The sequence below is a fragment of the Aegilops tauschii genome, chromosome 4, assembly GCF_002575655.3.
Source record: "Aegilops tauschii subsp. strangulata cultivar AL8/78 chromosome 4, Aet v6.0, whole genome shotgun sequence".
Lineage (NCBI taxonomy): Eukaryota > Viridiplantae > Streptophyta > Magnoliopsida > Poales > Poaceae > Aegilops > Aegilops tauschii.
The window spans coordinates 118,811,010-118,883,098 of record NC_053038.3 but is presented as its reverse complement, the minus strand read 5'-3'; positions in this window follow the sequence as shown (position 1 = coordinate 118,883,098).

Genomic DNA, 72,089 nt, shown 5'->3' with positions numbered 1-72,089 from the left:
AGGTTGCCAAGGTCGGGGAAGAAGTCGTCGTCGATGAAGTCGTCGCTGCCAGCAGTCACGCGAGTGCGCTCCCCAAATTCCAACAGCGCCCGCCGAATGGAGCGCAGGAGGGAGTGGTTGTAGGGGATGTTGCGGCCGCCGAATGGAGCGCAGGAGTAGCACACGAAGTAGTAGATGGTGCTCCTCCCTAGTATCTATCTCTACTCTTATCTCTATCTCTTCTCTACTCTTATAAAAAACCGAGTTGGTGATGATGGTGTGCCTGCCATCTTGTAATATAGACCGTCTGATCTATATCTGGCGGATAGAAAGCAAACTATGACAATTTTACAAAAGATACCCACACCTCTCTCCACATTTATCGATAAGGCCTTGCCTCGTTCATCCTTATCTCCCACAACCTCATTACTGAGCAATTAAAAAAGGAAATCTCTCGAACAATCTGGCATGGTGCCGCTGCCGCCGCCGTCCATCCCCATGCCTCCGCCCAGTCCAACCACCAGTCACCACCACACCCCACTCCTCCTCACCTTATCTCTCATCTTTCTCGAGATATAATTTTTTCGGAAATTCTCGAGATACCATTTTTCCTATAAAATTCTCAAGATATCATTAGCTTTTACACATGGGATTACTCCTGCATGGGTCAACCACAACAGGTGTTTTGTAAAAAAATGCATCTTGATGTTTCGTGCAATGCACGGGCATCTTGCTAGTTTTTTGCATATAATTCCAAACACCACGTAGACACGGTCTTTGACCATTTTACAACTATGTTAGTATCATTGTTGGTGGTCAGCCGGTGCAAGTTATAGCCCCGGGTATTTTAACCTTTTTTTAGTAATGATATCTGGCGATTGTTCGTCATGAGCTGAATCATGGCGAATCCCACATAACCGTCAGATTCCATCCGACGGTGGCCTATTTTTAAGCCATAGTATTTGACAAAACCGCCACCCTTACACACGTGTTGTAACTGCGTCGCGGGCGTTTCCAACTGCCATGTCTCCCAACGAACGTTTTCTGCGGATTGGAGTTGGCACCGATGGCGGTTCGTAGTTGTTCCATGCTCGGGCATTGAAGTTTGTAACTATTTTAGATTAGAATATGCTACTCCTCCGGTGCTAGTAGTAGAGCAGAGTTCTACTCCACTACTCTATATGCAAACTAGGGCATAGTAGTAGGTACTATAGGGAGTACTAGTAATGTGATCACTCAAGCAAGTTGTCTAGCATTGATATGACCCTACACTGCTGGTATGTGTCTCGTAAGTCAAGCGGCATGCTGTAGTCATCATCATCTGTCCACTTCCCGCAGCACATATTCGCTTCTCCATCTTTGTCCGCACATAGTCGTCCAATCTTCCATCCCCGCTAAAGCACCTCCCCCTCTTCCAAAACCCAAGCACTAACAATGGCAGAACCGAGCAGCGTCCGCCGAACGAGTGGCTGGAATTCGCTCCCCACAGAGGTAATCAAGCTCATTGTTTCGCATGTGGAAAACCTCAGTACCATGCTGCTCGCTGCGTGCTCGTCTTGGCTGTACCATTTACTCAAAGTCCTCAGGCCGGAGCTTTTTAAGCCAGCTCTTTGCTTGCTGATGCCGCCTGATCTTCAAAAACAGCATGTCACGCAGCATAACTATCGTAGGGTGGCGAGCATCAACCCCCTTGATTGCGATCTGATCCCCGTCACTCTCAACTACATTAACGGTATGTATTGGGTCGGCATGAACACGTCTTGGATGGTGCTCGTCGACGGTCGCGGCAGCTGGATGCTCGTGGAGGTCTACACCCGGTGATTGATCCTCCTTCCTTTGATTAACACTGCACTGCTTTGGCACCGTGGCACAGAATACTCGGAATCTTACAGTAGCCAACATGATACCAAGTTTGATTTGCTCAAAGTTGTAATCTGCCACAAGATCTGCGAATTATAAAGACTTCAGGCTAATTGCGTTCTTCAACCGCGGTCTCGCCTATCTGACAGGTCATTGCGGTAAGTGGATAAATCTGCAAGTCCATCACAGGATCATACATCCTCCATGGTTCTATGATGCCATTGAACACAAGGGCTTCATTTACGCTGTCGACTCCTTCTATGGCTGGACGTATTGCTGGCCTATTCCAGTCATCGCTACAAATGGCTGTTACAGCAGTATGTTACTTTCCTATGATATCATGATGGCTTGCTTATATTACTGTCAACATTTACTGAAAAAATATTCATGCTCATAACATGCTTTTCTTAAGATTGACTACAGTAAGAGCCCTTTTTTATTTGACTCCAACTTGATATGATGTTGTAGGCCGCCTGGTGTCCCTGCTATTCCTAATCCCAGAACCTTTCAAAGAAAAGTGGCATGGCAGTTGCAGGTGGTTCCTGGATCAATCAGACGACGGCGAACGATTGATGATCGTTCGCGCGTACCGGATGTGTTTTTTCGCGGAATACAATCATAGTCACCGCAAGGTCTTTGAGCAGGATCCCAGCTTCTCTGGGCCTTTAGGATTTTTTGACTGGAGGCTGGTAAGTAGCCTTGGTACACGCTCTCTGTTTCTCGGGCTGAATTATCCGATTAACCAGGAGATAACCAACGGCAAGGATCATGATGGTAGCGCGATTTCGCTCATTAGGCAAAACTGTGTGTACACAGCGTACCATGCGTCTCTGCATGCACCATACCCTGATATGTGCCGCCACGCTCTGCAGCCCAAAGTAGGAGAGAGGGTCGCAAGTATCAGACTTCGACCTGCTGGCAAGAGTTCTCCCCGTCAACCACCCATCTGGTTCAAGCCGTCGGCCAATCTCCATAGCTTAATAAATAGTAACGTCTAACTGAGCCAGTTAGTTAGATGCGTACACTTGGTGTAGTAGGATCTTTATTTAGTTTGATGCATACATTTGTTCTTTTTTGGTAGCCCTTTTGTAATGATGGCTGATGTTTGGTTTGGAAGAGAGAGCTACGTCTTTACTCTTCTGGCCTGCTTATTGCTTCTGTTGCACCCCCAACCCTGGTTGCTGCTGCTGCTGCTGTTTTTAGTGTACAATCAGTAGTATATTTCGTCTATTGGTTGAATAAATGTGTAGTTATAACGACAAACACAATGTTTTGGAAGTCGTTGCACGGTCCGATCCTTTAGTGCCCCGTACCATACGTAGCGCATACTATTTTTGGTATGGAACATATTTTCCACTTGTCGATAACATGCAGCCCACTGATGAAGGCCCAATAGAGGAGCCCATAATTAACTGGAAGGGAGGCTCTCACTTGAATCCGGCCCAGGTACATGCTCATGGTCCCCTAAACATAAATAAGTAAATAAATAAATAAATAAATAAAGCTAAATGCTCATGCACCAGTTCTTTAAATTCACGATTTGAAAAGTCAAATTTTAATAGGAGGATATTATTTCCTATGATAGTGTCATTACATTCAGTCGATATTATTCTTAGGCAAAGATAGCGACCAGTCTTCTTTCTCCCACCATTTTCTTCCTGCAACCAGCGGACCCATGCAAATCGTAGTCAACGTCGTAAATAGTTCCAGTCCATTTTTATTGTTCATAAGAATGTCCAACCCAGCCCAACACAATGGCAACAACACTTTATCCTCCGCCTTGGTGCGCTCGCCGCGGCGCCGCCGTCCGGCCCTGTCAACATAGTGAATCGGGAGAGGACTGTAGTTCTGAGTATGATAGTACAGACCCACCAGGTCCACTCCCGAACACAAGCAAGCACCTCTTTTACTACTCAGCTGCACCCCTCGTTTTTTACTCTAATCCACCCTGCTGATATCTAGGACCCACATCATTGTCAACGTATAGTCAATTAACAACAGAATTGCACAACTTTTTTTGAGGATTTGTTCGGAGGAGCAGGCTATAAACTGGGTTGTGCGGTCTCCGTGGCCTGTCGAACAACATGACCAGCCTAACCTTTTTTTCTTTGGGAAAATAGGTAGCCCACTATTTCTTTTTGAAGAATAGCCAAGCTAGGCCTATTTGTTTTTCCTGACTTACTGGGCTACAAATCTTTCAAGACGAGGAGGGATGCATTCCGGACTGGCCAAAGAGTATGGTCAGTATATCTTAAAAGTAATATCAAAGGGGTTGCAAATTCCAAAAATATATAGCAAATGGGCAATTAGTTTCTTTTTTTTGTTTTTGTTCTTCACTGATATTTTATATTTCATTGGATTTTAACATGACATAGTACTAATTTATTTTTAAATTTGTTTTAGTATGGCTACTAATTTTTGGATTAAGAATATTTTGTTCCCCAGCAAAAATATGCGACTTTTAAAAATTTCGCACATTTTTTAGTTCAATTTTTTAACCCTGGCACTGACCAGAAAATGGGCAGCAATTCTAAAAATGGAAAATGGGCTGCAATAAATTCTATATGAATTAGCAAATGAGTAAAAATTATAAAAATAGCAAATGGGATGTACACGCCACAGATTTCGAGGCTGACTTGTTTACGCAAGGCTTTGTCAGTCAACACACGATTCTAGCAACAGTGACTGTTGGATGTCCATCCAACGGTCGACGTGCATCTTCAATCTCTGATCTTCCTGCTCCAGCCACCTAAACCAGCGCCGGCGGGACTGCCTGCTCCCTCCTCTTGTGGCATGTTGTGATGCCGCGCAGGCTTCACCGGCCCACCCTACTCCCTCCGCTGGCCTGGCCGCACGCAATCAACTGCCTCCTTATTACACGAAAAAATGATTCCTCCCACTGACATCTGGGGCGCACCGGTTCGGAGGCTGACCTGTGGGCCTACTAAGTTGACGCGTACGCAGGGCTTTGTCAACTTAGTCAACAAACGATTCTAGCAGCAGTGACCGTTCGATTTGAATCAAACGGTCATGTTGCTTCTTCAATCGCTGCCCTTCTTGCACCAGCCGCCCAAACCAGCACCGGCGAGACCGCTGCTCCTGCCTCCAGTGGCTGACTGTGCTGCCGCGCAGGCCTCACCGCCCCACCCTACTCCCACCGCTGGCCAGGCCATTCCTCTACTGTCTGCTCACCCACAACCCGTGTTATGCTGCGGCGACGGTAGCCTCACACCACAGCCGAACCAGTGAAGCCTCGTACTCCTCTCCGCGTGGGCATCCACTGCCGCGTCTTCCCTGGCTCCGCGTCTTCCCCTTCCTAGGCCTCGCCGTCGTCCACCGCCTTGGTGCTCTCGGCGCGACGTGGTCAATGTGGTCAAGGAACGACTTCCATCGGAAGAGTACTATACGTGGAGAGGCTGACAGTTGGGTCCATGGCCGCAGCAAGGAAGTGCCTCCTTATTATGCGCAAAATAATGATTCCTCCACCTGACAGCAGGGACCCACCGGATGGGCCACCATATTCATGAAAAAAACGTTTCCCCCCTGACTGCTGGGACCCACCAGCTACATCTTCGCACGCAAGGAAGTGCCTCCTTATCCTCCATGATAGCCGGGACCCACCTGATCGAAGCGTATGTAGCGTTGTCATTCTGGTCACGAATGTGTACATACATACTGGTCGATCGGTCTATCTGCAGGCTGCAGCGATGAACCGTGGCCGAGTAAGGAAGGTCATGTGTCATAGTAGAGGTGCGCACGTAGCATGTACACGTACGTACAGCCAGGGTGCAGGAAAGTAAATATGGCCACGTACGTACATACGGGCGGGGTCTCGAATGCCTACTCGCGCATACGTACGGCCAGCGCTCATGTACATGGCTGGGTCAGAACGGAGAAACTGCGTCATCGTGTTCGTCAGGAGGCAACGGAATGCGTCGTGTTCATCGGGAGCCAATCGGGTTGGATGGAACAGCCGATCGAAACGAGGCCTGGCATACCGCAGAATGGAGGAAACGGCCTTGTGTTCGACCGACCACGTTCGAAACAGGATCCTGTTCATCGGGGGGGTGTGGCGTACCACAAAACGGAGGAAACAGACTTCTCTTTGACCTCCTATGGTCGAAACGGGGTCCTGTTGATCGGGAGGGGTGTGGCGTACCGCAAAATGGAGGAAACGGACTTGTGTTGGAGCGCTACGGTTGAAACGGGGGTCCTGTTCATCGGGAGGGGTGTGGCGTATCGCAAAAAGGGACTCCACGGGCTACTGCTCATCTCCACCATCAACCTCCTCCAGCCTCCACCTGTGACTGTTCATCCACGACGTCTCCCTCCTGCCTCCACCTACGACTGTTCATCCACGGGCTCCTGTTCATCCAACCTCCACCGTTCCTCCACCGGCTACTGTTCAACCAGCCCTCTCCACGGGGTCCTGTTCAACCACCCCTCCACGGGCTACTGTTCATCCAGCCCTCCACTGGCTACTGTTCAACCAGCCCTCCACGGGGTTGTCCTGTTCATCCAGCCCTCCACGGGGTCTTGTTCATCCACCCCAACCGGCTCGATCGATCGGGGTCCTCTTCATCCAGCGGCAATGGCCTCTACTACCACAGGGTCCTGTTCATCCAACCCCCACCGGGAACTGTTCATCCAACCCCTCCCCCCCCAACAACGCTCACTGTTCATCAAGAGGCAGCATGTTCGATCGGCTTCAGTTAGCAACAGTAGCGAAGGAATCGCTCAATCGGGTTCAGTTAACAGCCAAGGACCGATCGATCGCTCGGGTTCAGTACCACATAGCCTGCAGTGCAATCGCTTGGGTTCAGTAGGAGAACGCCTCGCTCAGGTTCAGTTAGAGCCCAACGCCTCGCACCCATGCGCGTACGTGTATGAGAGAAATGCGCATCGCTCAGCCCCCGACCACCCACTTTAACTGGGAACTTCCCGATATTTTCCTCACCCTCGCTTCTACCACAGTTTTTTCCGTCATGGACGGCCCAAAGAATGTCATGCAGCTGCGTCTTCGGCCCGCCCAGGACGAAAAGCCCATTTTCTGTCATGTTTTTTTCATAGAAGTAGGAGCCCACCACATCTATGATGATACCAGGTTTTGTCACAATTATCGTCATAGAAGTGTCATAAGCATGACAGAAAAAAATCGTTCGGCCAAAAATGTCACGGATGTGTCTCTTTTTTGTAGTGTAGGTCTATGGTAAACTACTCACGCTTCATCAGAAGGGCAATGGCGTTGATGTAGAAGCCCTCCGTGATCGAATCCCCCTCCGGCAGGATGCCGAAAAACGCCCCTAGATGGGATCTCATGGGCACAGAAGGTTGCGGCGGTGGACAAGTGTTTTCGTGGCTCTCCTGATTGGTTTTGGAATATGTGAGAATATATAGGCGGAATAAATAGGTCGGTGGAGTCACGAGGGGCCCACAAGGGTGGGGGCGCACCCTACCCCCTGGGCGCGCCCTCCGTCCTTGTGGCTGCCTCGTGGCTTCCCTGGCGTGTACTCCAAGTCCTCTGGATGTCTTCTGGTCCAAGAAAAATCATCGCGAAAGTTTCATTCCGTTTGGACTCCGTTTGATATTCCTTTTCTGCGAAACTCTAAAACAAGGGAAAAAACAGAAACTGACACTGGGCTCTAGGTTAAAAGGTTAGTCCCAAAAATAATATAAAATATCATAATAATGCATAGAAAACATCCAAAACAGATAATATAATAGCATGGAACAATAAAAAATTATAGATACGTTGGAGACGTACCAAGCATCCCCAAGCTTAATTCATGCTCGTCCTCGAGTAGGTAAATGATAAAAACAGAATTTTTGATGTGGAATGCTACCTAACATACTTATCCATGCAATTTTCTTTATTGTGGCATGAATGTTCAGATCCGTATGATTCAAAACAAAAGTTTAATATTGACATAAAAACAATAATACTTCAAGCATACTAACAAGATAATTATGTCTTCTCAAAATAACATGGCCAAAGAAAGCTTATCCCTACAAAATCATATAGTCTGGCTATGCTCCATCTTCATCACACAAAATATTCAAATCATGCACAACCCCGACGACAAGCCAAGCAATTGTTTCATACTTTTGATGTTCTCAAACCTTTTCAAGTTTCACGCAATACATGAGCGTGAGCCATGGACATAACACTATAGGTGGAGTAGAAGGTGGTTGTGGAGAAGACAAAAAGAGGGAGATAGTCTCACATCAACTAGGCTTATTAACGGGCTATGGAGATGCCCATCAATAGATATCAATGTGAGTGAGTAGGGATTGCCATGCAACGGATGCACTAGAGCTATAAGTTTATGAAAGCTCAAAAAGAAAACTAAGTGGGCATGCATCCAACTTGCTTGCTCATGAAGACCTAGGACAATTTGAGGAATCCCATCGTTGGAATATACAAGCCAAGTTCTATAATGAAAATTTCCACTAGTATATGAAAGTGACAAAATAGGAGACTCTCTATCATGAAAATCATGGTGCTACTTTGAAGCACAAGTATGGAAAAGGATAGTAACATTGCCCCTTCTCTTTTTATCTCATTTTTATTTTATTTTTTCTTTCCTTTTCCCTTTTTTTCTTTCTCTTTTTTTCTTTTTCTCCTCCCTTTTTTCTTTTATTTCCTCACATGGGACAATGTTCTAAAAAGGAAGATCATCATACTTCTATTTACTTATAACTCAAAAATTACAACTCGATACTAGAACAAGATATGATTATATGAGTGCCTCCGGTGGTGTACCGGGATGTGCAATGAATCAAGAGCGACATGTATAAAAAAATGATGAACGGTGGCTTTGCCACAAGTACGATGTCAACTACATGATCATGCAAAGCAATATGAACGTGATGATGCATGTCATAAATAACGGAACAGTGGAAAGTTGCATGGCAATATATCCCGGAATGGCTATGGAAATGCCATAATAGGTAGGTATGGTGGCTGTTTTGAGGAAGGTATATGGTGAGTTTATGGTACCGGCGAAATTTGCGTGGTACAAGAGAGGCTAGCAATGGTGGAAGGGTGAGAGTGCGTATAATCCATGGACTCAACATTAGTCATAAAGAACTCACATACTTATTGCAAAAATCTATTAGTCATCAAAACAAAGTAGTACGCGCATGCTCCTAGGGGGATAGATTGGTAGGAAAAGACCATCGCTCGTCCCCGACCGCCACTCATAAGGAAGATAATCTAAAAATATCTCATGCTCCAACTTCGTTACATAACGGTTCACCATACGTGCATGCTACGGGACTCACAAACCTTAACACAAGTATTTATCAAATTCACAACTACTCACTAGCATGACTCTAATATCATCATCTTCATATCTCAAAACTATCATAAGGAATCAAACTTCTCATAGCATTCAATGCACTTTATATGAAAGTTTTTATTATATCCCTCTTGGATGCCTATCATATTAGGACTAATTTTATAACCAAAGCAAATTACCATGTTGTTTTAAAGATTCTCAAAATAATGTAAGTGAAGCATGAGAGTTCATAAATTTCTATAAAATAAAACCATCATCGTGCTCTAAAAAGATATAAGTGAAGCACTAGAGCAAAATTGCCTAGCTCAAAAGATATAAGTGAAGCACATAGAGTATTCTAATAAATCACGATTCATGCATGTCTATCTCAAAAGGTGTGTACAGCAAGATGATTGTGGCAAACTAAAAAGCAAAGACTCAAATCATACAAGACGCTCCAAGAAAAACACATATCATGTGGTGAATAAAAATATAGCCTCAAGTAAAGTTACCGATAGATGAAGACGAAAGAGGGGATGCCTTCTGGGGCATCCCCAAGCTTAGGCTCTTGGTTGTCCTTGAATATTACCTTGGGGTGCCTTGGGCATACCCAAGCTTAGGCTCTTGCCACTCCTTATTCCATAGTCCATCAAATCCTTACCAAAACATGAAAACTTCACAACACAAAACTCAACAGAAAATCTCATAAGCTCCGTTAGTATAAGAAAATAAATCACCACTTTTGAGTTGAGAACTCATTATTTATTTATATATGTGCAATATCTACTATATTCCAACTTTTCCATGGTTCGTACCCCCCTATACAAGCCATAGATTCATCAAAATGAGCAAACAACACATAGAAAACAGAACAGTGTGTAGCAATCTAGATATTTGGAATACTTCTGTAATTCCAAAATTCTGAAAAATTAAGCACGACCTAAGCAATTTTTTATTAATCTTCTGCAAAAAGAGTCAGTATTTTATCATGCTTCTGATAAAAATGAGATTGTTTTTCTGAGCACAAAAGTTTCTGTTTTTCGGCAAGATCAAATCAACTATCACCGTAAGCTATCCCAAAGGTCTTACTTGGTACAAACACTAATTAAAACACAAAACCATATCTAACCAGAGGCTAGATGAAATATTTATTGCAAAACAGAACCTAAAAAGCAAAAAACAAAAATAAATTTGGGTTGCCTCCCAACAAGCGGTATTGTTTAACGCCCTTAGGTAGGCATAAAACACGAATAGATCTAGATATTATCATCTTTGGCATGCAATCCATAAGTGGCTCTCATAATAGATTCATAAGGCAATTTAGTTTTCTTTCTTGGAAAGTGAGCCATACCTTTCCTTAACGGAAATCAAAATCTAATGTTTCCTTCTTTCATATCAATAATTGCACAAATCGTTCTAAGGAAAGGTCTACCAAGAATAATAGGACATGTAGGATTGCAATCTATATCAAGAACGATCAAATCTACGGGCACATAATTCCTATTTGCAACAATAAGAACATCATTAATCCTTCCCATAGGTTTCTTAATAGTGGAATCCGCAAGATGCAAATTTAAGTAACAATCATCAAATTCATGGAAACCTAGCACATCACAAAGAGTTTTTGGAATCGTGGAAACACTAGTACCCAAATCACACAAAGCATGGCACTCATAATCTTTAATCTTAATCTTAATAGTAGGTTCCCACTCATCATAAAGTTTTGGGATAATTGATTTTATGCCCCTAGTTGGGTCACACTCGGCAGGTTTACCCCTAGTTTCCAAAAACACTTGTTCTTGCCCAAACCACTTTGCTCCTCCTATGCTTTTGCCCTTTGACTGTTTGACCATCACTTTGAAAACTTCATAAAAAATTCATACTAACTCAGAAAAATTCAAATAAGATATCAAAATGTTCAGAAAAGCATCACCTATATGTGCATGTCATTTACATTCATGAAAAAAGTGTTGGCCAGTCACCATCTTAGTTTTAGCTCATATGATCTTAGCATGAACAGTAAAATCTAAAAAATTCTAAAAATAATTTGGTGGCAAACTTTGACCAATGTTTTGAGTGCTTGCCAAGTTTCATATGGGAATGACATTCGTGGAAGTCATGGCAAAAAAACCAAAACCAATGGTCCAAAATTTCATTTTTTTACCACGACTTCCACGAATGCCATTCCCTTATGAAACTTGGCAAGCACTCAAAACATTGGTGAAAGTTTGCCACCAATTTTTTTTAGAATTTTTAGATTTTTTTAGATTTTGTTGTTCATGCTAAGATCATATGAGCTAAAACTTAGATGGGGACTAGCCAACACTTTTTTCATGAACGCAAATGACATGCACATATAGGTGATGCTTTTCTGAACATTTTGATATCTTATTTGGATTTTTCTGAGTTAGTATGAATTTTTTTTACGAAGTTTTCAAAGTGATGGTCAAACGGTCAAAGGGCAAAACCATGAGAGGGGCAAAGTGGTTTGGGCAGGAATAAGCGTTTTCGGAAACTAGGGGTAAACCTGCCGAGTGGGACACAACTAAGGGCACCAAATTAATTATCCCTAAAGTTTTCTAGCGATAGAAACTTCCAATTCAAGCTTTTCTTCAAAGGATTGCATCATAGCATCAACAATATGTTTAGTAAAAGCTTTGTTTTGATTATAAGCATGAGGAGATTTCAACATGGATGGCAACAAGGAAATACAATCTATTAAAGAACAATTATCATAATTAAATTCCTTGAAATACAAAAGAGTGGGTTCATCACTACCTAAAGTTTTGACCTCTCCAATCCCACTTTTATTAATCTTTGCATGTAGATCTAAAAACACCGAATCATTGGGACGCCTTTTGACTAAAGTTGACTCATCTCCAGTCCCATCTTTATCAAGATTTATATTGGAAAACAAAGATTCAATAGGAGTCACATCAATCACTTTGTCGGCGTCCTGGGAACCGGGGTCCCCAGACTTGCCTGCTTGCGGCCCATGGCGTGGCTCCATCAGCGGCCCTGTACGGCCCATCTTCATTAGCGCACACTCAAGACCCTCGCGAGGGGCCGAGCCTCATGAGGCGGATGACGCAAGACCTCCTCGGGGGCGGTCTCACTAGGCTGGCTCGTGAAGGGCGGAGAGATCAAGGTAAGGGGCACCTCCCGAGGTCCCTGTGACACAAGCCATGACGACCCAGGCCAGGCGGGCGCCAGGCGAGCGACAGTGAGCGCAGTGTACTCGTTTCCTCTTTGGTGCTAAAGAGGCAAGCGCAGGCGAGGAGTCCTGAGGCATCAGGCAAAGGTTTCCATATTGGTGCAACGAGACCAGGACCAGCAGGACGGAGGTCACCGTGGAGCTCAGGACGGCGTCACCACCAGAGCCTTTGGCAGGCGAAGATCACCTTTAGTTAGGATAACTTGTACTAGTTGTCTCCCTTGAAATTTGGCCATTGTTGGATCCCTTCCCGCCTACATTTGGGAAGAGGACCAGGGCCTCTATAAATAGGACTAGCCACCACAGTAGGAGGCAACTCACCTTGGATTAGATCCATTCCACCCTCACACACTCAAGCTCACCGAGCTCAAGAACACCTCTCCTCAGGAGGCTGCTCTTCCCTTGTACTTGTTCATCCTCAGCCCAAGAGGCAATCCACCAAACCACAATGGAGTAGGGTATTACACCACATTGGTGGCGCGAACCAGTATAAACCATGTGTCCCTTGTTCTGCGAGTTCGACGTGCTGAGCATTGAGATTGTGGTGAGAGTGTGAGCTAGGGGGAGGAGAGATCTTCGTGCGCACCCCAGAGTTCGAACCTCAAGGGTTTTGCCGGAACCCGAAATCCGACATTTTCGTTGGTGCTCAACCAGGAAGCCATGGACAAGGTCCGCCCAGCGCTCACCGCCGGTTTCAACGAATGGGGGGAGACGGTGGCCTGGCCTGCATCTCGCGCCTCTGTTGACAGGACAACCACCGAAGTCCAATTCTTCATTGACGCCCTGTGGGCCGGCCTGGTTCCTCCTTTCTCCACCTTCTTCAACGCCGTGCTCTCCCACTATCAGATCCACATTCTGCACCTAGATCCCCAATCTGTCGCCCTTCTTGTCGTCTTCGCCTTCGTTTGCGAGGCCATGGTGGGCATTGCCCCCTCCGTGGCCCTACTATGCCATTTCTTCTCGCTGCACCTGACTGATCCTCGGCAATGCTCGGCATGCCTGAGCTTCCAGGTCGTGGCTGCGACGGCCGGCTCGGGGATTGACTTTGAGCTCCCACCATCTGCGAGCGGGTTTCGGACACGGTGGGTGTTTGTGGACGTCGGTGTGCTCAGCTCCCTGCTCTCGCCCCCGTTGGCGCCCACCGTCCCTAGCTCCGGCTGGGGACACGAGAGGCTTGTTGACCCACGCCTTGCCTTCGTCTGGCTACGGTTGAAGAGGCTGAAAGATCTTGGCGTGGCCGCGCCCATGGTGATGAAGGAGTTCCTCCGACGCCGCGTCGCTCCACTCCAGCGCCATTCTCGACCGATGTGGGCCTTATCCGACAGCAAGGATCTTATGAGGCTCCATGAGTCTGGGCTTCCCCTCGAGGCGTGACGAATGGTGCTCGAGGTCCTGACGGGCGACCCTTCGCCAGCCGACATGCCGCAGGGGGGTTGTCTTTTGTATTGCTGCTCGAACAGGGTGGAGTTCGCGAGGCAGATGCCCCCTTTCGACGAGTGGGGGCTGCGCCCAGCCGGCCTTGAAGGGCCTCGCGAGAACCCTGTCTCCGTGTTTCCCCTCCTTGCCGCCAGCGCCAAGCTCGCCCCGAGAGTGGGCGCGGGGGGCGAGCGCTGCCGAGGGCTGGAGGTGCGACTGTTGCGGTGCCGACTCCGTTCGAGGGTCCCGAGGTGCCATCTCCTGGGCTCATAACCTCCGCCCTGAGGTGAGAGTTGAGGGGGCGACATGATCCACTGCTCCCGAGGCCGAAGCCCCCGAGGCCCCGACGGGTCACCCTCAGGCGGAACCTGAGGGCTCCCCCCAGCCCAGCACTCCCGAGGTCGTTCCCTCAGGAGCCTCACGAGCCGTGCCCGGCGCCGGCGGCCGTGTCCAGGGCTTTGGCCCGCTCCTACTGTACTTTTATGCGCTCTGCAAGAGGAAGGGGTCTCCAAGCTGCAACGGTGATGCCTTCCGGCCATTGAAGCAGAGGAAGTATATTGCCATGGACGAGTGAGTACCTTATCTTTGTAATTTCTTGGGTGCCATCTCCTCTTCTGATCTTGGTTTCTCAGGCCCCCTTTCGCCAGGGTGACGAAATCTCCCGAAGAGCAACCTCCTGCAACCTCGCACCCTCCGTTGACTTTGAGTGTCTCACGCCAGCCCGCCGCGCTGGGTGCAATATCAGTGGGGGAGATGGGCGCACCGTCCTGGTGCCTTGGTCCTGCGCTCCTGCCGCCCTTCCTTCGTGGCCCGGTCCGGGGCGCGGGAGGTGTGCCATGGGATCCACCCCTGGTTGTGGACGGCTGCTGGATGACCTCGATCCTGGCTTCTTCTTCGAGCAACGGGCCCTTACCCATCCGGGCCCCCGCCAAGGCCCAGACGGCGACTGGGGAAGCGCCGGCCTCCAGCTGTAACACCCCGAGAATCATGCTACAGTAACTCTCTGTGATTAAGCTAATCATGTTGCTAAACAGGGCTTGATCACATTGGAGTCACATTTCTTTTCAAACTCCTAATTCAAACTTCAATTAAATTTAAAGTGGAAAATAAAAGTTGTCAAAATTGAAAAACTAAAATGTTCATTAAATAACAAATAATTCTGAAGCAATTATAAAATTGTAACTAAACTTAAATGGATTAGTTAAGTGACCCTAACAACCTCAAACTTTGGCGAGCAACAACATTTAATAACCTTTTAATTAATCTAAATTCAATATGAATTAGTATTTCACCCAAACTAGGTTTTGATGCAAGGATCTGATGCACTGCAACTTATAAGCTAGCTCCCATATTTTATAAATACCATTTAGGTGCTAAACATTTTTGCAAACAGAAAAGGAATATTAATAAAAAAAGGGAAAACGCATCAATAGGACCCCTCCCCCACCCGCTGGGCCACCCGGCCCAGCTGGCCACCAGGTTATCCAGGCCGGCCCAGACCCAGGCCATTAACCCCTCCCGGGGGGCACCGAAACCCTAACCCCCCATTCCCCACGATCCCCACTCTCCTTCCCCCCCCCCCCCCCCGCGCGATCTGGATCAGGGGCGCCCCAACGCATCGTCGCCCCGATCCCGTTGCCCCCGAGCCCGACGCCGGGGCCCGACGCCGCCCCGCCGTCGCCGGGCTGCCCCGCCCCACCACTTCGTCGCCGGAACGCCATCGCCGCCGCCTCGCTCCACCAATCCTCCCCGAACAACCTCCACGCGCCCGACGCCGCCGATCTCTTCCCTCGACGCCGTCGCCGGAGACCACCCCGCCGGACTGCCTCCCCTACGTCGCCAGCGTCCCCGTGCTCCTCCTCGACCCCCGCTGCCGAACCCCTACCGCCCCTGTGAGCTCCCCCTCTCCTCGTTCCCCCTGTGCGCCCTGCCTCTCCCCTGCGCTCGGCTCCGCCGCCCGCCGGCGCCCGCGGATAGCCGCCCCCGGCCAACCACGTGGTGCCCCGCCCGACGCACGCTTCCCCTGCTCCTGGCTACGCGCACCTCGCATCGAGGCAACGCCTCGCTGGCAGCCTTGCCATCGATCGCCCGCGGCCCCCTCCCTGGCCGCCGCTCGGGTCCGTCCCGCCGGGCCACCGCGCCCCCTGCCCCGGCCACCTTGGCCCGGCCTCGCCCTACCCCGGCCCGGCCTCGCCCTACCCCGGCCGGCGCCCTGCCCGCCGGCGCCCCTCTGGGTGCCGCGGCGCACACTAACGGGCGCCCGCGCCCGCGCCCGTAACCCGCACTCGCATCGCCCCCTCTGGGCCACTGCCAAACGGGCCCCCCCCCCCACACAGAACGTTTACAAAAAAATATAAATAAATAAATAATAGTAGTAAATAAAAATAATAAATGAAATAATAATAATAATAATAAAAATAATAAATTAATTAATAAAAATTAATGAATAAATAAATAAAGAAAATAAAAATAAAAATAATTTTAATTAATTAATTAAGTTAATTAATCCTGTTTAAATTAATCTAATTAAATAATTAATTTAATTAAACAGTAATTATTTAGCTAAACCCTAAATACCCTAAACAGAGAATGACAGGTGGGTCCCACTGGACCCACATGTCTGTTTGACTTAGTCAACCCCTGTTGACTGCTGATGTCAGCATGGCATCATGCTGATGTCATAAATCCAAATTTCGAATTAAATTAAATAATTAATTAAATTCCAAAAATTAATAAAATCTTTAGAAAATCATATCTTTTAATCCGTAATTCGGATTAAAATATTTTCAACATGAAAGTTGCTCAGAACGACGAGACGAATCCGAATACGCAGTCCGTTCGTCCACCACACCTCCCTAACCTATCGAACTAGCAACTTTCCCCCTCCGGTCCGTTTGTCCGAAAACGCGAAACATCGGGAATACTTCCCGGATGTTCCCCCCTTCGCCGGTACCACCTACTGTCGCGTTAGGACACACCTAGCACCGCTCATTGTCATGTCACGCATCGTCATGCTTATGTTTGCATTGTATTTACTGTTTCTTCCCCCTCTTCTCTCCGGTAGACTACGAGACCGACACTGCTGCTGCCCAGTTCGACTACGGAGTTGACGACCCCTCCTACTTGTCAGAGCAACCAGGCAAGCCCCCCCCCCTTGATCACCAGATATCGCCTATTCTTCTCTATACTGCTTGCATTAGAGTAGTGTAGCATGTTACTGCTTTTCGATATCCTATCCTGATGCATAGCCTATCCTTGCTACTACTGTTGATACCTTTACCTGCAATCCTACATGCTTAGTATAGGATGCTAGATTTCCATCAGTGGCCCTACATTCTTGTCCGTCTGCTGTGCTATACTATCGGGCCGTGATCACCTGGGCGGTGATCATGGGTATATACTTATATAATATATACATGACACATGTGATGACTAAAGTCGGGTCGGCTCGTAGGAGTACCCGCGAGTGGATCTTTGTGGCGGAGCGACAGGGCAGGTTGAGACCGCCTAGGTCAGAGGTGGGCCTGGCCCTGGTCGGCGTTCGCGGTTACTTAACACACTTAACGAGATCTTGGTATTTGATCTGAGTCTGACCATTTGGTCTATACACACTAACCATCTACGTGGGAGTAGTTATGGGTATCCCGACGTCGTGGTATCAGCTGAAGCTCTTTTGACGTCAGCAACTGAGTGGCGCACGCCGCATTGGACCGTAAGCTCGCGCTTGTATTAAGGGGGCTAGGTCTGCTTCCGGCCGCGTACGCAACGTGCAGGTGTGCATAGGGCGATGGGCCCAGACCCCTGCGCGCATAGGATTAGACCGGCGTGCTGACCTCTCTGTTGAGCCTAGGTGGGGCTGCGACGTGTTGATCTTACGAGGCCGGGCATGACCCAGAAAAGTGTGTCCGGCCAAATGGGATCGAGCGTGTTGGGTTATGTGGTGCACCCCTGCAGGGAAGTTTATCTATTCGAATAGCCGTGTCCCTCGGTAAAAGGACGACCCGGAGTTGTACCTTGACCTTATGACAACTAGAACTGGATACTGAATAAAATACACCCTTCCAAGTGCCAGATACAATCCGGTGATCGCTCTCTAACAGGGCGACGAGGAGGGGATCGCCGGGTAGGATTATGCTATGCGATGCTACTTGGAGGACTTCAATCTACTCTCTTCTACATGCTGCAAGATGGAGATGACCAGAAGCGTAGTCTTCGACAGGACTAGCTATCCCCCTTTTATTCTGGCATTCTGCAGTTCAGTCCACTGATATGCCCCTTTACACATATACCCATGCATATGTAGTATAGCTCCTTGCTTGCGAGTACTTTGGATGAGTACTCACGGTTGCTTCTCTCCCTCTTTTCCCCCTTTCCTTTCTATCTGGTTGTCGCAACCAGATGTTGGAGTCCAGGAGCCAGACGCCACCGTCGACGACGACACCTACGACGCTGGAGGTGCCTACTACTACGTGCAGGCCGCTGACGACGACCAGGAGTAGTTAGGAGGATCCCAGGTAGGAGGCCTGCGCCTCGTTCGATCTGTATCCCAGTTTGTGCTAGCCTTCTTAAGGCAAACTTGTTTAACTTATGTCTGTACTCAGATATTGTTGCTTCCGCTGACTCGTCTGTGATCAAGCACTTGTATTCGAGCCCTCGAGGCCCCTGGCTTGTATTATGATGCTTGTATGACTTATTTATGTTGTAGAGTTGTGTTGTGATATCTTCCCGTGAGTCCCTGACCTTGATCGTACACATTTGCGTGCATGATTAGTGTACGGTCAAATCGGGGGCGTCACAAGTTGGTATCAGAGCCGACTGCCTGTAGGAATCCCCCTTTCCACACTCCTTGGCCGAAGTCGAGTCTAGACATTACAAAAACTTTTACTAACATGGCTGTGTGTCTTACGGGCCCACGTCGCCATTGGGTGGTACTAGGATCTTTTACTCCTCGACCTTTACTCTGGGACTCTGAACTCTCTTCTACTCGGGTTAAACGAATTTATTAACTCTAACACTAGGATCCCGTGACCGCATTCACCCCAAAGTTGGATAAGCCATAGTTGTTTCTTAGAATAGTATTTTGGACAATTCACACACTGTCATTTGACTCCTTTGAAACGTCTTTGCTTTCAGATGGAACCCACGAGGCAGGTCGTTCGCCACACGACGGCCATTGGTGCCTCGGGATCACCGGCTGTGCTAGCTGAGATGATGACCTATCTGGGTTATCGCTGGCACCCTGAGTACACCGTCTACGAGGAGTACCAGGACTTTAACCAGGAGCAGTACCGTGCCATCGTCCACCTCTACTCGCGGGAGTATGACTCCACTATTGTGCTGCACACCGCACATGGTGTTGGTGTGACCATCGATATGGCTGTCCACGATGCTGCCTATGCTGCTCTGACACGTCTTCGTGGAGAGTATCGGGAGTTGGACACCTCCCCTTTCAGGCACATTGCTATCGCATCTGATGTTGGTGCGGAGGGATACTATACTGCTGCCTACTCCACTGTCACCCGAGAGCCCTTCTACCATCAGAACCTGGTTCTGCATGCTGATGGGCTGGATCGAGCTAACCGAGCTCTTCGCCACGAGATGTACACCACCCGTCAGCACCTTTACCGTGCTCTGACGCTGCTGCACCCCTTTGTCCGATCTGGACAGGTACCGCGTACTGCGATCTACCCAGCCAGGACCGTGATGCCCCACGGTGTCGGTTGGCCAGAGGTGGGAGGCTACTCCCCCGCACTTGGTCCTCTTCTGCCACCTGAGCGTCGGGCTCTACACCTGAGTATCCGCGGCCCCCAGTCTGCTGACGTGGAGGGCTATCCGTTGCCTCACTACCAGCTGTCGGGCTACGATTACCTCCACAGTACCTCTTGGGACTGATGTAGGCTTGCTTGTAGTGTTAGATGCATTCGCCGCGAGCCTGTGTGCCGCCTATGTTGTTTTAGTCTATGTACTGAACTCTGTGCACTGAACTCTATGCATGACCCCTTTGTAAGTTATGCCGACTACCATGTAGTAGCTATCGTGCTCCTTTCTTTATGCATGTTTCATCATGAATGATTCTTGTCCTTGCAAATTTCTCAATGCTGAACTACCCCTGTTATATATTAGCAGGATGGTTAGACCAGGTGGTCGTGGTCGTGGTGGCGATGCCCCACCACCACCTGAGTACATGGCTGGTATGATCCAACAGTTTGAACTGAACCGCCAATTCATGGAAAATAGGATGGCTCAGTTTCCTCGCCCCAATATGAACCAGCAGCCAGCCCAAGTGACTCTTCAAGATTTCATACGCCTCAACCCAACCATCTACCGCAACTCAACTCAGCCTCTGGATGCTGATGACTGGCTCCGTGACATCACCTATGAGATGGAGTCTGCTGATGTAGCCCCTGCCAGCTATGTCACCTTTGCTTCCTTCTTCTTGAAGGGACCCACAGCTCAATGGTGGGACAGCCACAGGCGCACTCTGCCAGCTGGAACAATCATCACATGGCCAGACTTCCAAGCAGCTTTCCGTGCCCGCTTCATTCCTCAGGGAGTCATGGACCGGAAGAAGCGTGAGTTCCGCAACCTCACCCAAGGCAACAAAACTGTGGAAGCTTATCAGCGGTAGTTTCTGGACTTGTCTCGCTATGCTGAAGAGGACATTGCAACTGATGCACGCAGACAGGAGAAGTTCCGTGATGGCCTTCAAGCTGACATCAAGCTCGCACTTCTAGTGCATGACTTTGCTGATTTCGCCACCTTGGTGAACAAGGCCATCAATGTCGAAACTGGTCTACAGGAATACCAGAGCTCTCACAGGCGCAACCGTGACACGGGCTCATCTTCGGGCTCGCCCGCACAGAAGCGTAAGATATGGATCCCGAACAGCATGTACCGTCCAAATGCATCTGCCCCAAGGGAGACATATGCTGCACCTCGTCTGCCTCCACCACCATCTAGGCAGTCAAGACTTCCAGCTCCACCGTCCCAAGCCCCTGTTCCCACTCCCAATAATGGTCTGTGCTACAAGTGTGGGCAACCAGGTCACCGTGCCAGGGACTGCAATCAGAATCAGAATCAACTGGCCCTTCCAGCAACGGGCCGTGGTAACAACCAGCCCCGCAACAACAATGCTAAGCCTTATGGTCGTGCTCATGCCAACCACGTTGATCTCAACGAAGCTCAAGACCAGCCTGCTACTGTGATGGGTACACTCCTCGTAAATTCAGTACCAGCATCCGTTTTATTTGATACAGGTGCATCGCATTCATTCATGTCAGAAGATTTTGCATACAAGCACGACGTTAAATGTGAGGAGATGAACACCTCAGTATTGGTCAAAACCCCCGTGGGACAGTGTCAAACCTCCCTGGTTGGCATCGACGTCCCCGTGGAAATCGAAGGGCTGGAATTCTATGCCTCTCCCATTATCCTGAAGTCGTCTAACATCGACCTCATTTTGGGTATGGATTGGTTGAAAGCGCATACTGCTTCTATAGTTTACGCCACTAAGACCGTCCATCTGCTACACCCTTCAGATGAGATAGTTACTTACCAAGCCCATCTGGTGCAAAACGCCGAGGCAAGGCTCTATGCATTGAATGCATTGAATTCTGCACCACTAGAGGGCATTGAAAACATTCCCGTTGTGCGTGAATTCCTCGACGTCTTTCCTGAAGAACTTCCAGGGATTCCCCCTGCTAGAGCTGTCGAATTCATCATCGACTTGAAACCAGGCACCACTCCTATAGCCAAGCGACCCTACAAAATGCCGCCGCATGAACTCCTTGAGCTTAAGGAGGAAATCGACAAATCTCTTCGCAAAGGATTCTTCGCCCAAGTTGCTCTCCTTGGGGAGCACCTTCCCTCTTTGTCAAGAAGAAGGATGGGACAAACCGGTTAGTTCAAGACTACCGTCCTATAAACCAAGCTACCATTCAGAATAAATACCCCCTTCCTCGGATCAATGATCTGTATGATCAACTGGCGGGTTCGTCAGTGTTCTCTAAGCTCGACTTGAGGTTGGGCTACCACCAGATCCGTGTTCGCGAAGAGGATATCCCAAAGACCGCCTTCGTGACTCGCTGTGGTTCATACGAGTACACCGTCATGTCTTTCGGTTTAACCAATGCTCCAGCCACCTTCTCTCGTCTGATGAACTATATATTCATGGATTACCTCAACAAGTTCGTCGTGGTTTATCTGGATGATATCCTGGTATTTTCCAAGAACGAAGAAGAACATGCTGAACATCTTCGACTTGTGCTGGAAAAGCTACGAGAGCATCAACTATATGCCAAGTTCTCCAAATGTGAATTCTGGCTACCGGAAGTAACCTATCTTGGGCATGTCATCTCTAAGGATGGTATTGCCGTCAACCCCGAGCGAGTTCAGGCTATTCTTGATTGGACTCCTCCCAAGAACGTTAAGCAAGTCAGAAGTTTTCTCGGTCTCGCCAGCAATTGCCGTCAATTCGTCGAGAACTTCTCCAAGATCGCCAGGCCTCTGACTAACCTGTTACATAAGGGCGTCAAGTTCCAATGGACAGACAAATGTCAGGAAAGTTTCCAGGCACTCAAAGACAAGTTGACTTCTGCTCCAGTTCTAGCTCCACCTGATACTAAGAAGGACTTTGTCATTTACTGCGACGCTTCCCGTCAAGGATTAGGCTGTGTCCTAATGCAAGACCGCAAAGTGATTGCTTATGCCTCTCGGCAATTGCGCCCTCACGAAGAGAACTACCCAGTTCACGACCTCGAACTTGCTGCTGTCATTCATGCGCTGAAGCAGTGGCGACATTACCTTCTCGGTAATCGTTGCGAGATCTTCACTGACCACCAAAGTCTGAAGTATCTGTTTACTCAGCCAGACCTGAACCTCCGTCAGCAGAGATGGATGGAGCTTGTTGCAGACTTTGACTTGGGTATTTCCTATACGCCAGGCAAGGCTAATGTAATGGCTGATGCCTTGAGCCGCAAGTCTTACTGCAACCACCTCTAGGTTCACAAAGTTCAGCCCTCGCTTGTTGAAGAATTCAGGAAGCTGAACCTCCATATTGTTCCTCCGGGTGCACTCGCCCCCCCTCCTAAGGAGTTTCGCAAGATGAACCTCCGTGTTGTTCCCCAGGGTTCCCTCAATACCCTGGCCGTCGAACCAGATCTCTTGGACTCCATCAAGAGAATACAGGGATATGACTCTGAAGCCCACAAGATTAAACGCTACCTCGCAGAAGGAAAGCCCTCATTCTTCACCATTGCTGAAGATGGCACCTTATACTTCAAGGGCCACCTAGTGGTGCCATGTGCAGAGAAAAACCTGGATATGACACAGGAAGTTATGAAAGAAGCTCATGATACGCCTCTATGTATCCATCCTGGTAGTACAAAGATGTACCAAGACATCCGTCAAAGATTCTGGTGGTCTAATATGAAGCAAGACATTGCTCGTTATGTTCCTGAATGTGACGTTTGCCGTCGTATCAAAGCAGAACATCAAAGGCCTGCTGGAAGTCTGCAACCTATCTCTATTCCTGAATGGAAATGGGACCATGTTGAGATGGACTTCGTCACTGGATTTCCCAAATCACAGAAAGGTAATGATGCTATTCTTGTCGTCATTGACCGGCTTTCCAAAGTTGCACATTTTCTGGCAGTCAAAGAAACGATCACTGCTAGCCAGTTGGCAACGCTCTATATGTCCAGGATTGTTTCACTCCACGGTATTCCATTGGTTATCAGCTCAGACCGTGGCAGCTTATTCACTTCAAGATTCTGGGCAAGTTTCCAAGAAGCCATGGGAACTCATCTGTCATTCAGTACTGCGTTTCATCCTCAGTCGCAAGGGCAAGTTGAACGTGTCAACCAAGTTCTCGAAGATATGCTTCGAGCTTGTGTTATTTCCTTCGGCAAGAAATGGGAGGAATCTCTCCCGTATGCTGAGTTCTCTTATAATAATAGCTATCAAGCTAGTCTGAAGATGGCCCCCTTCGAAGTGTTATATGGACGAAAGTGCCGAACCCCTCTGAACTGGTCAGAAACTGGGGAACGTCCACTCTTCGGTCCGGATATTATCCAAGATGCCGAAGAACAAGTCCGCATTATCCGTGAGAATCTCAAGACTGCTCAGTCACGTCAGAAGAGTCAGTATGACCGTCATCATAAAGACATGGTCTATCAACCTGGCGAAAAGGCTTATCTTCGAGTCACACCTATGAAGGGTGCTCACCGCTTCGGAATCAAGGGCAAACTAGCTCCTCGCTATATTGGCCCATTCACTATTCTCGAAAGGCGTGGAAAAGTGGCATACCAACTGGAGCTACCGCCGAACCTTTCTCAGGTTCACGATGTGTTCCATGTGTCACAGCTCCGCCGTTGCTTCAAGGACCCAATCCGAGCTGTGGATCATGAAGTGCTCGAATTGCAGCAAGACCTCTCCTATAAGGAGCATCCGGTTCGCATTCTCGACCAAGCTGAACGCCGCACACGTCAGAAGGCGATCAAGTTTCTCAAAGTCCAGTGGTCGCACCATTCTGAAGATGAGGCCACTTGGGAACGAGAGGATCGTCAGCGCGAAGAATACCCCGCACTGTTTCCTTCTACCTCCTAAATCTCGGGACGAGATTTCTTGTAGTGGAGGAGATTTGTAACACCCCGAGAATCATGCTACAGTAACTCTCTGTGATTAAGCTAATCATGTTGCTAAACAGGGCTTGATCACATTGGAGTCACATTTCTTTTCAAACTCCTAATTCAAACTTCAATTAAATTTAAAGTGGAAAATAAAAGTTGTCAAAATTGAAAAACTAAAATGTTCATTAAATAACAAATAATTCTGAAGCAATTATAAAATTGTAACTAAACTTAAATGGATTAGTTAAGTGACCCTAACAACCTCAAACTTTGGCGACCAACAACATTTAATAACCTTTTAATTAATCTAAATTCAATATGAATTAGTATTTCACCCAAACTAGTTTTTGGTGCAAGGATCTGATGCACTGCAACTTATAAGCTAGCTCCCATATTTTATAAATACCATTTAGGTGCTAAACATTTTTGCAAACAGAAAAGGAATATTAATAAAAGAAAGGGAAAAGGCATCAATAGGACCCCTCCCCCACCCGCTGGGCCAACCGTTCCAGCTGGCCACCAGGTCATCCAGGCCGGCCCAGACCCAGGCCATTAACCCCTCCCGGGGGCACCGAAACCCTAACCCCCCATTCCCCACGATCCCCACTCTCCTCCCCCCCCCCCCGCGCGATCTGGATCAGGGGCGCCCCAACGCACGCCGCCCCGATCCCGTTGCCCCCGAGCCCGACGCCGGGGCCCGACGCCGCCCCGCCGTCGCCGGGCTGCCCCGCCCCACCACTCCGTCGCCGGAACGCCATCGCCGCCGCCTCGCTCCACCAATCCTCCCCGAACAGCCTCCACGCGCCCGACGCCGCCGATCTCTTCCCTCAACGCCGTCACCGGAGACCACCCCGCCGTACTGCGTCCCCGTGCTCCTCCTCGACCCCCGCTGCCGAACCCCTACCGCCCCTGTGAGCTCCCCCTCTCCTCGTTCCCCCTGTGCGCCCTGCCTCTCCCCTGCGCTCGGCTCCGCCGCCCGCCGGCGCCCGCGGACAGCCGCCCCCGGCCAACCACGTGGTGCCCCGCCCGACGCACGCTTCCCCTACTCCTGGCCGCGCGCACCTCGCGTCGAGGCAACGCCTCGCCGGCGGCCTTGCCATCGATCGCCCGCGGCCCCCTCGCTGGCCGCCGCTCGGGTCCGTCCCGCCGGGCCACCGCGCCCCCCTGCCCCGGCCACCTCGGCCCGGCCTCGCCCTACCCCGGCCCGGCCTCGCCCTACCTCGGCCGGCGCCCTGCCCGCCGGCGCCCCTCTGGGTGCCGCGGCGCACACTAACGGGCGCCCGCGCCCGCGCCCGTAACCCGCACCCGCATCGCCCCCTCTGGGCCACTGCCAAACGGGGCCCGCGCCCCCCCCCCAACACAGAACGTTTACAATAAAAATAAAAATAAATAAATAATAATAGTAAATAAAAATAATAAATAAAATAATAATAATAATGATAATAATAATAAATTAATTAATAAAAATTAATGAATAAATAAAGAAAATAAAAATAAAAATAATTTTAATTAATTAATTAAGTTAATTAATCATGTTTTAATTAATCTAATTAGATAATTAATTTAATTAAATAGTAATTATTTAGCTAAACCCTAAATACCCTAAACAGAGAATGACAGGTGGGTCCCACTGGACCCACATATCAGTTTGACTTAGTCAACCCCTGTTGACTGCTGATGTCAGCATGGCATCATGCTGATGTCATAAATCCAAATTTCGAATTAAATTAAATAATTAATTAAATTCCAGAAATTAATAAAATCTTTAGAAAATCATATCTTTTAATCCGTAATTCGGATTAAAATATTTTCAACATGAAAGTTGCTCAGAACGACGAGACGAATCCGAATACGCAGTCCGTTCGTCCACCACACCTCCCTAACCTATCGAACTAGCAACTTTCCCCCTCCGGTCCGTTTGTCCGAAAACGCGAAACATCGGGAATACTTCCCGGATGTTCCCCCCTTCGCCGGTACCACCTACTGTCGCGTTAGGACACACCTAGCACCGCTCATTGTCATGTCACGCATCGTCATGCTTATGTTTGCATTGTATTTACTGTTTCTTCCCCCTCTTCTCTCCGGTAGACTACGAGACCGACACTGCTGCTGCCCAGTTCGACTACGGAGTTGACGACCCCTCCTACTTGTCAGAGCAACCAGGCAAGCCCCCCCTTGATCACCAGATATCGCCTATTCTTCTCTATACTGCTTGCATTAGAGTAGTGTAACATGTTACTGCTTTTCGATATCCTATCCTGATGCATAGCCTATCCTTGCTACTACTGTTGATACATTTACCTGCAATCCTACATGCTTAGTATAGGATGCTAGATTTCCATCAGTGGCCCTACATTCTTGTCCGTCTGCTGTGCTATACTATCGGGCCGTGATCACCTGGGCGGTGATCATGGGTATATACTTATATACTATATACATGACACATGTGATGACTAAAGTCGGGTCGGCTCGTAGGAGTACCCGCGAGTGGATCTTTGTGGCGGAGCGACAGGGCAGGTTGAGACCGCCTAGGTGAGAGGTGGGCCTGGCCCTGGTCGGCGTTCGCGGTTACTTAACACGCTTAACGAGATCTTGGTATTTGATCTGAGTCTGACCATTTGGTCTATACGCACTAACCATCTACGTGGGAGTATTTATGGGTATCCCGACATCGTGGTATCAGCCGAAGCTCTTTTGACGTCAGCAACTGAGTGGCGCACGCCACATTGGACCGTAAGCTCGCGCTTGTATTAAGGGGGCTAGGTCTGCTTCCGGCCGCGTACGCAACGTGCAGGTGTGCATAGGGCGATGGCCCAGACCCCTGCGCGCATAGGATTAGACCGGCGTGCTGACCTCTCTGTTGAGCCTAGGTGGGGCTGCGACGTGTTGATCTTACGAGGCCGGGCATGACCCAGAAAAGTGTGTCCGGCCAAATGGGATCGAGCATGTTGGGTTATGTGGTGCACCCCTGCAGGGAAGTTTATCTATTCAAATAGCCGTGTCCCTCGGTAAAAGGATGACCCGGAGTTGTACCTTGACCTTATGACAACTAGAACTGGATACTGAATAAAATACACCCTTCCAAGTGCCAGATACAACCCGGTGATCGCTCTCTAACAGGGCGACGAGGAGGGGATCGCCGGGTAGGATTATGCTATGCGATGCTACTTGGAGGACTTCAATCTACTCTCTTCTACATGCTGCAAGATGGAGATGACCAAAAACGTAGTCTTCGACAGGACTAGCTATCCCCCTTTTATTCTGGCATTCTGCAGTTCAGTCCACTGATATGCCCCTTTACACATATACCCATGCATATGTAGTATAGCTCCTTGCTTGCGAGTACTTTGGATGAGTACTCACGGTTGCTTCTCTCCCTCTTTTCCCCCTTTCCTTTCTATCTGGTTGTCGCAACCAGATGTTGGAGTCCAGGAGCCAGACGCCACCGTCGACGACGACACCTACGACGCTGGAGGTGCCTACTACTACGTGCAGGCCGCTGACGACGACCAGGAGTAGTTAGGAGGATCCCAGGCAGGAGGCCTGCGCCTCGTTCGATCTGTATCCCAGTTTGTGCTAGCCTTCTTAAGGCAAACTTGTTTAACTTATGTCTGTACTCAGATATTGTTGCTTCCGTTGACTCGTCTGTGATCGAGCACTTGTATTCGAGCCCTCGAGGCCCCTGGCTTGTATTATGATGCTTGTATGACTTATTTATGTTGTAGAGTTGTGTTGTGATATCTTCCCGTGAGTCCCTGACCTTGATCGTACACATTTGCGTGCATGATTAGTGTACGGTCAAATCGGGGGCATCACACCAGCCCCCTGCTGGGAGGGAGCGAGCCGCTTCGGACCCCTTCAGCAACCCCTGCTGTGGGGGATGGACCTGGTCGCACACTCAAGTTTGCGCACGAGCGGGGTGTCGTCCGCCACGAGCTCTTCCAGGAGGCAATGGGCGCGCTGAGCCGACTCGACAGAGAACTCGTGGATGTTGATGCTCGCCTTGAAGCCGAGGGTCTCCGGCTGGTGGAGGAGTGGCATCAACTGAAGGTGGCTATCAACCTCGGGCGCCTCCAGCATGAGCACGCCAAGGCGAAGGCCGAGGCATCCCTGGCAACCTCGCGCGTGGCCAGCGCCTGGGCCTTGGAGGAGGCCAGGGAGGCAGACCATCGCCGCGCGGCCGCCGAGGAGCGCAGGCGGGAGCTCCAGGCCTTGAACGCCTCCCTGGAGCAGTAGGGTGAGGAGCGCAGAGCTGCCTCGGCGTTGATGAAGGGCGCACCGTCCGACGAGGAGGAGATCTCGAGGCGCGAGGAAGCACTGTTGCTGGAGACCACGGAGCACAGCCTCGAGCTTGAGCGGTTGGAGACGAGGGAGCGCCAAGTCGCCCAAGCAGAGGATGCTGCTGGCGCGCGTGAGGCCAGGGCCCAGGAGGAGGTCGACCGCAGGGTGACCGAGGCTCGCGCGGATCTTGCTGGCAGGTACGACCTGAAACTGGAGCTCGTGGAAGCCGAAGCTGTGGGCAGGACCGCTGCCCTCAGGTCAGGGCTGGTTGAGGCGGAACAGCGCGAGAAAGCCGCCGAAGCCGCCCTGATCTCAGTGCAGGCTGAGCTGGCCTCCGCCCGTGCCAAGCTGCTCTGTCTTCAGCGGCGGGTCGCCAGCGCCGAGTCCTTCACGCAGTAGAGTAGGGAGGAGGCGCTTCGCCGGCAGACGCTACTGCGCGAGCATGTTCCCATGCTTCGGGACCTCAGGACGAGGGCCAATCAGGCGCTTGGTACCATCTGCGATGAGCACGCTCCCCACCCACACGCCGAGGACTATGCCGGCCATCTTCGCTTCTTCACCGACGTCGTGACGCGCCTGGAGAACCGAGCTGAGAGGGCTCGCGAGCTCATGGACGAAAAGAGCCGGGGCCTCCTCGGGCGCACATTCTCCCGTGTCTTTAGCCATCTCCTGAACACCAATCCTGACTTTGATTTTGACGCCGCCATTGCCCCAGTGCCTGAGGTCATCCGGGACAACTTAGCACGCTGGGTGGACGACAATGTGGATGCTCTGGTTAGGGCCTTTGCTTCTGATTACGATGCGGTGGTGGTTGCGGTGGACGAGGGCGACGTGGTTGATGGCGGTGAAGACAGCGACAGCGACGGCGCCAGCAGCCTGTCCGAAAGCGATTCGGAAGACGAGGCGAGCGACATGTCTGACTAAGCCCACGCTCCTTCATTTTGAACCTGCACACGAAAGCTTGGGTACGGCCCCTCACAATGTAAGAGCATTTTTGGGAAGGGGGATCCCCTCATGTAAATAAACTACCACTTTATTCCCTAGGCTAGGCTTAGAGCGTGCTTTTTGTGCTCGCGACCCCTCTTGCAGGCTTGCTGCCGTACTTACTTTGGTTCAGTCGAGCTTCAAACCGATTTGGCAGCTGCAGATGTGCATTTCTTCGGAGGGGAGCCCCTCACGAGCTCACGAGGTTTTGGTTTCCTGAGGGGTTCGCTGGTCCACCCAAGAGGGCCTTGCAAGAAGCGAGCGCCAGTAATGGCGAGGTGCGCGCATAGTGCGTGTACGCCACTGCCAGCCCCCGCTCGCGAGGTGCTCGAAAGGGGGGAGAGCGGGCGGAAATCTCAAACAAAACACGAATCCAGAAACTCATGAAACCAACACGAACGAGAAAGGATGCCCCCCACGATTGCCAATGGAAATACAACTTCAAATTGAAGATCAAAAAACTTCAAGTCTGAGCTACAGAAAAGAGGTCAAAAGCAAATGGCTGCGTCCGGCACCTAGCTAGTCTTCTTGTCTTCCCACCAGCGTGGAGCTAAGTACTTTCACTGGCTGTGAGCATAGTCATTGGGGGACAGTGTCGACGGCCAGCGCGGAGCATGGTGCTTCCACTAGGACATGGGCGGGAGCCCTCGGGGCCCGAGGGCGGCACTCCGAAGACTCCGGGGCATGTACAGCCCCACTCATTATTATGTGAGAGTGTCACGAGCGGAGACCTTCATAGGCGTGAGCCTTGCTTCATATTGCCAAACGAGGGCCCCGCCTTGCGCCGCCCTCAACCACATTTGGGGCGTCCGAAAACCAGGATGATGCCAAGGGGCAAAGGGGACGCCAGCGGCGCCCTCGGTGACCACGGGCCCTCTACCGGGGGGAAGGCTCGCAAGTGCCTCCCCGGCAGAGGACCTAGCTCCGGGCGACGCCTTGCTTCACGCGGTGCAGGGGCGGGCCTTGCTCCCGGCTTCTCCCACGCTGCCCCTAGTGCGCTTCCCCTGTGGGAGGGGCGTTGCCGTGCTAGGGCCGTCATCCACCGCTGCGACCTGATTCACTTGCGACCCATGGTTAGCATAAGCCTGCTCCTGAGAGTTTAGTGGTACCCTGCAGCTGTTGTCGCCGGCGGGGTCGGCGAGGCTCCCGGGCGGCTCCTGGAAGGCCTCAATTTCCAGCGTCTCCTCCTCCCAACCCGGATCGAGGAACGAGCCGTGGTCATCTTCCGGCGTGTACTCCTGGTCCATCATGTGGGGCACATAGGCCTCCGGAGCCGCTGCCCCAGAAACCCCGCCGAAGTGCCCCGCGCTCCATGTCATCGGTCCCAGCGCGCCACCCCGAGGATGGAAGGGCGGCATCCTGCTAGGGCTGTAGGGGGCAACACTCACGACTGTGCCCCCGGGGGGAGGCATATGTGCGGCTAGGTGCCCGACTCCACTGGCTGCGTCGCTGCTGATGAGCCCTCCTTTTGCGCCTGGGAGCATGCGGGCACGGTGAGGCCCGCCGTGTGATCCGGCCACATCTTGAGGCGTAGGTAGGGAGCAGAAAAGCGGCGTACCCCTGGTCGTGGCGTCCCGCAATTCAGCGACGCGTTCCAGCAACGCATCGCAGCCACTCTCTGCCAGTCGGCACCGCAGCAGCTCCCGCGCCACTGTGAGTGCGGCCCTCATGTTTGCTTGCTCCCGTCGGGTGTGCGGTTCCGTTGCCGCGGCGTAGCTCGAGGCCCTTGCGGCAGCCCGCACGCGCCGCTGGTTGAGGGTGGAAGGCGTCGGGCCACGCCGCCCGCGCCCCGTGGCGTTTGGTGGTGCGCATGCCACCTGGAGCGCGGAGTTGAACTCTTCTTGGGCGGACGATGTCGCCCGGGCAGGCCAGGCTGCCCAATGGTCGGCATTGGCCCTCGGGTCGCCTGACATCAGCGCTGCAGAGTGTTGGCGGTTCTGCTGATGGAAGAGAGGCTTCGGCGCACCCCTACCTGGCGTGCCAAATGTCGGATTTTGGGTTCTGGCAAAACCCTTGAGGTTCAAGCTATGGGGTTCGCATGAAGATCTCTCCTCCCCCTAGCTCACGCTCTCACCACAATCTCAAAGCTCAGCGCGTCAAACTCACAGAACAAGGGACACGGGGTTTATACTGGTTCGGGCCACCGATGTGGTGTAATACCCTACTCCAGTGTGGTGTGGTGGATTGCCTCTTGGGCTGAGGATGAACAAGTACATGGGAAGAACAGCCTCCTGAGGAGAGGTGTTCTTGAGCTCGGTGAGCTTGAGTGTGTGAGGGTGGAATGGATCTAATCCAAGGTGAGTTGCCTCCTACTATGGTGGCTAGTCCTATTTATAGAGGCCCCGGTCCTCTTCCCAAATGTAGGCGGGAAGGGATCCAACAACGGCCAAATTTGAAGGGAGACAACTAGTACAAGTTATCCTGACTAAAGGTGGTCTTCACTTGCCAAAGGCTCTGGTGGTGACGCCGTCCTGGGCTCCACGGCGACCTCCGTCCTGCCGTCCTGCTGGTCTTGGTCTCGTTGCACCAATATGGAAACCTTTGCCTGATGCCTCGGGACTCCTCGCCTGCGCTTGCCTCTTTAGCACCAAAGAGGAAACGAGTACACTGCGCGCGCTGGCGCCCGCCTGGCCTTGGTCGTCATGGCTTGCGTCACAAGGACCTTGCGAGGTGCCCCTTACCTTGATCTCTCCGCCCCTAGCGAACCAGCCTAGTGAGGCCGCCCTCGATGAGGTCTTGCGTCGTCCGCCTCATGAGGCTCGGCCCCTCGCGAGGGTCTTGAGTGTGCGCTGATGAAGATGGGCCGTACGTGGCCGCTGATGGAGCCACGCCGTGGGCCGCAGGCAGGCAAGTCTGGGGACCCCCGTTCCCTGGACGCCGACATACTTTAAGATCTTCATCATTATTTTCAGATTTTGGTTTAGCAGCCATCTTATTTACCAAGGTAGCTTGCTTATCAGAAATTTGGCCTACTAAATTTTCAAGATGAGCAAATTGAGATTTCAAGCCATAAAATTGTTTAGACATATCATCAAGCTCTTTATTCATGTATTCCATAAAACTTTTCTGCTCCTTGAGCTCGTTTCTGAAGAAATTATTATGCTCAAATTGAAAAGACATGAAGCTTCTAACATTATTTTCAATTTCGTCCAACCTCCTAAGGTGAGGATCAACGTTCTTTGGTGGAGACATCGTGACAACCAAGCAATATAACACACAAAAGGCAAGCGAAAAAGACGAACAGTAGAGGGGCGAAGAAAAGGCAAATCTTTTCGAAAATCGTTTTAGAAGAGGGGAGAGGAAAACGAGAGGCGAATGGTGAATAATTTAATGCAAGGGATGAGACTTTATGATGGGTACTTGGTATGTCTTGACTTGGCGTAGATCTCCCCGGCAACGGCGCCAGAAATTCTTCCTGCTACTTCTTGTGCTTGCGCTATTTTTCCCTTGAAGAGGAAAGGGTGATGCAGCAAAGCAGAGTAAGTATTTCCCTCAGTTTTGAGAACAAAGGTATCAATCCAGTAGGAGACAACACACAAGTCACTGAATACCTGCACAAACAAACACCAACTTGCACCCAAGGCGATAAAGGGGTTGTCAATCCCTTCACGGTTATTTGCAAAGTGAGATATGATAGAGACGCATGGATAAACGGTAAAGTAAAATTTTTGGTATTTTTGGTTTATGGAACGGAAAGTAAAAGATTGCAAAGGAAGTAAATAGGAAACTAAAATTGTAGATCGGAAACTTATATGATGGAAAGTAGACCTGAGGGCCATAGGTTTCACTAGAGGGTTCTCTCAAGGTAGAAAATATTACGGTGGGTGAACAAATTACTGCCGAGCAATTGATAGAAAATCGCAAAGTTATGACGATATCTAAGGCAATGATCATGAATATAAGCATCACGTCCGTATCAAGTAAAACTGACTCCTGCCTGCATCTACTATTATTACTCCACACATCGGCCGACTCCTTCCTGCATCGAGAGTATTAAGTTCATGAAGCACAAAGTAACGCATTAAGTAAGATGACATGATGTAGAGGAATAAACTCAAGCAATATGATGTAAACCCCATCTTTTTATCCTCGATGGCAACAGTACAATACATGCATTGCTGGCTGCTGCCCCTACTGTCACTGGGAAAGGACACCGCAAGATTGAACCCAAAGCTAAGCGCCTCCCATTGCAAGAAAAACCAATCTAGTTGGCCAAACTAAATCGATAGTTCGAAGAGACTTGCAAAGATATCAAATCATGCATATAAGAATTCAGAGGAGATTCAAATAATATTCATAGATAAGCTGATCATAAATCCACAATTCATCAGATCTCGGCAAACACACCGCAAAAAGAGTATTACATCGAATAGATCTCCAAGAACATCGAGGAGAACATGCCATTGGGAATCAAAGAGAGAGAAGAAACCATCTAGCTACTAGCTATGGACCCGTAGGTCTGTGGTAAACAACTCACGCTTCATTGGAAGGGCAATGGTGTTGATGTAGAAGCCCCCCGTGATCGAATCCCGCTCCGGCAGGATGCCGAAAAAGGCCCCTAGATGGGATCTCACGTGTACAGAAGGTTGCGGCAGTGGAAAAGTGTTTTTGTGGCTCTCCTGATTGGTTTTGGAATATTTGAGAATGTATAGGCGGAAGAAATAGGTCTGTGGAGTCACGAGGGGCCCACAAGGGTGGGGGGCACGCACTACTTCTCCAGTTGCAAGGAAAACCAATCTAGTTGGCCAAACTAAATCGATAGTTCGAAGAGACTTGCAAAGATATCAAATCATGCATATAATAATTCAGAGGAGATTCAAATAATATTCATAGATAAGCTAATCATAAATCCACAATTCATCGGATCTCGGCAAACACACCGCAAAAAGAGTATTACATCGAATAGATCTCCAAGAACATCGAGGAGAACATGGCATTGAGAATCAAAGAGAGAGAAGAAGCCATCTAGCTACTAGCTATGGACCCGTAGGTCTGTGGTAAACTACTCATGCTTCATCGGAAGGTCAATGGTATTGGTGTAGAAGCCCTCCATGATTGAATCCCCCTCCGGCAGGATGCCGGAAAAGGGCCCTAGATGGGACCTCACGGGTATAGAAGGTTGCGGCGGTGGAAAAGTGTTTTGGTGTCTCCTGATTGGTTTTGGAATTTTTGATGATATATAGGCGGAAGAAATAGGTCGGTGGAGTCACGAGGGGCCCACAAGGGTGGGGGCGCGCCCTACTTCTCCCATTGCAAGAAAAACCAATCTAGTTGGCCAAACTAAATCGATAGTTCGAAGAGACTTGCAAACATATCAAATCATGCATATAAGAATTCAGAGGAGATTCAAATAATATTCATGGATAAGCTGATCATAAATCCACAATTCATCGGATCTCGGCAAACACGTCGCAAAAAGAGTATTACATCGAATAGATCTCCAACAACCTCGAGGAGAACATGGTATTGAGAACCAAAGAGATAGAAGAAGCCATCTAGCTACTAGCTATGGACCCGTAGGTCTGTGGTAAACTACTCATGCTTCATCGGAAGGGCAATGGTGTTGATGTAGAAGCCCTCCACGATCGAATCCCCCTCCGGCAGGATGCCAAAAAAGGCCCTAGATGGGATCTCACGGGTACAGAAGGTTGCGGCGGTGGAAAAGTGTTTTCGTAGCTCTCCTGATTTGTCTTGGAATATTTGAGAATATATAGGTGGAAGAAATAGGTCGGTGGAGTCACGAGGGGCCCACAAGGGTGGGTGTCCGCATTCTGGGAACGGGGGTCCCCAGACTTGTCTGCCTGCGGCCCACGGCGTGGCTCCACCAACGGCCTGGTACGGCCCATCTTCACCAACAACCGCTCAAGACCCTCGCGAGGGGCCAAGCCTCGCGAGGCGGACGACACAAGACCTCCTCAGGGGCAGCCTCACTAGGCTGGCTCGCGAGGAGCGGAGAGATCAAGGCGGAGGGGCACCTCGCGAGGTTCACATGACGTGAGCCATCACGACCGAAGCCAGGCGGGCGCCAGCGGGCGCAGACTACCAGTTTTCTCTTTGGTGCCAAAGAGGCAGGCACAGGAGAGGAGTCCCGAGGCATCAGGCAAAGGTTTCCATATCGGTGCAACAAGACCAAGACCAGCAGGCCGGCAGGACGGAGGTCACCGCAGAGCCCACGATGACGTCACCACCAGAGCCTTTGGCAGGCGAAGACCACCTTTAGTCAGGATAGCTTGTACTAGTTGTCTCCCTTCAAAATTGGTCATTGTGGGATCCCTTCCCGCCTAACATTTAGGAAGAGGACCAGGGCCTCTATAAATAGGACTAGCCACCACCCTAGCACGGGGGATCATTCAGATCATCCTCACACACACAAGCTCACCGAGCTCAAGAACACCTCTCCTCAGGAGGCTGTTCTTCCCTTGTACTTGTTCATCCTCAGCCTACAAGGAAATCCACCACACCACACTGGAGTAGGGTATTACACCACATCGGTGGCCCGAACCAGTATAAACTCTTGTGTCCCTTGTTCTTTGGGTTCGGTGAGCTAGGACTTCAGATCGTTTAGAGTGTGAGCTAGGGGAAGAGAGATCTTTGTGCGCACCCCAGTGTTCGAACCTCAAGGGTTTGTCGGAACCTGTAATCCTACATTTGGCATGCCAGGTAGGGGCGCGCCGAAGCTTTCTTCTCCATCGACCAACTTGTCGTCGCTCCACGGCTCCGATGTCTGACGATCCAAGGACCCAAGCCGACCGTTGGGCGGCTTGGCCCGCTCGGGCGCCGCCGTCCGCTCCGGAAGACCTCAACTCCGCGCTCCAGGTGGCCCGCGCGCCACTCAACACCCGCTGACGTGGGCAGCACGGGCCGACGCCCGCCGCCCTCGCGCCGCCACACGATCCTCCGGTTACGCTGCGGCAACGGCAACACACACCCACCGGGAGCAGGCAAACATGCGAGCCGTGCTCATCGTGGCGCGAGAGCTGTTGCGGTGCAAGCTAACGGAGAGTGGCCACGATGCACTACTGGAGCGGGTCGCCGAACTGTTGGACACTGCTTGCAGGGGTACGCCACCCTTCTGCTCCTTGGCCAGACCCCAGGTTGTGGCGGACGCGCGTGCGAGGCCCCGGTGAGCCCGCGCGCCCCCTGGGTCACCAGGGGGATCCGGTGACACGAGCGCGGGCAATGGCGCCGGCCGTCCTGCCACGACCTCGCCATTGCCAGGAGGGACAAGTGCTGACGGCCCGCCGCAAGGGCGCGCCAGGATACCGCGCGGCGGCCACTAGGGCCAAACGCCGCAATTCGTGGCTCAAGGCGCGGGGCACCTTGGCGAAGATTCTGGCGAGGCAATCGCGGACGCCTACGTGCCCCGCATGGTGCACCTGGAATACCTGCCGGGGGAAGGCTCCGATCCGTTCCCCGGGCCAGGATGGGCAGTTGGAGGGCCAGAGGCACGGGCCTTTCACGAGCCGTCAGGAGAGTTCGCCGACCCCTTCAGCGACGACGACGGTGGGGTACAGCCAGTGTCGCAGGAGCAGACTTACGCTAACCCTGAACTACAGGAGACCCAGGCCGCGGTAGCAGTCGAAGACCATAGGACAGTGGCCTAGCCAACAGCAGGAGTGGAGCTCTGGGGGCTGCGCGGGAGAGGCCCGGAGCCAGGCCCTCCCCCGCACCGCACGGAGCCAGGTGTGGCACGGAGGTAGGCCCTCGGCCGAGGGAAGCGCCGGCGAGCCTTCCCCCCGGCAGAGGGCCTGTGGTCGCCGAGGGTGCCGCCATCGTCCTCTCAGCCCCTTGGTCTCGTCCTGGTTTCCGGACGCCCCAACGGTGGTCGAGGGTGGCGCAGGGCGGGGCCCTCGCCTGGCGATATGAAGTAAGGCTCGCGCCTGTGAAGGTCTCCGCTCGTGACACTCTCACGTAATAATGAGTGGGGCTGTACACGCCCCGGAGTCTCCGGAGTGCCGCCCTCGGGCCTCGGGGGCTCCCGCCCACGTCCTAGTGGAAGCACCATGCTCTGCGCTGGCCATCGACACTGTCCCCCAATGACTATGCTCACAGCCAGTGAAAGCACTTAGCTATGCGCTGGTGGGAAGACAAGAAGACTAGCTAGGTGCCGGACGCGGCCATTTGCTTTCAACCTCTTTTCTGTAGCTCAATTTGCAGCCTTTTGGATTTGAATTTGAGGTCGTATTTTCATTCGCAAGCGCGGGGGTGTTTTTTCTCGTTCATGTTGATTTCGTGAGTTTTCTGGATTCGTGCCTTGTTTTGATTCTTGCGTCTGCTACCTCCCCCCTTTCGAGCACCTCGCGAGCGGGGGCTGGGCATGGTATGTCCGCGTGCACTGTGATAGCCTGGATTTTTGCCCTTTTCATTTTCCTTTGATTTTCTTGGATTTCTTGTTTTGTTTTGCTTCTCCGTGGCTATGTGGTTCTGAAACTTGGGAAGATCATGCCTTCCTAGGTTTTATAGTGGCTTGTCACCCTCATCATCATCCCAAGATCATGTCATTTCCATCCTTGACCTAACCCGAAATTCTTTTGTTGGGAATATTCCTTTTCTGATAAAGGAATAACCCTTTAAACCCTAGGTTGTGAAGCAACCTATATTTCTGTCACTCCTAAAATTCCCAAATAATTCTCATAAATTGTTTGGGTCATATCTTTCTCAAATATGGCAAAATATTTCATTTGTCATGTTTATCATTATGCTCAAATAATTCATTTCCTATTCTACCCTAAATAGCACAGTGAAGCAAGTGCTATTTTCCTTTTCCCAATTGACCTCAAACTCCTTGGACACCTTTTCCTGTCCATATCATTGCCACATGCCAAAATTCAACCTCATTTTCCTATTAATTATTTAATTATGATTTTCCAAAGTTTCTATCTAGAAAGAAGCTTTGTGAAGGAGGTGCAAGCTAGGCATATCCAAATGAGTTGTAATTTTGCATGATCCCTCATATCATCATATCATAGCCCTCCACCAAAGTAGAGCTCATGTCATGCCTCCATGTGAGCTCATCTTCAATTCTTTGATTCTGTCCAAAATTTCAGTTTGTGAAGCAAGTGTATTTTATCTTGCTCCATTTTGGCTGCCAATTTTTCTAGGCCTTCTATTATCCATATAACCTACCTCCACCCATTTTGGGCATGGTTCATCAATCCATTATTCCTCTAGAATGTTTCCAAGTTTCTGTCCAGAATGAAGCTTTGTGAAGCAAGTGCCACTTCCGTATTTCCAAATGGCATGAAATCTTTACAGCAGCTTCATACCATTATATAACTCCTCTCTGCCAGACTTCAGCTCACAGAGATCAAGTATGTGAGCGTATCATCCAAATCCCTAATTCTGGCCAGTTTTGCACTTTCTACAGCAACCCTCATCTAAACTCCTCCTCTTAGTCTGGATTTTGGTGATCAGCATCACCTTAGTGTGTGATCATCACCAGACAAACCCTTTACCACGTTACCAAGCTGGTTTAACCACAGAAAGTTACAAACACCTTCTTACTGGTTTACTTTTGGAGCTAAGTGCAAATCTCTTCTTTGCCCCTGGACCGATTTATTTCTTCAGTTGGACTAAGGGCACCAAGGTCCCTCTACTGGACATGGTTGGCCACGCCAAAGAGCGCCGCTTGCGCCAGTGCGCGTGGTGATCACGCTTGCGTCATGGCTGCAGGCGTGCTCTGGCTTGTTCCGGCCACTATGCTCCTCTCCTCCCTCCTCGTCTCGACCTCAAACCTTGTCCAGGAGCTCGCCCGTGCTCGACTGCGTCGCCCTGCATCAGTGCCTCATCGTGTTTCGCCATTAATGAGCCGCAAATGGCATGCCCGTGCCACAAACCGGCTCTGTCCTCCATTGTTTGCAAGTTGGAGCTCGCCCGTGAGCTCGAGAAGCCTCCCCTCGGCTATATAAGCACGACCCGAGAGCTCCCGCAGCTCATCCACTCCTCACTTGCCTCCCTCGCCCACCGGAGTCCTCGGCCCCCTCCTCTTTTCACCGGAGTTCGCCTCGGCCATCGCCGGTCTTCTCGTTTCCGGCGAGCCTAGTCCTCCTCTCCACCTCCTGACCCCTCCACCGTGTTCCCCTCCTCCCAGAAAGCCTCCCCACCCCACTCGTTCGACCCCGGAGTCACTCTGGCCGCGCCTCCCCGCGCACGGCCGCCGCCTCCGCCATTCGGTCACCCGCCCGTCCGGCTGTACGGTGCTCCTCTCTCCCTCCCGTCGCCACCAGAGCCTCCCCCTCGTCCCCGCGAGTCACCCCGCCCACTCTCCCTAGCCTCCTCGTCGCCGGAGTGCTCCCCCTCCAAGAAAAAGGCCGCCGGAGCCCGCTCCCGTTCCTCCATCGCCACGATCGTTCCGCTCCTCCCCGGCGCCCCCTCTGCCTGGGGATGGGTGCGGAGCGGTCCCACGATCTCGCCGGTGGTCGCCGCTCGGCATGAGGTGGCCTGAGCCGGCCGCCACGTCGCCGGCAGCGCGGCCCCTCCCCTGCATCTTCTGTCCTGCATGGGGGAGCAGCGGGAGGAAGAAGACGAGCGTGGCTCGGCCCCTCCCCTGCGCGCGGGACCCCCCTCGTCAGCCACCCTGAAGCCGGCCCCGCCTCTGCCACGTCACGTAAGTGACAACGTATTTTCCAAGAAATACGTTTTCTTATTTTGAAGGCGTATTCCCATCTTTTGCACAAAATACGTTTTCTCTTCTGGAAAACATATTTTCCTGTACTGCGGCCCAGAAGGCGTTTTCTTCCTTCTGAAAGCATGTTTCCTAATATGCGCCTCTGCCTTATCCACTCAGGGACCCATTGGTTATAAAATTTTCACACATTGGTCCTTCTTCTTCCACACTTCATAACTCCGCAACCGTAACTCCGGTTGAGGTGAAACCAATGCTCACTTCTTCGTGTCGTCGAGCTCTGTCTTTTGGTAACATTTTCACAAGGTGTTATCACAGTGAAAATGACCATTTTGCCCTTGCCTCTAATCAGCCCCCTCCAAGAGAAAACCATCCGGCGTTTCGTTCCGCGACTTCACCGCACTTTTTCCTGGAGTCTCCGTCACCCCAGACAAGCCACAATACCCACTTGCATGATAGCATGCAGTAGCCATGGTTTTCAACTTGAATATTTATTAAATGTTTGCTTGTTTAAAATATGGTTATCATTGTTTTGGTAATGCTTCTGGGTTAGTGCTTACTTGCTTGCTATGTTGTTATGCACCTGGTTAGCATGCCTTGCTAGTTGCTAGTATTACTTTCATATTGCCATGCTTGATAGTAGTACATGTTGGGTTGGTCATGTTCTTCGGTGCATGACTAACGTCGGTTATCGAGTACTGTTAATATGCGTTGTTCCTTTGCTGTTAGTTGGTTAAGTGTTACTCGGTAATGTTATTGATGAGTTCTTGCATGGTATTTATGGTTGATGCTAGTGATCATGTTATACTATGAGTAGTGTTGCACTTGTAATATTTATGCTCGTCATTATGCCATGTTCAGTTGCATATGATTCATTGTGGATATGGTGGATAGTTATGTTGCCCCCGTGCTTATGTTGATATCATGTTCATGCATTGTAATTGCATCATGTTATTTTATCATGGCTCAGCATATTGCATTCAAGTTTAACTGGATTAAATTGAACTTGAACAACTGTTGGCTGAGTCATGGTGCCACCATATCGAACTGACCAGTGCAACCACGCTTACCTTTACGGGAAGGTCCTAACTGGGTCTATTGTCGTGCCTCTCGCCGGTGCCTCCCATGAGGGAAGGTTATGGGCGTGTGTACCCTGGCCTGGTAAGCAGACATAACCTTGTATGCCCATTGTTGTTGTTATGGATCCGGTCCTTGTGAGGGACGTTTTGGCCACGACGGTGGTCGTTGTGTCTTTGGTAGACATGGGGCCACCCAGGACTAGCCTAGTTGGGAGTGGGTTGGAGTGGCCGGGAGAGTGTCATGGCAGTAGATCGGTTTTGTCGGAACGCCATTGGTCCACCCGAATGGGAGTGCGAAGCCATGGGTTCCGTAGTGTGGGTACAGTGTACTAACCTCTGCAGAGTGTATATTAAATCTATCGATAGCCACGCCCGCGGATAAGGGCCCAGTTCGTGTCGGTCACACTATGAGTCAACAGTATTAATAATAATGTGCTTAATAACAACCCCGGTTCGTTGAGGAGATAAGTTGGTTGTGATCGCCGGAAAGATCACCATTGGAGACCAAGTGTTGGTCATGGTTGTGATCACCGGAAAGATCACCGTGGTATCGAGGATACCGAGTTGTTGGATATTCGTGATGTTGTGCGAGAATCGTGGGTAAAGATCAAGCTCCTTGTGGTCATTTAATGATCACTACGGTATTGTTTATACCAAGCTTGATTTGATCCTAAGATGATCGTGTGATGTCCGAGTATGGTAAGTAATGCATGTGATGGTTACGAGGTAACCCGAGCAGAATAAATGATGCATGTAGTGTCATCATGTTGCATGCTAGTATCATCAGATTTATATGTTCTTGCCATGATCATATTGTTCTAGCAGTATTATGTTCATGTTGTTCATGTTATGTTATCCTGAGGATCTCTTGTTAATTTCTGTTGAACCTGTAAATGCCATGCTGATGTTTGTCTTGAATGCTTCTGTTTATTGTGAGCTTGCAAGTACATTCAATGTACTGACCTGGCGTGTCATGCCAGTTTGCAGGTCGTGCCTGGATTTCTTGCTTGTTTGGTGTTGTTCCTGTGTTCGCGAGCTAGGATAAACGTTCCAGCCAGAGTCCCTGTGGATTGGAGTCCATCATCGCCGTTCGTTGTTCCGCTGCCAGTAGTTGTTCCGCTGCTTCGAGTTGTTATGCTGCTTGTATAGAGCAACCGTGGTTGGCGTAGTGTCGCCGTACCGATGTTATTCATTGTAATATCGGAACCCTTGTGTTCATATTCGTGTTGTAATAGAGAGCTGGTTTGTTCTATACTAAGCAGTGCCGTATTCCAGAAGACCTCACCTCGATCTCTGGGCTGGAATACGGGGCGTTCCGGTTTTCTCTGAGCCGGGGTGCCACAGGCTTGGTATCAGAGCAGGTCTGGCTGTAGAGCGTCCTAGTCCGCTGGAACGTTAGAAAACGGCAGTATAGGGTCTGGTTGTTGCCCTTGCTTGCTGCATTTGGTCGTTGCATTTGTTTGCTGCATATAGTCTTATTTCGGTTACCATTAGCTCATGTTTCATGCGTAGATGGCGGTCAACTTCCATGAGTTCAGTGCCTTTCCCTTAGCTCCCGGTGCTGTTCCTATTGAGTTCAGTCCCACTCCTGCACCTCTCAGCTTTGCCGCCCTCCTTGGCGACATGTGGCGTAGTATTTATCCCCTCGGAGATCCACCTCATTATCAAGTATTCTAGTTTTCTGTGGGAGGAAGAATTCGGGAATATGTTGCTCATGTTCATCTGTCAGCCCCGATTCCTGTCGGTAAGCGCAACTACAGTTTCCACGGTGGTTATGGCGCTACTACTGAGCATGCCGTTCAGCTTGCCGCAATGGCAGGAGTCACCGGTCTTCGTCGTCAAGAGGGCATGGTGCAAGAAAACCGTGCTTATCAATATTATCCCACCATCGTCGAGAATCCTAGGCGGATCCAATTTCCCTCCGTCAACCCTCAAGATGACCCGGCTATCCTCGTCATGTCTCGTTACATGACGGCCGAGTGTCTTCTTATTTCTGAGTTAGTCCGAGACGCCATTCGGGCCAGGAGATTGCTTGGTGTCACTTTACCTCAGTCTCTGCCTGCTTCTTCAACTCCTCCGCCTCGTCCATCCGGAGTTTCAGAGTCAGCGGTTCCACTCGATACTCCCTTAGCTTCCTCGTCAGTTTGCGAGCGTTTGCTCAAGCGTAGGATGTAGTCCTTCGTGTAGCGCTTGTGCATCCACTGTAGTATCATGTCTGTATGTGTCTGTATGGAGAAGCTTTGTAGCTTGTTTGTTGTGTGCTTTGTTGCAATAAATCGTTTTCTCGTGCTTATTTGTTTTAAATCCTCGGTGCTACCCCTTATGGAAATTACTCCTCGACCGACACCGGATCAGAAGAAGCCGTAAGCAGTACAGATATACATCAAGGACTTCAGTTAAAAGCAATGAGATTTTCAGCCAACAGCATTGTATTGCGGACATCCGGTCTGAATACATGTATATTATGGTTAGACTTCCAGCAACAAGTACCTGTCAGAGATACACTTTATCGCAGCAAAGATTAAATCAGGAAGAGGACAAAATTGGATCAACAGTGCATTTCAAGTCAAAGGTATGAGCTATGCACAATGATTGAATCTGCTACCAGGCAAAATTAAAACATTGCGACACCCAGAAGTCAGTCCAAATGCACGGTGAATTCAGCAAGGACAGTCAGACAATTCTTGTCATATAAATAATCATCTACCGGACTGACAATAATATATATATGTCATTCCATTCACCAAGAAAATTAGTTCCACCCATCTCCACAATTTATTTGCAAAGTGTACAAGACAAGGTTCCCAGTCTGCCTCAGTAGAGTATGAATGGATTCCCATGCAAGATATTCAGTCTTCTCGACAAAATACTGCAAAAGCTTCTAGCATAAGGTACCCAGTCTTCCCTAGCAAAGTCTTTAAGGGGGGAAGCTTATGAGGTACGATACCCCGTTTTTCCTCAAGAAGATATCCACCAAAGGCTTCGAGCATAAGCCACCCAGTCTTCCTTAGCATGATACCCGGTTGCTTCCAAACGCAAACTGCCCAGTCTTCTTCTGTACGATGCTGGTACAAGGCATTAAATTAGGAATTGTCAGCATATGACAGTGTTTTCCAAGTGGCAGATTTGCAACAGTTGGTCTGAAACAAAAATCGGCCAGAGGTATGCCTCGAGAATCAGATATTAGTTCATTCAGTATGCTACCAAGTCCATGCAAGTCTCTCGCACAAGGAAAAATTCACGGTACACATTCGACAACCTCACCGGTTATTCAAGAAACAAAAACCAGTGGGTGATGCCATAATCAACAAGTCTTGAAGGAAAGACAACATTGAGACAATAATCTTGGCAGTGATTATCAAGATCAGTCCCGCACATCCAACAATATGGGGTTATTAACCCTGTCACTGTCCGGCATAATCAACAACAGTATTGAGATCTATATAACCACACGTGAGCCGGATAAATATACCGAGGCTCAAAACATGAACCAGACCAAGGTATGATTGCCAGATATTGTACGTAACAGTATTCAGGGCCGCGAAAATAATCAAGGATATATATAAGGCCCCGCTCTTTCAGTTGAGGATCTATATGAAGAAAGTAGTAATGAAAGAACAAGACCCACAATACAGGTATGCCGGTTATTATGTGAAAAAGGTGGATGCCCAAGCCCGTCTTATTCCACGGCAAACCCAAGGGGTATACTCCATTGTGGTAAGGACCTCATAGCAAGGCAACCAGCTCAATCCACAGTATGCTCAGAACTGTCAGCATTGAATACCCGAGTCTGTCCGGTCAGACTCATGGACAGCTCCATATACTGACCTCAACACCCGCGATGGAGCATCGCACCGACTGTTATTCCGAGGGAGATACTGGAAAAAATGAAGAATCTGTGTGAAAACATATACTTTGAGGATTGTTATCTCTCGCATAGGGGAAGCAATTAAAAGAATAGCCTGTGTGGATGGGATTCTTTGCCAAGGTCACCACCAGTCAAGACTGCAAATTTTATCATCAGAGGATGGTGCATTTTTCTACCAGTCACGACAAGCGACAGTCAAACCTTTGGTACAACTTGGATACTCAAGATTGTGAAGCCAATCAAGATAAGTCAGGAACATATGAGGTACGTCCTGTCAGAACGTCAGATACGGCAAAGATAACCACCCCAGATGAAGACAATTAGTTAGATCCAATTCAGTGGATTATATAAGAACAAATAAAAGAAACCTGAGTTGGAAACAGTTTCTTCAAGTCAGAAAGATTATTTAACCCTAAGCCTCAGGAGCTCTCACCGGACCTCGGGCCGCTCACCTCCTGGCCTTGACCACGGCATCGCGACCTAGCATACCAGTGATGGCTGAAGCCTGCCTGGGGACTGGGACCTGTCGGCGTAGAGCGCCAAGCTGCCGCAAGGTTGGAAAGGGGGGACCAAGCCGATGCAAGACGCGCAATCGTAGAATTTCATAATAAGGATGATATTGACACAAAAGGCACTACAGACCCTTTACACACCCCCGTGGGGTTCGTCTCGATTCCTCGCAGGGAACAAAGGAGAAGGCTATCGGAAGTTGTATCTACGGGCGTCACCGTTGACGCCATCATCAATAGTGGGCCACGGGAGGCCGACGCCAACACCATCTAGATCAGCGGTGACGACGAGCAGACGCCGATGCTGCGCTCCGGGCACGATGGGAGCTCGGGGGCACGTAGCTGTCGTCGCTCGTCTCCGGAGTCTCGTCAGGCTCGGGAGATCTGCTGGACCCCCAGGCGCCACCACTGCCGCTGGAGGGGCTGTCGGCGGGGTCGGCGCCAGGCGCCACGCCCTCCTGGCAGCTTCCTCCCGAGAAGCACTCCAGCCGGCGACCTTCCTCGTCGAAGACCTTGAAGAATAGCGTGGAGGTGCCATCGTACATGAAATGGATGGCGAGGGCCCCCTCCGTGCGGCAGACGCGGGTGACCTCACCCCATCTGCGAGTCATGAAGATCTTGCCCGGGGAGACGACTTCGATCTCTGCTCCCGTCGCCGGAGTGTCGCACTCAGCGTGCTGTAGCCACAGCTCGAGTGGCCCCCTCGGTGGCATCCCTACAGCGAATAATTGCGGGAATCGGATCCATGTGCGCGGCGGCATCGCCGCCCATACCACGAGTTCGCGGGGGAGCCCTCGGTGTGGGTTCGTGGGGCGGCAGCGCGCATTGCCTCAGCATGGCTTCCGCGGCCGTGGCGCGAACCGCTGCCTCCCTCTCCAGGGCCTTGCACATGGGCGCACAAGGGCATCAGGTAGCCGGGGGGAGGCCGCTCGTGCCATGGCCTCGTCACCTCCGGCCTCAAGACTACGTCGTGAGAGAGGGCTAGCCTCTTCTTCGGCGGGAGTGGCCCAAGCTCTTCGCGGGGGCCCTTTCCCTTCTCAGCGGCGGAGAACCTTCATATCAGCGCCATGGGTGTCGCTGCAAGGCAAGGAAGAAGCAGAAGCAGGCGGAATGGAGGAAGTGATGGGCAATGGGGGCTCCGCCCCTCTCTTCATTTATAGCCAGGAGGAAGCCAACCGTCGACCTCCACGATCACAGGTAATGATGATTTTTTCTGCATGCACTAGGGACTCGTCAAGTCCTGTCAATCGCCATGCGTCAATCAAGGCCGCGGGCGGTTGGGGCCCGCGGCGCTCCGCACTTGCCCCTTGGCTTCGCCTTGAAGCCAAGTACGAGCGCACCTTGGGCCTGGGGGCTACTGTCGGTGTTCTGGGAATGGGGGTCCCAAGACTTGCCTGCCTGTGGCCCACGGCATGGCTCCACCAACGGCCTGGTACGGCCCATCTTCACCAACAACCGCTCAAGTCCCTCGCGAGGGGCCAAGCCTCGCGAGGCGGACGGCACAAGACCTCCTTAGGGGCAGCCTCACTAGGCTGGCTCGCGAGGAGCAGAGAGATCAAGGCGGAGGGGCACCTCGCGAGGTTCACATGACGTGAGCCATGACGACCGAAGCCAGGCGGGCACCAGCGGGTGCAGAGTACCAGTTTCCTCTTTGGTGCTAAAGAGGCAGGCACAGGCGAGGAGTCCCGAGGCATCAGGCAAAGGTTTCCATATCGGTGCAACAAGACCAAGACCAGCAGGACGGATGTCACCGCGGAGCCCACGGCGATGTCACCACCAGAGCCTTTGGCAGGTGAAGACCACCATTAGTCAGGATAGCTTGTACTAGTTGTCTCCCTTCAAAATTGGCCGTTGCGGGTGAGGGAGTCCTGGATTAAGGGGTCCTCGGGTGTTCGGCCTGTTACTCATTGGGCCGAACTGATGGGCTGTGAAGACACGAAGACCGAAGACTATACCCGTGTCCGGATTGGACCCTACTTGGCGTGGAAGGCAAGCTAGGTGATCGACTATGAAGATTCCCTCTTATGTAACCGACCTCATGTAACCCTAGATCTCTCCGATGTCTATATAAACCGGAGGGCATAGTCCAGATAGGACAGATTCATTACCATATACTCATTGGCTAGACTTCCAGGGTTTAGCCATTACGATCTCGTGGTAGATCAACTCTTGTAACACTCATATTCATCAAGATCAATCAAGCAGGAAGTAGGGTATTACCTCCATAGAGAGGGCCCAAACCTAGGTAAACATCGTGTCCCCCGTCTCCTGTTACCATCAATCCTAGACGCACAGATCGGGACCCCCTACCCGAGATTCGCCGGTTTTGACACCGACATTGGTGCTTTCATTGAGAGTTCCACTGTGCCGTCGACGAAAGGATTCGATGGCCCCTTCGATCGTCAGTAAAGACGCCGTCCAGGGAGAAACCTTTCTCCCCGGAAAAATCTTTGTCTTTGGCGGCTTCGTACTGCGGGCCAACTCTCTTGGCCGTCTGGAGCAGGTCGATAGCTACGCCCCTGGCCGTCAGGTCAGATTTGGAAGCTTGAACTATGTCACGGATATCCATGAAGACTTGATCTTCGATGGATTTGAGATCGCGGCGATCGCTCCCCTTCCCTCCGATGAACATGACTTAAATCTGTCATCGGAGCACACCCAGGAGATGGATCCTGTCGCTGCAACGGCTTCGGAACCGAAGCAGATCGCACCCTCCGAGGACACGAAGCCTACGGCGTTGGAGCCGCACACGGACTCGACATCCTGCAGTGCTTGCATCAATGGAACTTCGGACTCGTATCCGGCCATATGTTCCGGTCCAGACGCATCGGCGGACACCGAGCTGGATCGGTTATCGATCTTCAAATTTAGCGCCGCAGACATCTTCCAGCATTCGCCCTTGGGTGACATGCTAAACTCTTTGAAGAAATTGTCCTTGGAGGAAGACTCACAGCCGAACTATGTTCGGTTCGAGCTAGAGGCGGATGACGAGGAATTTTGCTTCCCACCCGCCACCCACTTCATAGCCACCGTCGATGACTTAACCAACGTACTTGACTATGGCTCTGAAGACATCAACGGTATGGACGACGATGCCGACAATGAGCAAGGCCAGGACCCGACATTCACTGGACGTTGGACAGCCACCTCCTCGTACGACGTGTACATGGTTGATACACCTAAAGGATCTAGCTACGACAAAGAAGAGCCGGATAGGAACAAACCCTCTGAGACGCAGTCCAAGCGTCGGCGCCCCAAGCGCCGTTCTAAGCCTTGTCGCTCAAAGGATGGCAACACTGGTACCGGAGAAAATAGTACTCCGGGTGACGCTGAAAACAACGAAGACCCTGCCAGGGCTATATCCGAACAGGAGGAAAATGTCAACGAGCAGGATAACCCTGATGAACAGGCCATAGAAGATGACCCAGAGGACGACAGCTACCACCCACCCTCCGAGGAGGAGACAAGCCTCGGCAATGACGATTTCATCATGTCTGAGGATCCCCTCGAGCAGGAGCGCTTCAAGCTACGTCTCATAGCCACTGCAAGGAGCCTGAAAAAGAAACAGCATCAGCTTAAAGCCGAAACAGATCTACTCGTCGACAGATGGACTGATGTCCTGACAGCTGAAGAATACGGCCTCAAGCGCCCAGCCAAGAGCTACCCAAAACGCAAACTGCTACCTCTGTTCGATGAGGAGGCACCAGATCCCATACCTCCCTCGCGCAATGCGGAATGGCCACCACGTGGTCGGGATAGAGCAGCAGACCGACCACCCCGCGGTCAGGATACAACGGCAAACAAGGCCGAACTGCAGCCCGCCCCACCGCTTCGCAAAAACAGAGACAAACCAGCTCGGGACCATACGTACGACCTTCGGCAGACCCTGGATAGTAAAGCAGGACATACAAGATCGATCTACGGATCGCGAGGACGTGCGTCGAGGCACAAAGAAGGTTACCTATTCGGACGTGATAAATCTAACCATGCCCGGGCCGAATACCGCAGACGGACTCCATCAGAGCTACGCCACGACTCGGCCCGATATAGAGGCGCCGCACACCCTCTCTGCTTCACAGATGAAGTACTGGACCATGAATTCCCCGAGGGGTTCAAGCCCGTCAACATTGAATCATACGACGGCACAACCGATCCTGCAGTTTGGATCGAGGACTTCATTCTCCACATACATATGGCTCGAGGAGATGACCTCCACGCCATCAAATACCTCCCACTAAAGCTCAAAGGGCCAGCTCGGCACTGGCTTAACAGCCTGCCTGAAAATTCTATCGGCAGCTGGGAGGACTTGGAGGAGGCTTTCCTGGACAACTTCCAAGGAACTTATGTCCGGCCACCAGACGCCGATGACTTAAGCCACATAGTTCAACAACCCGAAGAATCAGCCAGAAAATTCTGGACTAGGTTCCTAACCAAAAAGAACCAGATCGTCGACTGTCCGGATGCCGAAGCACTAGCGGCATTTAAGCATAGCATCCGGGACGAATGGCTCGCCCGCCACCTCGGCCAAGAAAAACCAAAGTCCATGGCAGCCCTCACAACACTAATGACCCGCTTTTGCGCGGGAGAGGACAGTTGGCTGGCCCGTAGTAACAACACAGCCAGCGAGACAGGACCCTTGGAGGCCAAGAATAGCACCGGCAAGTTCCGGCGCAACAGAAACAAACGCCGAAGCAATGGCGATAACACCGACGACACAACAGTTCATGCCGGATTTAGTGGCTCCAAGTCCGGCCAGTGAAAGAAGCCCTATAAAAGGAGCAACGGAAAACCATCCAGCTTGGACCGCATACTTGATCGTCCCTGCCAAATACATGGCACCCCAGATAAACCAGCCAACCACACTAATAGAGATTGCCGGGTCTTCAAACAAGCCAGTAAGATAAATAGCAGAAGCAAAGAAGGGGGATCACAAAGTGAGGACGAGGACGAAGAGCCCCGGCAGCCGAACACTGGAGGGCAGAAGAAATTCCCCCCTCACGCCAAGACGGTAAACATGATATACGCTACACACATCCCCCAAAAGGGAGCGTAAGCAAGCTCTTAGGGATGTCTACGCGGTAGAGCCAGCCGCCCCTAAATTCAATCCATGGTCGTCATTTCCGATCACCTTTGATCATCGAGATCACCCAACTAGTATCCGTCATGGCGGTTCGGTCGCATTGGTTCTCGACCCAATCATCGACGGATTTCACCTGACTCGAGTCCTAATAGACGGGGGTAGCAGCCTCAACCTGCTTTATCAGGATATAGTACGTAAAATGAGCATTGACCCCTCACGAGTCAAACCCACGAAGACTACCTTTAAAGGAGTCATACCAGGTGTAGAGGCCTGTTGTACGGGCTCCATAACGCTGGAAGTAGTATTCGGTTCTCCGGATAACTTCCGAAGTGAAGAACTAATCTTCAGTATAGTCCCATTTCGCAGCGGCTATCACGCACTGCTCGGGCGAACCGCATTCACTAGATTCAACGCGGTGCCGCATTATGCTTATCTCAAGCTCAAGATGCCCGGTCCATGTGGCGTCATTACAGTAAATGGAAACCCGGAACGCCCCCTCCGTACAGAGGAGCACACCGCCGCCCTAGCAGCAGAAGTACAGAGTGGCCTTCTCAAGCAGCACTATAATCCGGCTGCCGAGCCCCTGGACAAATTTAAGAGGGTTCGAATACTGCAGCAGGACAGCTCGGCTCGTCACGGGTCAAACTAGCAAAATTCGGCCTCCGCCCAAGCCCATACGAGGCAATGGTATTCGTACCGCGAGAACATACGCTATGCACCTATGGGTACGGACGGAGGCACAACTCTCTCGCGATCCACAGTAGGAATCGATAGACCCTGGGATTCGCACGCTTCTAGTTTTTTCTTCTTTATGGGTTTTTCTTCTCTTTTTCAAGGTCTATATGGACGACCCGCTTGCAGAACACACCAAGGAGGCAACAAGCTCTGACGTGCAAGGGAACCCCCAGGTGGTTTCTAATAAACGATTACCATACTTGTTTTACATACCCGCATGCAGCTCGCCCTTGGTTACGGCATTTTCAATAGCCTTGCTTGCTTATCACATTACTTGTACAAAGTACGCCTTGACGTACTGATTACATCACAACAGTGAATAAACGATGGCGTCAGCCCATTACTTCATTTTTCCTGTTTCCTCACCTCAGTATCTATTACTCATTGCACACGTACATCATGGTACGTACTAATATGCCAGGGGCTTCATTACACCCCGCATCACGGCAATAAAAGTCCGAACACTTTTACAGTATAGTTCGGCACCCGGAACTTATGGCATTATATGCATCGGCTCCGAATCATGTCTTTGGTCAATAGTTGGGTTGCCCGGCTCCTGTACTTACTACCTTACGTTCCGCTATATCGGCTAGGGTAGTAAAGGGAGAACTACTGCGATTGTGTCCCGGTTATTCCGGATGAGCACCTCAGTAGAGAAAGCCGAAAACTGACTGTCATGATGCGGCGTGAGCTGGTCAGCTGTTTGTGAGGTCCCAAATCGTTGGAGCTTTTTTCCGCTTCTTGCGAAGAGTCGGTTCTTCCGATTAGGCATGTATAACGCCCCTAATTCGGCCTTCCGAATACCAGGGGCTTCGCCAACTTTATTCATTGTCAAACTCCTATGGCTAAGTGAGGGCGGTAAAGGCCGCATAGTCTGATTGCCTTGTTCGTTGCGCTAAACACCTCCTTTAAGGACCAGAATGTGGAGTAAAGAGTGTTTAGATTTATCCCGAACACCCCCGTACTATCTACGTGGAGGCAGAAGCCGACGACTGGTCATCCCTCAGATTTAATAAACGGCCGCACAGGAGGTAAAAATTTAAAACATTATACTACATAACATCTTTGTTCCATATTACAGGGCAAGATAATACACATGTTCTTATGGGAAAATAATATCCTTCGAACACTGCTCCGCCGCAAGGCGGGATCCCTCCAGGACACCATCAAAATAATGCTCGGGTCGACAATGCTCCTTGCCCTGCGGCGGTCCCTCGGTCATTAGCTTCTTGGCATCCAGCTTTGCCCAATGCGTCTTGACGCGAGCAAAAGCCATACACGCACCTTCAATGCAGACCGACCGCTTCACGGCTTCGAGCCGCGGACAGGCACTCACCAGCTGCTGCACAAGTCCGAAATAGCTGCCAGGTGTACGATCGGCAGGCCACAATCGGACTATCAGGTCCTTCATGGCCAGTTCGGCCAACCTGTGCAGTCCGACCAGCTGCTTTAGCTGGTCGCTGAAGGTCACCGAATGTTCGGATCCCAGATATTGGGACCAGAACAGCTTCTTCGTTGACATCCCTTCTCCGGCTCTATAATGCTCGGCCACATCCGACACACTGTGCGGCAGACCTGCAAATGCCCCTGGAAAACCATAATTCAGGACAAGTACAAGGGACGTTTTCTCTACATATTTTCTCGGCATGGTAAAATACTCACCCACCGCATTTTTCTGGGCCACTTGAATCTCCTGGAGGGCGCTCTGGGCCTCGGCTCGTGCATCCTGCGCGCTCTGGGGAGCCTTCGCCAATTCGGACTCCTGCGCCTTAAAATCGCGCTCCAAGGACTCAAACTTCTCTATCGCGTCCTGGAGCTGCCGTTGCGCCTCGCCAACCCGGGCCTCGTGCTTCTCGTGCGACGCGCATTCCTTGGCCGCTTTGTCCTCGGCCTCAGCTAGCACCTTCTTAAGGGCTGCCACCTCGGACGTGGCCCCTAATAAAGTTTATGAAACTTTTAGTCCAGTCGGACTATTCATTTTTTCGAAATGTACCCACGGGTTACTGCATACCTTGGCTCTCCTCCAACTGCTTCTTCACGCGGCTGAGCTCCTCCTTGGCCCGCTCTAGTTTCTGCTTCAGTCCGGAGACCTCCGCAGCTTGGGCAGTGGCAGCCTGCAGCGATACCTGCTTATTCACATAGACAACTCACGTTAGACTCCTGCGATTTTCGATCCTCTGTTCGGTTTTTCCTCCCGAACACCAAATAGAGTATCAGGGGCTACTGTCTATACTGTGATATTTTTCTTACAATCACACGACTTACCTCAAAGCCTGTTAGAAGGCTAGTACAGGCTTCGGTCAGTCCGTTTTTCAGGAACTGAACCTTCTCTATTACCGTGTCCATAAGGACACGATGTTCATCCACGATAGAGGCACCTCGTAGCTCCTCCAGCAGATTATCCGGTGCCTCTGGTTGGACAGAGGTCACCGGTGGAGCAGGCACACTCCCTCCTTGTGGGGAATACCATTCGCCGGACCCCGGAACCGTGTGGATTTCCGGAATGGTATCCGGCTGGGGTCCGAAGGGAACTTGGGCCCTGTCACCAGTTCCCATGGGGGCTTTCTCCCCCATGTGTCCGACGTCCGAGGAGTCATCCTGGGGCGTCACCCCGATGATCTCCGGAACCTCCCCTCGACCTGGGAAGGTCTTTTTGGACATCACCCCGTCACCACCCCTGGGTGAGACGAAATCAGCAGGTGGCGGAGACATGCTAGTCATCTCCTCCGTGTCCAACGAATCCTCTGTCGCGGATCACGGAGAGCCGTCGCGTGCCGGACTGCAATGACAAAAGTTTACAATATATCAATATTACAAACCAGGAAGGCTAGACTTTTGCGAATTCTGGTACTTACGAAGCGGCCCGAGGCTTGGTCCGGCGAGGTCGTTCCAGACTGCTGTCGACGTCCCACGCGGAGTTATCCGCGAGGGAGCCTTTAACCCTCTTAAGCGCTTCCGCCTCCGGGCTCGTGGGGTCGCTCTCTTCTTCCTCCCCGCTTTAGGTGGGGAGTTGTTTTCTTCTTCCTCTTCATCGCTGTCATCAGTAGACGAAGAGGAAGTCTCGCTTTCAGACATCTCATCTGGGGTGCTTCTCCGGCGAAGGTTTTTCTTGGCCCCTTGGGCCACCTTCTTAGCCGTCTTCTCCGGCACCTCATAAGGCGCGGGGAACAGCACCTTCTCCAATAATGGAAACCCCTGGTCCTCAGGCAGTGGAGCTGGACAGTTAATCTTCTCGGCCAACTTAACCCAGGCCTGAAAATAGAGGAAGGAAGCTTGAGTTTTTCCTCAAAATATGCTAGTAGGGGGTACTCCTTGAAAACATTAAAAGAAACTGACCGGATTGGGCTGACGCTTTAAGCTAAGCCCGCGGTCTTCGGTCGTAGGCGGTGGCGTCTCGCTGGCCTTGAAGAGCACCTTCCAGATTTCTTCGTGCGTTGTGCCGAAGAGCTCCAGTAGCGTCTGGTGCTTGGCCGGCTCGAACTCCCACAAACTATAAGTCGGCGTTGGCACGGAAGGACCCGGCGAACAAGCATATCCTGGACTACGGTGACAAGCTTGATCTTATTCTCTATCATGTTCTGGATGCACGTCTGGAGCCTTGTCAGCTCGGCCAAGGGGCCCCAGGTTAGGCCCCGCTCTTGCCAATAAGTGAGCCGCATCGGGACTCCGGATCGGAATTCGGGGGCTGCCACCCAGTTGGCGTCACGCGGCTCGTTGATATAAAACCACCCCTATTGCCACCCCTTCACCGTCTCTGCGAACAAGCCTTCGGGCCAGGTGACGTTGGGCATCTTGCCTACCATGGCGCATCCGCACTCTGCTTGTTGACCGCGCACTACTTTCGGCCTCACATTGAAAGTCTTCAGCCACAGGCTGAAGTGAGGCGGGATGCGGAGAAAAGCCTCGCAAACGACGAAAAACGCCAAAATATTGTGGATGAAGTTGGGGGCTAGGTCGTGAAAATCCAGCCCGTAGTAAAACATCAACCCGCGGACGAATGGGTGAAGAGGGAACCCAAGTCCGCGGACGAAGTGTGTAAGAAACACAACCCTCTCGTGGGGCTCGGGAGTGGGGACGATCTGTCCATTGGCCGGGAGTCGATGGGCGATCTCTTTGGCCAGATATCCTGCCTCCCGGAGCTCCTTGATATCCTTCTTATTCACAGAAGAGGCCATCCACTTACCTCCAGCTCCTGATCCGGACATCCTCGAAGTACTTTCTCGAGCGAGGGAAAAGCTAAAGCTTGGGCGCTGGAGCTCAAGGACGGAAGGGCTGAGGAAGAGAAAGGGCGTGGGTGAAAGAAGGGAATCCTTACCCCCTTTATAAAGGCCGCGAATGTCAAGCGCTTTCCCACTTGCCTTAAACTCGCCTGTTCCCAATGGTAGTGCAAATGGCGCGGTTGGGTTACTCATGCCCGCATTGATGAGAATCCCGCAATAAGGGGACACGATCTCTGCTTCGACAAGACGTGCCAATAGCAACCGCGTCTAGCAACGTGGGGTGGCAGATGAAAAACGGTTCAAGATTATAACCGGACAGGCGTAGCGTCATAAAAACTGTCAGCAGATTAGACTCGTACAAATATTATATTCTCTTTGCGGTTGTGTGTGTGGAATGCGTTGCAGGTTCGGATACAATCATCGCATCCGAAGACTATCTTGGAGTTCGAAAGAAGGGGAACCTGCCTTGCAATGCCGAAGACAATCTGCATGCCGGACTCCTCGTCATTGAAGCCAGGTTCAGGGGCTACTGAGGGAGTCCTGGATTAAGGGGTCCTCGGGTGTTCGGCCTGTTACTCATTGGGCCGAACTGATGGGCTGTGAAGACACGAAGACCGAAGACTATACCCGTGTCCAGATTGGACCCTACTTGGCATGGAAGGCAAGCAAGGCGATCGACTATGAAGATTCCCTCTTATGTAACCGACCTCATGTAACCCTAGATCCCTCCGGTGTCTATATAAACCGGAGGGCATAGTCCGGATAGGACAGATTCATTACCATATACTCAGAGGCTAGACTTCTAGGGTTTAGCCATTACGATCTCGTGGTAGATCAACTCTTGTGACACTCATATTCATCAAGATCAATCAAGCAGGAAGTAGGGTATTACCTCCATAGAGAGGGCCGAACCTGGGTAAACATCGTGTCCCCCGTCTCCTGTTACCATCGATCCTAGACGCACAGTTCGGGACCCCCTACCCGAGATCCGCCGGTTTTGACACCGACAGTGGGATCCCTTCCCGCCTAACATTTGGGAAGAGGACCAGGGCCTCTATAAATAGGACTAGCCACCACCCTAGTAGGGGGATCATTCAGATCATCCTCACACACACACAAGCTCACCGAGCTCAAGAACACCTCTCCTCAGGAGGCTGTTCTTCCATTGTACTTGTTCATCCTCAGCCTACATGGCAATCCACCACACCACACTGGAGTAGGGTATTACACAACATCGGTGGCCCGAACCAGTATAAACTCTTGTGTCCCTTGTTCTTTGGGTTCAGCGAGCTAGGCCTTGAGATCGTTGTGAGTGTGAGCTAGGGGAAGAGAGATCTTCGTGCGCACCCTAGTGTTCGAACCTCAAGGGTTTGCCGGAACCCGTAATCCGATAGTGGGGGCGCCCTACCCCCCTGGGCGCACCCTCCGTCCTTGTGGCCACCTCATGGCTTCCCTGACATGTACTCCAAGTCCTCTGGATGTCTTCTGGTCCAAGAAAAATCATCGCGAAAGTTTCATTCCGTTTGGACTCCGTTTGATATTCCTTTTCTGCGAAACTCTAAAACAAGGAAAAAATAGATACTGGTACTGGGCTCTAGGTTAATAGGTTAGTCCCAAAAATAATATAAAATAGCATAATAATTCATATAAAACATCCAAAACAGATAATATAATAGCATGGAACAATAAAAAATTATAGATACGTTGGAGGCATATCAAGACTATCTTTTTGTCTTCTCCACAACCACCATATTCTATTCCACCTATAGTGCTATGCCCATGGCTCACGCTCATGTATTGCATGAAAGTTGAAAAGGTTTGAGAACATCAAAAGTATGAAACAATTGCTTGGCTTGTCATCGGGGTTGTCCATGATTTGAGTATTTTGTGTGATGAAGATGGAGCATAGCGAGACTATATGATTTTGTAGGGATAACTTTCTTTGGCCATGTTATTTTGAGAAGACATGATTGCTTTATTAGTATGCTTGAAGTATTATTGTTTTTATGTCAATATTAAACTTTTGTTTTAAATCTTATGGATATAAATATTCTTGCCACAATTGAGAAGATTACATTGATAAATATGTTAGGTAGCATTCCACATCAAAAATTCCGTTTTTATCATTTACCTACTCGAGGACGAGCAGGAATTAAGCTTGGGGATGCTTCATACGTGTCCAACGTATCTATAATTTTTGATTGTTCCATCCTATTATATTATCCATATTGGATGTTTTATATGCATTTATATGCTATTTTATAATATTTTTGGGACTAACCTATTAACCTAGAGCCCAGTGCCAGTTTCTATTTTTTCCTTGTTTTTGAGTTTTGTATAAAAGGAATATCAAACAGAGTCCAAACGAGCTGAAAATTTACGGTGATTTTTTATGGACTAGAAGAATCCCCCGAAGCACAAGAGTTGGGCCAGAGGAGTCCCGAGTCAACGACAAGGGTGGAGGGTGCCCCCACCCCCCTAGGGCGCCCCCTACCTTGTCGCTGACTCGTGGACCCCCCTGGCGTGAAACCGACGCCAAAAATTCCTACAAATCCAGAAACCCCCAGAAAGAAACCTAGATCGGGAGTTACGCCGCCGCAAGCCTTTGTAGCCATGAAAACACAATTGGGAGCCCGTTCCGGCTCCCTGCCAGAGGGGGAAACCATCACCGGTGGCCATATTCATCATCCCAGCGCTCTCCATGACGAGGAGGGAGTAGTTCACCCTCGGGGCTGAGGGTATGTACCAGTAGCTATGTGTTTGATCGTTCTCTCTCATGTTCTTGATTTGGCACGATCTTGATGTACCGCGAGCTTTGTTATTATAGTTGCATCATATGGTGTTTCTCCCCCTCTACCTTCTTGTGATGAATTGAGTCTTGCTCTTTGAGGTTCCATTATGTTGGATTGCGTATTGGATTTGAGAACGCTTGATGTATGTCTTGCAATGGAATATCTGTGGTGACAATGGGATCTTCTATTGGTTCACTTGATGTATGTTTTGGCACTCAACTCGTGGATTCCCGAGGTGACATTGGGGTAATCTATACATAGGGGTTGATGCACGTTTTTCGTCCTACGTTCTCCGATAGAAACTTTGGAGTGATTCTTTGTTGCACGTTAAGGATTGACATATGGTCTAATTATGTTATCATTGTTGAGAGAACTTGCACTAGTGAAAGTATGAACCCTAGGCCTTGTTTTCAAGCTTTGCAATACCGTTTTCGCTCACTTTTACCACTTGTTACCTTGCTGTTTTTATATTTTCAGATTACAAAAACCTATATATACTATCCGTATTATGCTTGTATCACCATCTCTTCGCCGAACTAGTGCACCTATACAATTTACCATTGTATTGGGTGTGTTGGGGACACAAAAGACTCTTTGTTATTTGGTTGTAGGGTTGTTTGAGAGAGACCATCTTCATCCTACGCCTCCCACAAATTGATAAACCTTAGGTCATCCACTTGAGGGAAATTTGCCACTGTCCTACAAAACTCTGCACTTGGAGGCCCACCAACGTCTACAAGGATAAAGTTGCGTAGTAGACATCAGACGAAACTGTGGAGAGGGGAGCCGCACATGGCTAAAAAAATTGTCGTGGTCTTGTGTGGTGCCCCCTCCCACATATATATAGGTGGGGGAGGGAGGAGTAGCCAAGGAGGCGCCCCAAGTGGGGCCGAATCCCACTTGGGGTCTTGCCCCTTGCCGCACCCCCTTGCCTTTCTAGGTGAGCGGGGAAAGGCAGGGAAGGGTGGCGCCCCTCCCTTTCCTTTCTCCCATGTGGAAGGGAAGGCAGGAAGGGCTAGCCATCCCCCTTTCCTTCCCTAGGGCTGGCGGCCAGGGAGAGGGGCGTGCCAGCCCCCTTGTGGGCCGGTATGCCTCTTCCCTTGGCCCATTAGGCCCATAGACCTCCCGGGGGTGTTCGGAACCCCTTCCGGTGCCCCGTTGACTACCCGGTGCACTCCGAAACTCTTCCGGTGTCCGAATATCATCGTCCTCTATATCAATCTTTACCTCCGGACCATTCCCGAGCTCCTTGTCATGTCTGTGATCTCATCCGGGACTCCAAACAACATTCGGTCACCAAATCATATAACTCATATAACACTATCTCATCAACGAACGTTAAGCGTGCGGACCCTACGGGTTCGAGAACTATGTACACATGACCTAGACACCTCTCCGGTCAATAACCAATAGCAAAACCTGGATGCCCATATTGGCTCCTACATATTCTACGAAGATCTTTATCGGTCAAACCTTATGACAACATACGTAATTCCCTTTGTCCATCCGTATGTTACTTGCCCGAGATTTGATCGTCGGTATCTTCATACCTAGTTCAATCTCGTTACCGGCAAGTCTCTTTACTCATTCTGTAATACATGATCTTGCAACTAACTCCTTATTCACTTTGCTTGCTCGGCTTCTTATGATGTGTATTACCGAGAGGGCCCAGAGATACCTCTCCGATACTCGGAGTGACAAATCCTAATCTCGATCTATGCCAACTCAACAAACACCTTCGGAGATACCTGTAGAGCATCTTTATGATCACCCGGTTACGTTGTGACGTTTGATATCACACAAGGTATTCCTCCGGTATCCAGGAGTTGCATAATCTCATAGTCGAAGGAATATGTATTTGTCATCAAGAAAGCAATAGCAATAAACTGAACGATCAATATGCTAAGCTAACGATGGGTCTTGTCCATCACATCATTCTCCTAATGATGTGGTCCCATTATCAAATGACAACACATGTCCATGGTTAGGAAACCTTAACCATCTTTGATCAATGAGCTAGTCTAGTAGAGGCTTACTAGGGACACTATATTTGTTTATGTATTCACACATGTATTTAAGTTTCCGATCAAATTCTAGCATGAATAATAAACCTTTATCATGAATAAGGAAATATAAAATAACAACTTTATTATTGCCTCCAGGGCATATTTCCTTCAATCTCCCACTTGTACTAGAGTCAGTTGTCATGGGAGAAAGTCTGACAGTAAGAGTAGGGGGTACGTAGGAGGAGGCAAGATCCTAGCTACGGTGAGGTTGTGCACGCAAGATTTACGAGTTCAGGCCCTTCTCGGAGGAAGTAACAGCCCTACGTCTCGGTGCCCGGAGTCTTGGTCGACTGGATTATGCGCGAGAGTTACAGGGGGTGCGAACCCTTGTGCCAGTGGAGGGGGTGTCTTATATAGAGTGCGCCAGGACCCCAGCCATCCCACGTTACACAGGGTTCAATGTACATTAAGACAGGGCGTTACTGGTAACGCCAGCTATAAAGAGCTATAAATGATCTTAAAGACTACAGAGTGAACTCCTGATTGTTGCCATCCTGATTGGCTTTAGGCCTTCCGTCTCCGAGTGATTCTTCATATAGTCGAGTGACTATTATCTTGGTCGAATGGAATTTGGGTATCCGAGTGAGGTAGATGGTCGAGTGGATTGCACTTCAAGGTGAACTCAGTCGGTTTCTTCTGTTGTATTTTGAATGTCTTTGACTCTAGGGTAGAGTCCTTGGGAGTGGCATCTAGGTCAGGCCTATTAGCCTACCCTAGGTACATGTCATCATCATTAGCCCCCGAATGGATTGAGGTCCGAGTGAAGAAGGGTTGAAGTTGATTCCGACTCGATTCCTATGCTTCGGAGGCATTTTACCTAAGTCTGGGAATCACTCTGAAACTTCAACCTTATTTCAGTCGCCTTGATCGATTCAGAAGTCGTCGAGTGAACTATACTGACAATCTTTGAGTGTTGATATGGTACGAAATCTTCAGTGCGATTGGTTGCTCTGCCGTTCCCGGATCTCACGGGATTCGAAATTTTGGGGAAGCGCGCGGGACGGAGCGTGCCGCGGTAATCGGAGTGGATAGACAAGGTTGCCTCGATCTTCGTGTCGCCTTTTTCACCATGTATCGGGCTAGCGCCTGCTGCGGGATATGATAAGATCGCTCGGGCCCACTCGTCAGCCACTCGGAAGTGGTCTCATAAATAGTGCCCGGGTCGATGCAACGCATAGTGCATCCCAATCATCCTCTTCCTCCTCTGCTTCTCCACCGCGATCTCCACCATCTTCGTCGTCTCTGCTCGCCCGTGTGCACTCCGCCGCCATGGGAAAGGACAAGACGGTGGCCCTGGAGCGCTCGAAGAAGGCAGCGACGGCGGCGAAGGGCAAGAAGACGAGTCAGGGGTCATCGTCGAGGTCTGGTTTGCCGCCTGGTTGGATCCAGGGGGACTGGATTTGATCCACGATCCAGAAAGCAGACTTGGAGGATCTGGCCAGTGGAGGCTTGATTTCTCACGGGTCTTGGAGGTTGCCGAGGAACGAGACCGAGCCTCGGCCGCAGGAGGGTGAGTGCATCCTCCTCGCAACCCATGTCGACCGCGGTTTCACTCTGCCTCCTCATCCTTTTTTCTGGGGTTTCTTGAACATTTTTGGTGCCCAACTTCATCATTTCTCTCCCAACACAATCACATATCTCGCTGCGTATGTCTCTCTATGTGAAAATTTCTTGGGTTGTCGACCGCATTGGGGTCTATTCAAACACATCTTTACCCGTCGTTCTCAAACTGTGAAGAAGGCAAATCCGACTGATGAAAAGACACACGTGATCCTAATGTGTGGGGTTTAGGGATCCATACGAGGGGTAGGAATACGTTTCCTTCTATGACTCTTACCGAGTCGGTTAGGGGGTGGCAGCCGACCTGGTTCTATTGCCAAGATGTTCTGACTCCTCGTCAGTCGACTGGTCTTCCCCCTTCACCATGGATCGAGTCCGCCAACCCTCTTCATTGACCGTGACTCCAGCAGAGAAAGGAGAGGTGTCAACGCTAGTCGACCGGGTAGTCCAATTAGTCCGTGATGGCGTGACTGGCATGGATTTGTTGGAGGTGTTTCTCAGTCGACGCATGCAGCCTCTCCAAGCCCGCGATCATCCGATGTGGATGTACTCGGGCGCTAACGACACCGCTCAGGTCCACCCAGAGGAGGTCACCGAGAAGACGATGGCATAGTGGCTGCGGAGCATCACTGGAAACAAAGACAACCCCAGGGGGTCCAGAAGAGTTGCACCATTCGACGCCGACAATGAGCCGGACAAGTTCTGACCTTTGTTACCGAGTGCCTTTTTATTCTGATTTGCAACTTTCCTTGAATCTGATTGATGATTGTTTAACTCCTTGCTTTGCAGATTTATACTGAGATGTACTCGATGCCAAACGGGGAGCAAGTCCAGGAGGGAACAAAGAGCACAGACGAGAGTGGCGACTGGCAATCCCCCGATGACAATGAAGATGACAGTGACGACTCGGACGACAGTGAGGAATTCGACTCGCTGATGACTACTACGCAACTTTATTCTTGTAGACACGTGTTGAACCTCCAAGCACAGAGTTTTGTAGGACAGTAGCAATTTTCCCTCAAGTGGATGACCTAAGGTTTATCAATCCATGAGAGGTGTAGGATGAAGAAGGTCTCTCTCAAATGACCCTACAACCAAATATAAGAAATCTCTATTGTCCCCAACACACCCAATACAATGGCAAATTGTATAGGTGCACTAGTTCGGCGAAGAGATGGTGATAAAAGTGTAATATTGATGGTAGAAATATATTTTTATAATCTAAATAAATAAAAACAGCAAGGTAACAAATAGTAAACGGGCACAAAAACAGTATTGCAATGCTTAAAAATGAGGCCTAGGGTTCGTACTTTCGCTAGTGCAACCTCTCAACAATGCTAACATAGTTGGATCATGTGATTATCCCTCAAAGTGCAACAAAGAATCACTCCCGAGTTCTTATTAGCGGAGAAAAAAAGATAGAAACTGTTTGTAGGGCACGAAACTACCTCAAAGCTATTCTTTCCGTTCGATCTATTCAAGAGTTCGTACTAAAATAACACAAAGCTATTTTTTCCGTTCGATCTATCCTAGAGTTCGTACTAGAATAACACCAAAGCAAATTCATATTCATAATACTCAATCCACACAAAGAACTATAAAGAGACCCAAAAGTTTCCGTCGGAGAAAAAATGTGCATCGACCCCTATGCATAGATTACCCCAATATCACCGCGGGAATCCACGAGTTGAATGCCATAACATATGTCAAGTGAATCAATAAGATACCCCAATTGTCACCTCAAGTATTCGTATTGCAAGACATATATCATGTGTTCTCATCTCTGAATATTCAATCCGACAAGACAAAACTTTGAAGTGTAAAGATTCAGTTCATCATAACAAGAGTATAGAGGGGAGAAACATCATATGATCCGACTATATTAACAAAGCCCATGATATAGATTACGAGAGAGAGAGAGATCAAACACATAGCTACTGGTACAAACCCTCCGCCCCGAGGGTGGACTACTCCATCCTCATCGTGGTGGCCGCCGGGATGATGAAGATGGCCACCGGAGATGATTCCCCCTCCGGCAGGGTGCCGGAACGGGGCCTAGATTGGTTTTCATGGATACAGAGACCTTGCGGCAGCGGAACTTCTGATCTAGGTCTCCCCCGAAGGGTTTCGGAATATTTGGGAATTTATAGTGCAAAGAAGGGGTCGGGAGGCCACCGAGGTGGGCACAACACACCTGGGCACGCCAGGCCCCCCTGGCGCGCCCTGGTGGGTTGTGCCCCCCTCGGGGCACCCCCCGAGGTGCTTCTTTGGCCCATCGGGAGTCTTTTGGCCCATAAAAAATCTCCGTGGAGTTTCGCGGTGTTTGGACTTCGTTTGATATTGATTTCCTGCTATGTAAAAAACAAGCAAAAAACAGCAACTGGCACTGGGCACTGGGTCAATAGGTTAGTCCCAAAAAATGATATAAAATTGCTATAAAATGGTTGTAAAACATCCAAGAATGATAAAATAACAGCATGAATACTTCATAAATTACAGATACATTGGAGACGTATCAGCACCCCCAAGCTTAATTCCTGCTCGTCCGCGAGTAGGTAAATGATAAAAGAAATAATTTATGAAGTGTGAATGCTAGCAAAGTGCAAAAGTTTGATCAACGACAATTTCAATCACTTTTTCTAGCATCATAACAGCAATTCTTTCTCATAAAATTCCTCATGTTGTAGTGGCAACCAATTCACATGTTAAGGTTTAGACAATGAACTCTCTTGAAACCCAACAACCTATGTTCTTAGTCACCAAGCAATTGCAATTCAACTTATTCAACGGAGTTTAAGTAAGAGCTCCATATACTCAACCATCATATAGTCTTCTATAATTGCTAATACTCAACGCATACACATGATCAAAACGTTTCAACTGGACACATAGAAAGATAGGGGCTTATTGTTTTGCCTCCCAACGTATTCACCTCAAGGGTGATGTCAACAATAATAACTCATGCTACCCATATTCAACTGGACATATGTGCCTAGATCTTTCCTCACCACATGATGCTTGCGAAAAGAGAAAAATAAAAAGGAATAGAGAGAATAACTTTGACTCTTGCACGAAAGTAAATAAATAAAAGTAAAAGATAGGCCCTTCGTAGAGGGAAGTAGGGATTTGTAGAGGTGCCAGAGCTCAAAGCGAAAATTGAGAGATAAAAACATTTTGAGAGGTATACTTTTCCCACCAATGAAAATGACTTAGAGCTCCCAACACTTTCCATGCTAGATATATCATAGGCGATTTCCAAACAGAAAATAAAGTTTATTCCTTTTTCCACCATACTTTCACTTTCTATGGCTAGCCGTATCCACGGGTGCCCTCCATACCAACACTATCCAAGGAATTTATTATTTGACAACATAAAGTTAATTCATTTTTCATTTTGGGACTGGGCATCCCTAAAACCTTTGCGTTACTCTCGTGCAATGACAAGTGAATAAACACTCATCGTGAGAATAACACATCTAGCATGGAAAATATTGGCCACCCCTCGCCGCCTTGCTAGGGGTACGAGCACACAAAAGAGAAATTTGTTTTAGAAAATTAGAGATGGCACATACAAATTTGCTTAGAGCGGCACGGAAATACCGCAAATAGGTAGGTATGGTGGACTCTTGAAAATAAGATTTGGGTTTAAGGGTTTTTGGATGCACAAGTAGTATCTCTACTTGGTGCGGAATTTTTGGCTAGCAAAGATGGGGGGTAAGCACCACATGTTGAAGGATCTATGACAATATAACTTCTGTGTGAACATGAACAAACATAAATCATTACGTTGTCTTCCTTGTCCAACGTCAACAATTTTGGCATATAATATTTTGATGGGGGCTCACAATCACAAAAGATTTCTAGGATAGTGTATTTGCATGTGAAAAAGTTCTCTTCCTTATACTAATTATTCGTGAATTGCTTGTATGACCAAAATTGTGATTGTCAAGCCTCAAAAGATTTCACTTTCTAAACCCAATGTGAAGCTACCACTAGGCATGATATGATATCAACCTCATGACATTCAATTTATTCAACAATTTACTCATATGATATAAGTGAAGCACAAGAGTAAATGACAAACTACTCCAAAAAGATATAAGTGAAGATCATGCGAGTAGTTAGGTAAATAGGTAGCTAATTGTGGACTCTCTCTTATTTAAAAACTTTCATATCTAAGTATTTTATTAAAACCTAAAGCAAAAACAAAATAAAATGACATTTCAAGGATAGCACACATCATGTGAAGAAGCAAAAACTTAGGTTCAACCGATACTAACCGATAGTTGTTGATGAAGAAAGGTGGGATGCCTACCGGGGCATCCCCAAGCATAGATGCTTGAGACTTCTTGAAATGTTATCTTGGGATGCCTTGGGCATCCCCAAGCTTGAGCTTTTGTGTCTCCTTAATTCCTCTCATATCACGGTTTCCCTAAATCTTAAAAACTTCATCCACACAAAACTCGACAAGAACTCGTGAGATAAGTTAGTATAAACCAATGCAAAAACCTTATCATTCTATAATGTAGCAAATCACTAAAACTATTATTCAACATTGAATACTAAATTACTCTACATATTTAATACTCCTATCCTCAAATAGAATCATTAAACAAGCAAACATATGCAAAAATTGCAAACATAACAGCAATCTGCCAAAACAGTAAAGTCTGTAAAGAATGCAAGAGTATCAATACTTATTCAACTCCAAAAATTATGAAATTCTACCACACTGTAGAAAATTTATCATAGCTTATTATGCAAAAAGTTTCAACATTTTATCACACTCTGACTTTTCTAGGGAATTTTTGCAACACCGATGAACTATCTGTTTTCAAACAGTAACATGTAGACTTGTATATTACCTTGGGGTGCCTTTGAAGGAAATATGACCTAGAGGCAATAATAAAGTATTATATATTTCCTTATATCATGATAAATGTTTATTATTCATGCTAGAATTGTATTAACCGGAAACATAATACATGTGTGAATATATAGACAAACAGAGTGTCACTAGTATGCCTCTACTTGACTAGCTCGTTAATCAAAGATGGTTATGTTTCCTAGCCATAGACATAAGTTGTCATTTGATTAACGAGATCACCTCATTAGGAGAATGACGTGATTGACTTGACCCATTCCGTTAGCTTAGCACTCGATCGTTTAGTATGTTGCTATTGCTTTCTTCATGACTTATACATGTCCCTATGACTATGAGATTATGCAACTCCCGTTTACCGGAGGAACACTTTGTGTGCTACCAAATGTCACAACGTAAATGGGTGATTATAAAGGTGCTCTACAGGTGTCTCCAAAGGTACTTGTTGGGTTGGCGTATTTCGAGATTAGGATTTGTCACTCCAATTGTCGGAGAGGTATCTCTGGGCCCACTCGGTAATGCACATCACTATAAGCCTTGCAAGCATTGTGACTAATGAGTTAGTTGCGGGATGATGTGTTACGGAACGAGTAAAGAGACTTGCCGATAACGAGATTGAACTAGGTATCGAGATACCGACGATCAAATCTCGGGCAAGTAACATACCGGTGACAAAGGGAACAACGTATGTTGTTATGCGGTCTGACCGATAAAGATCTTCGTAGAATATGTGGGAGCCAATATGGGCATCCAGGTCCCGCTATTGGTTATTGACCGGAGATGTGTCTCGGTCATGTCTACATAGTTCTCGAACCCGTAGGGTCCGCACGCTTAACGTTACGATGATAGTTTTATTGAGTTTTGATGTACCGAAGGAGTTTGGAGTCCTGGATGAGATCGGGGACATGACGAGGAGTCTCGAAATGGCCGAGACGTAAAAATCGATATATTGGACGACTATATTCGGACTTCGGAAAGGTTCCGAGTGATTCGGGTATTTTTCGGAGTACCGGAGAGTTACGGGAATTCGTATTGGGCCTTAATGGGCCATACGGGAAAGGAGAGAAAGGCCTCAAAAGGTGGCCGCACCCCTCCCCATGGTCTGGTCCGAATTGGACTAGGGAAGGGGGGCGCACCCTTCCTTCTATCTCCTTCCCCCTTCCCTTCTCCTACTCCCACAAGGAAAGGAGGAGTCCTACTCCCGGTGGGAGTAGGACTCCCCCCTATGGCGCGCCTCTCCCCTTGGCCGGCTGCCTCCCCCTTGCTCCTTTATATACGGGGGCAGGGGGGCACCCCAGAGACAACAATTGATCCTTGAGATCTCTTAGCCGTGTGCAGTGCCCCCCTCCACCATATTACACCTCGATAATACCGTTGCGGAGCTTAGGCGAAGCCCTGCGTCGGTGGAACATCATCATCGTCACCACGCCGTCGTGCTGACGAAACTCTCCCTCAACACTTGGCTGGATCGGAGTTCGAGGGACGTCATCGGGCTGAACGTGTGTAGAACTCGGAGGTGCCGTACGTTCGGTACTTGATTGGTCGGATCGTGAAGACGTACGACTACATCAACCGCGTTGTGATAACGCTTCCGCTATCGGTCTACGAGCGTACGTGGACAACACTCTCCCCTCTCGTTGCTATGCATCACCATGATCTTGCGTGTGCGTAGGAAATTTTTTGAAATTACTACGTTCCCCAACAGTGGTATCAGAGCCTGGTTTTATGCGTTGATGCTATGCACGAGTAGAACACAAGTGAGTTGTGGGCGATATAAGTCATACTGCTTACCAGCATGTCATACTTTGGTTCCGCAGTATTGTGAGATGAAGCGGCCCGGACCGACATTACGCGTACGCTTAAGCGAGACTGGTTTCACCGTTGCGAGCACTCGTTGCTTAAAGGTGACTGGCGGGTGTCTGTCTCTCTCACTTCAGTTGAACCGAGTGTGGCTACGCCCGGTCCTTGCGAAGGTTAAAACAGCACCAACTTGACAAACTATCGTTGTGGTTTTGATGCGTAGGTAAGAACGGTTCTTGCTAAGCCCGTAGCAGCCACGTAAAACTTGCAACAACAAAGTAGAGGACGTCTAACTTGTTTTTGCAGGGCATGTTGTGATGTGATATGGTCAAGACATGATGTGATATAATTTGTTGTATGAGATGATCATGTTTTGTAACCGAGTTATCGGCAACTGGCAGGAGCCATATGGTTGTCGTTTTATTGTATGCAATGCAATCGCCATGTAATGCTTTACTTTATCACTAAGCGGTAGTGATAGTCGTAGAAGCATAAGATTGACGAGACGACAACGTTGCTACGATGGAGATCAAGGTGTCGCACCGGTGACGATGGTGATCATGACGGTGCTTCGGAGATGGAGATCACAAGCACAGTGCTTCGGAGATGGAGATCACAAGCACAAGATGATGATGGCCATATCATATCACTTATATTGATTGCATGTGATGTTAATCCTTTATGCATCTTATCTTGCTTTGTTTGACGGTAGCATTATAAGATGATCCTTCACTAAATTATCAAAGTATAAGTGTTCTCCCTGAGCATGCACCGTTGCGAAAGTTCTTCGTGCTGAGACACCACGTGATGATCGGGTGTGATAGGCTCTACATTCAAATACAACGGGTGCAAAACAGTTGCACACGCGGAATACTCAGGTTAAACTTGACGAGCCTAGCATATAACAGATATGGCCTCGGAACACGGAGACCGAAAGGTCGAGTGTGAATCATATAGTAGATATGATCAACATAGTGATGTTCACCATTCAAACTACTCCATCTCACGTGATGATCGGACATGGTTTAATTGATATGGATCACGTGATCACTTAGAGGATTAGAGGGATGTCTATCTAAGTGGGAGTTCTTAAGTAATATGATTAATTGAACTTAAATTTATCATGAACTTAGTCCTGATAGTATTTTTGCAAATTATGTTGTAGATCAATAGCTCGCGTTGTTGCTTCCCTGTGTTTATTTTTGATATGTTCCTAGAGAAAAATTATGTTGAAAGATGTTAGTAGCAAAGATGCGGATTGGATCCGTCATCTGAGGATTATCCTCATTGCTGCACAGAAAAATTATGTCCTTGATGCACCGCTAGGTGACAGACCTATTGCAGGAGCAGATGCAGACGTTATGAACGTTTGGCTAGCTCAATATGATGACTACTTGATAGTTTAGTGCACCATGCTTGACGGCTTAGAATCGGGACTTCAAAGACGTTTTGAACGTCATGGACCATATGAGATGTTCCAGGAGTTGAAGTTAATATTTCAAGCAAATACCCGAGTTGAGAGATATGAAGTCTCCAACAAGTTCTATAGCTAAAAGATGGAGGAGAATCGCTCAACTAGTGAGCATGTGCTCAGATTGTCTGGGTACTACAATCGCTTGAATCAAGTGGGAGTTAATCTTCCAGATAAAATAGTGATTGACAGAATTCTCTAGTCACCATCACCAAGTTAGTAGAACTTTGTGATGAACTATAGTATGCAAGGGATGACGAAAGTAATTCCCGAGCTCTTCGTGATGCTGAAATCGATGAAGGTAGAAATCAAGAAAAACATCAAGTGTTGATGGTTGACGAGACCACTAGTTTCAAGAAAAGGGAAAAGGGAAGAAGGGGAACTTCAAAAAGAACGGCAAGCAAGTTGCTACTCAAGTGAAGAAGCCCAAGTCTGTACCTAAGCCTGAGACTAAGTGCTTCTACTGCAAAGGGACTGGTCACTGGAAGCGGAACTACCCCAACTATTTGGTGGATAAGAAGGATGGCAAAGTGAACAAAGGTATATTTGATATACAGATTATTGATGTGTACTTTACTAGTGTTTATAGCAACCCCTCGGTAATTGATACTGGTTCAGTTGCTAAGAGTAGTAACTCGAAACGGGAGTTGCAGAATAAACAGAGACTAGTAAAAGTGAACAAAGGTATATTTGATATACAGATTATTGATGTGTACTTTACTAGTGTTTATAGCAACCCCTCGGTAATTGATACTGGTTCAGTTGCTAAAGAGTAGTAACTCGAAACGGGAGTTGCAGAATAAACAAAGACTAGTAAAAGGCGAGGTGACGATGTGTGTTGGAAGTAGTTCCAAGATTGATATGATCATCATCGCACACTCCCTATACTTTCGGGATTAGTGTTGAAACTAAATAAGTGTTATTTGGTGTTTGCGTTGAGCAGGAATATGATTTGATCATGTTTATTGCAATACGGTTATTCATTTAAGTTAGAGAACAATTGTTGTTCTGTTTACATGAATAAAACCTTCTATGGTCATACACACCAACGAAAATGGTTTGTTGGATCTCGATCGTAGTGATACACATATTCATAATATTGAAGCCAAAAGATGCAAAGTTAATAATGATAGTGCAACTTATTTGTGGCACTGCCGTTTAGGTCATATTGGTGTAAAGCGCATGAAGAAACTCCATACTAATGGGATTTTGGAATCAATTGATTATGAATCACTTGGTACTTGTGAACCGTGCCTCATGGGCAAGATGACTAAAACACCGTTCTCCGGAACTATGGAGAGAGCAACAGATTTGTTGGAAATCATACATACAGATGTATGTGGTCCGATGAATGTTGAGGCTCGTGGCGGATATCATTATTTTCTCACCTTCACAGATGATTTAAGCAGATATGGGTATATCTACTTGATGAAACATAAGTCTGAAACATTTGAAAAGTTCAAAGAATTTCAGAGTGAAGTTGAAAATCATCGTAACAAGAAAATAAAGTTTCTACGATCAGATCGTGGAGGAGAATATTTGAGTTATGAGTTTGGTCTTCAATTAAAACAATGTGGAATAGTTTCACAAATTCGTGCCACCTGGAACACCACAGCATAATGGTGTGTCCGAACGTCATAACTGTACTTTATTGGATATAGTGCAATCTATGATCTCTCTTACCAATTTACCACTATCGTTTTGGGGTTACGCATTAGAGACAGCAACATCCACGTTAAATAGGGCACCATCAAAATCCGT